Source organism: Mixophyes fleayi, chromosome 3, assembly GCF_038048845.1.
Source record: "Mixophyes fleayi isolate aMixFle1 chromosome 3, aMixFle1.hap1, whole genome shotgun sequence".
Lineage (NCBI taxonomy): Eukaryota > Metazoa > Chordata > Amphibia > Anura > Limnodynastidae > Mixophyes > Mixophyes fleayi.
The window spans coordinates 107854055-107926143 of record NC_134404.1 but is presented as its reverse complement, the minus strand read 5'-3'; the positions used below and the strand labels follow the sequence as shown (position 1 = coordinate 107926143).

Below are 72089 nucleotides of genomic sequence, written 5' to 3'. Positions count from 1 at the left end.
GAAAAGGTTATCAAAGGGGGAGACATTCATTGTACTGCAGCAGCGATTCCAGCAACTAGTTCAGAACATAGTGATTTGGTAGGCTTATACCCTATCCGCACAACAGCAGTTCCCAATGGGAAAGCGGACAGAGATGGTGTAGTTCCCATGAAACAGGTAGCAATGTATTCTCCATGGACTAAGACGGAACTATTTACAATTATGTCTGATTTCCCTGATCCTAGAAAAGATTTGGCCAAGTGTCAGAAATTTATTAGACATTTAGGTAATGCACATGAGCCTACTAATAAAGATTGGCGAGGGTTGTTTAGAGCTTGTCTTCCACTCGATACTGATATACAAAAGTTCATTAAGGGTTGTAGTTTGGAGAAGGATAAACCTTTCACTGAGGATGACAATCAGGATAATATTGGACGTATAATCAAAGAGTTGGCCATATATTTTCCAGTGACTATGGAATGGGGCAAAATATACAAAATTAAACAAAAAGGTAATGAGAATACAACTGATTATTTTTCAAGGGCTCTAGCGGCCATTATTAAGTACACAGGAATATTGGATATAAGGGTAAATCCACATTACAGGGAGGTAGCTGTTGCAGTACTAATGGACGGCCTCCGGGAGGATCTAAGGACCTGGATACAAACCTCTTTTCCTAATTGGAGAGGTCTCACGGTAAATGATATTAGAGAGCATGCTATAGAACATGATAAAAATATATGTAAAAAGGAAAAAGCACAGAGTGATAGGTTAATGATGTTGAGTATCCAGGCATTAGAAAAACTACATCCACAACCTCAGAATTATAAAAACCACTATATGGGACAAAAGAAACAGAAATCTTTGAAGTGTTTTAACTGTCTTAAGAAGGGACATTTGAGGAAAGATTGCAAAGAAAATATTAGAGCCAAGGCTAAGAAAATGGGGCACGAAGCAAAGAGACTTGGCCCATCTAAGGGGGAATCACACAGACACCCATAGAGCCGGCGCACACAAGTCTCAGAGATTTCTCAACAGTTTCCTGTGCACCTCATAGCAGCCAATGCTTAGGGGAGAACCATAGCTAACTTTAGAGGTTAGGTCAGTCCTGTAGTCCTACAACCAGGTGGGGTTTAAACTGTGGTAAGTATTAGTGTGCAGGGAACAGTTTTAAAAGGTAATCTGTGTTGATTTTGTTTTTGTTTTATGTTGTCAAATGTTTGTTTTCCTAAATCGCTGGCCGATGGAAAAGAATGGAAATGTTTGTTTTGTTTGCTGTTTTAAGATAACTATCTTGTTTTTCTTCTCACAGATAAGGGTACACAGAAGATATATAGACTTAGGGGTAAATGTATCAATCTGCGGGTTCTTCAACACCCGCGTGTTCTGCCTCTTCCGCGATTAAATTTCAAGCGGCGCTGCATTGTAAAGGGTTAACTTCCCTTTACAATGCAGCGCCGCTTGAAATTTAATCGCGGAAGAGGCTGAACACGCGGGTGTTGAAGAACCCGCAGATTGATACATTTACCCCTTAGTGTTTAAAAAGGGAGAGATAGAGAAATAGAAGAATTACTCTTGAAAGACTAATTAACAATAGACAAATGGAACACTCTTTGTTTTAGGCTGCAGTGTCTCATGATAATTTGTTTGGCTAAGAATCATTATCCAACAATGAAGTATATACATATTTTGCTCCAAAATATCGTTTATGTGTCTCAGATGAGTCATCAACAGTTAATTTTTACATTTCTTTATTATAAGTTAGGAAAGTCCGTTGAAAAGGTATGTAGTCAATGAGATACCGAGTTCTTAATGAACAAATGACGGATGAAACTGGATTGCACGGTTAAGACCCCCTAGTCATTCTTGGGAGGGATCATAGTTAAATGAATACAGCCATTTCCCCATAGAGTCAGAGTCCAATCCAGCTGTCATTTTGTTGTAAAAATCTCCCTTTCTGCATGTATGTTTGTATTCAAATCTTTGTATTCCCATTATTCATTGCTTTCTTATTTCTCATTCTCTCTCTTTCCCTCTCCCTCTCCCTCTCCCTCTCTCTCTCTCTCTCTCTCTCTCTGCTCTGGTAGAGACAAAATCAGACACAGTCTCATCAAAGGGGCTAAGACATTTTTTTTATTTTTTTTTACATAAGACAAGTTCAGAGATACACACACTAGATTAACATGAGTTACAGAAACAGTCAGGGGTTTTGTTTTCATGTGTATAGAAACTGCTGATTTTAAGCAGAAAGGTTCTGTTGTGGAAATACGATTCATGTTTTATAGATTGCATATCTGTTTTGTTTTTTTTGTTTTATGATTCGTGCCTCCTGTACAAAAATGTGCCTTTATATGGAGGCACAAAGGGTGGATAGGAGATTGCTGGAAGTTAGGCATACAGATATGCATCTCTGTATAGAACATTGGAGTAGGATTTTTACCACAAGATACGACATAATGTGAAACCCTAGAAAATGTAGAATTTTCATGTTTTATATTTTTTTACTGTTAGACAAACATGTACTGGATACTGTTATATTTGAAGAAAGTGTTATAGAAATAGACCCCTTTGCCTTTCCCACTTAGTCAAGTAGCTGAATGTGAGGTACTGAGAATGACATGTGAATTGGCAGAGGGAAAATCGATTGATATACATTGGTCTTCAGCATTTTTCTAGTCTAGGGGGCGATGTTGAGGTGACTGAGAAATCGTTTTATAGCAATACCAGCACATGATTAGGACACTACATAGAGGACTTTATACAGTGACACAGTTACCAACTGAAGTAGCTGCTAGTAAGGTCCACACTTACACACACGACCATACATGGCTGGCACACCAGGGCGAACATAGCTTTCAAATAGACAGCAGGGTTTTATGTGACAGTTAAAAAAATCTATGTTTTGTTTTGTTTTTCGTTGTATTGTTTTAGTTTTAAAATATTAACACACACACATGCACGCATACACATATTGGTTAATATATAAAGATTTGTGTTACCTGAGGAATAAACTGTCTGGAAGGTGAAGAGATGTGGTGAGGAGTCTGGCGGACTCTGGAAAGATGGACAAGGTAGACCAATAGAGCCATCCCATATCCCTCCTGCTGATGGGTTTTCCTCCAGGTAAAACAAATACACGTCATCCAATTACCACCATGCAGGAAGGATCCTCAAGTATACACAGGTGTACCAATGAAAAATGTCTGGGTAAAGGTGTATTGAAATGTGTCTAATGTATTACTGTGTCATACTCAAAACTTTTGTTATTCAATGTGATAGTCCTAGAGTTATAATAGATGATAGGGATATTCATGTTATTGATAATAGAGGTATAATGTATGAGTAGTGGTAACAAATCACATACTTTCAATAAGCCATAAACCAGTGTGAACATAAAGTAGTGGTACTCGGTAGAACGAATTGAATAGAATAAGAGTTGGAACTTGATTGAAGTGACTGATAGCTTCGGCCACTAGTCCTTTCCCGCTACCAAAAGATCACTCCTGGGCAGACTCTTAACCTGTCGTTTTTTGAAATGTTCTTGATCCCTCGTGAGATGAGATTGTAACTGGGAGGCTAGGTTAGACCTTGAGAGAAGGTAAATAGTGAGACAGCAACCAAGAACGTCCAAAACACTGTTTCCTGAAAGGTCACACTAACTGTCAGGATGTTGGATCGGGAGAGTAAGTTGTGGAGCAGAAATTTCTTAGGCTCAGGTTATTTGACAGACAGGTACCAGGTGTAGGCTACCAGCATCACGGCTTCAAGGGTAGCAGAGACACACTGGTGCCCATTCCACCCACTGCAGAGGGGCCAATACTCAGAGAAGGGTCCAAGGGCACTCATGAGTCTGTTCTGGAAGGCCTCGAATGCAGTTAGTAGCACCTGAGCCAAAGGCTAAGACTGTTGTCCAGCATGAAGTTGTAGTTTTTTCCTGTTTTGTGTTCTCTCATTTTATTCTCTTCTCAGGACGGTTAATTCTTTTGATTATTAGCAGGTGACAGATACTGGTTCAGGTAATGATAAGGAGGTATTGGGGAGGAAGGAGAAGTTAGTAGCATAATCGGTCCAGCCAATTACTCTATTCAGTTCAGGGGTAAAGGAAAATTTGGAAACCTCGGAGCTTGGAGAAAGTGCGAGGGGCTATTGTCTGAGTAGCATTACGTCCGTAAGTACGGTGACCCCATGGTTAAAAAGAGATACACCCAGCGATGTCAGTCCAGTAATATTCGGACTTGAGCAGGCATCCTTGAGAATGATTATCATTCTTGGGAGGGTAAGGTTTTAGACCAAACAAACTGCTGGGCGTGCTCACACGTGCCTCAGTGATTATATCAAGTAGGTTTAGTTCTCTTTCCACTAAATATTCTTGAGGTACCCAAACTATAGGCGGGAGGTCACTAAGGGAAAAAGTAGGACACCTGGGTCCCTTAGTCTGAAGTCTCCCAATGCTTTGCAAGCCGCTCACTGTTAAATCTGAGTATCGGGAGACTGGGAAGAATGAACAGACAATAGCCCGCCCACAAGTGTTGATGAAAAGAGCTGATGACATTATTAGAAGTGTATATTAACGCAAGCTGAAGGAGATTGTATATGATATTATTGATAGACATAGGATGATGCTATTAATGATCATGAAGTGTTTAAATGTATTATGAGTTTAAAGAAATGCGTTGGACAGATGAACCTGTTAAACTTGAAGAACTGTAGTAGAGTATTCTGTATAACTGATACATGATCTGTTGTACTCTGTACCTTTCCGAATAATGTATTACGTGTTTTATTGTACCCTTTAAGGGCATACAAAAGGTTATCTCCAAGCTCCAGAAATGTACGGTCTATAGTAAAAGAAGAAATCGTTTAGAGGATTAAGACTCTCTCTTATGATAACTTGTTTAGATCTACAAACAGCGTGGTCATACACCAAGGGGGATTTGTATTACATAACAATGAAACATGGTACTGAGATCCTGCATATAACATCTTTAAGGTGATAGTTTATTATACTATTAAAGGGTGGACTGTTGAAGTCGTATAATTGGATGAACAAAAGTATATTGGTTTAATATTGTTTAGCCATGCAAATTCAATCCGTACACTACGTAACACGTGGCGTGGTGCGTTCGCACGGTAAAATACGCACGCACACACTCGCATTACAACATTTAGTTATTTAGATAATTCATATTCATATTGGTTCCGTTACACTGTAATTTAGGAGCAGATACTATTTGGTTTATTATTAGTCTATATATATATATATATATATATATATATATATATATATATATATATATATAGTGATTATATGTACACTTCAGTGATATTCAAGGTTCAGGTTATAGGAAAGGTACCACGCCTGGTGTCATATTAAAGCCCTATTCATCAGCAGCTGTCCGGTGCAGTCGGCGAAGAGATCGCACATTGCATACTTTTGGTTATTGATATTAGAGAATAACCTTTGTATGATGCTGGCTATGAAAGGAGCAGACCCCCTGGAGAGACGACCCCCTCCTTTGGATTCCTTAGATTGAATCAGCCTATGATCTGTTTACCCTGAACCCACCCAATGTCTGGACCTATAGAAGCAAGCTACGTCATCTCTCTGTGTCAGGCACCCACTTAGGATGGGGGTTTCCCATTACCAGGAAGCCCATTCCCTGCACACTGGGATCACACTCCCTCCCTCTCCTCCTCTGAGCCGATTTGCACTGGGCTCATCCTTCCGCTGCAGCAGATTATCTTAGTACAGGCTGGGCTCCACACAGGCACACGCAGTACATCTTCTCCTGGCCGCCAAGGAGCATGCAAAACACCTATCCAGCACACAAAAAACTCAGAAAGAAGCACTGTCGCCATGGAAACCTGGGGGCAAAGTGGACCTGTATATGGGAGTATTCCGTACCCAGGGATGCCATCAGGGCGATATGGCCGGTACAAGGGGGCCTGGACAGAACACTCAATCTGTTTGGACCCCCTGGTCTGTCCCCCACAGCTGATACTGGCCTTCCCCTGTGATCTTCCACAATGTGGCGGCTCCCAGTCACTGATAGGCTGGGAGCGCCCGCGTGGTGATGTCATCACTTTGCGGGGCGAAGCTAGTCATTCAGTGACTGGGAGCAGCCACATCGTGAAAACAAGGTAAGTTAATTAGATCTATTGTAATATGGGGAGGGGGAAGCAGAGCAGCATCTATTGTAATATGGGAGGGGGGAGCAGCGCAGCATCTATTGTAATATGGGGAGGGGGGAGCAGTGCAGCATCTATTGTAATATGGGGAGGGGGGCAGCGCAGCATCTATTGTGATATAGGGAGGGGGGCATTGCAGCATCTATTGTGATATGTGAAGAGGGGGGCAGCGCAGTATCTATTGTGATATGGGGAACAGCACATAATCTATTGTGATATGGGGAGGGTTAGCAGCGCAGCATCTATTGTGATATGGGGAGGGGGGCAGCGCAGCATCTATTGTGATATAGGGAGGGGGGCATTGCAGCATCTATTGTGATATGTGAAGAGGGGGGCAGCGCAGTATCTATTGTGATATGGGGAACAGCACATAATCTATTGTGATATGGGGAGGGTTAGCAGCGCAGCATCTATTGTGATATGGGGAGGGGGGCAGCGCAGCATCTATTGTGATATAGGGAGGGGGGCATTGCAGCATCTATTGTGATATGTGAAGAGGGGGGCAGCGCAGCATCTATTGTGATATGGGGTGGGGGTAGCGGAGCATTTACTGTGATGAGGGAGGGGAGTGCATGTACGGAGAAGAGGGGGGACCCTACCAGATTAACTAGTACTGGACCCCATGGTTTCTGATGGCAGCCTTGGTCGTACCTACTGCTTTCATTGTAAAACGAAAATGCCATTCATGGAACTCAAATTTCATTCACTTACATGCTTCATACAGGGCCGATGGCTATATGGGCTGGCCCGACTCCTCCTGTCTTCATGGTAGCTGGTTCCTCCCCGGGAACCAGCTACCACTGTTGCGCTCCCTCCTCTGCATTTACAAGCAATCTGGACAGTTTCCAGATTTTTTTTTTCTGAATGGGTGTCACGAATCTCGGAGGAAGGGGTCACGGGGGTGCTGTAATTTTCGCGGGGGGGGGGGGGGCACGGGGGTGCAGCGATTTTTGGGGGGGGGCACGGGGGTGACACGATTTTTGGGGGGGTCACGGGGGTGCCGCGAATCTCGGAGGGGGGGTCACGGGGGTGGCGCGATTTTCGGGGGGGGGGGTCGCGGGGGTGCCGCGATTTGCTCTCGGGGATCACCAGTGTGAGAGAGCCAGGGAGTAGGGGCTGCTGGGAAAGTGGGTGAGAGAGCGAGGGGGTGCTGGGAGAGGGGGTGAAAGCTAAAGGGGAAGGAGGGGGTGCTGGGAGAGGGGGTGAGAGAGCCAGGGGGTGCTGGGAGAGGGGACGAGAGATCCAAAGGGGAAGGGGGTGCTGGGAGAGGGGGTGAAAGCCAAAGGGGAAGGAGGGGGTGCTGGGAGAGGGGGTGAGAGAGCCAGGGGGTGCTAGGAGAGGGGATGAGAGATCCAAAGGGGAAGGGGGTGCTGGGAGAGGGGGTGAAAGCCAAAGGGGAAGGAGGGGGTGCTGGGAGAGGGGGTGAGAGAGCCAGGGGGTGCTGGGAGAGGCGGTGAAAGCCAAAGGGGAAAGAGGGGGTGCTGGGAGAGGGGGTGAGAGACCCAGGGAGTAGGGGCTGCTGGGAGAGGGTGAGAGAGCAAGGGGGTGCTGGGAGAGGCGGTGAAAGCCAAAGGGGAAGGAGGGGGTGCTGGGAGAGGGGGTGAGAGAGCCAGGGGTGCTGGGAGAGGGGATGAGAGATCCAAAGGGGAAGGGGGTGCTGGGAGAGGGGGTGAAAGCCAAAGGGGAAGGAGGGGGTGCTGGGAGAGTGGGTGAGAGAACCAGGGGGTGCTGGGAGAGGGGATGAGAGATCTAAAGGGGAAGGGGGTCCTGGGAGAGGGGGTGAAAGCCAAGGGGAAAGGAGGGGGTGCTGGGAGAGGGGTGAGAGAGCCAGGGGGTGCTGGGAGAGGGTGAAAGCCAAAGGGGAAGGAGGGGGTGCTGGGAGAGGGAGTGAGAGAGCCAGGGGGTGCTGGGAGAGGGGATGAGAGATCCAAAGGGGAAGGGGGTGCTGGGAGAGGGGTGAGAGCCAGGGTGGAAGGGTGTGCAGGAAGAGGGAGTGAGAGAGCCAGGGGGGAAGGGTGTGCAGGAAGAGTGGTGAGAGAGCCAGGGGGGAAGGGTGTGCAGGAAGAGGGGTGAGAGAGCCAGGGAGGTAGGGGGTGCAGGAAGAGGAATGAGAGAGCCAGGGAGGTAGGGGGTGCAGGAAGAGGGGTGAGAGAGCCAGGGAGGTAGGGGGTGCAGGAAGAGGGGTGAGAGAGCCAGGGAGGTAGGGGGTGCAGGAAGAGGGGTGAGAGAGCCAGGGAGGTAGGGGGTGCAGGAAGAGGGGTGAGAGAGCCAGGGGATAGAGGGTGCAGGAAGACTTGTGAGAGAGCCAGGGGGTAGAGGGTGTAGGAAGACGTGTGAGTGCCAGGGGGGTAGACAGTGCAGGAAGACGTGTGAGAGTGCCAGGGGAGAAAGTGTTGCAGGAAGACGTGTGAGAGTGCCATGGGAGAAGGTGGTGCAGGAAGACGTGTGAGAGAACCAGGGGAGAAGGTGGTGCAGGGGGTTAAGTGAGAGGGACAAAGGAGAAGATGGTGCAGCGGCATAGGTAAAAGAAAGTGTAAAGGAAGAGACATCTTAAGAATGGGAATGTCAGGTATACAGCCCTCATAAAACACAAATAGTAATGCAGAATGGGAATGCACAGAGGGGACAATTCACTTATATTTTCCATACCCCCACTTCTAAATTTCCTCTTTGACCACTGCCCTCTGTCCCTGCTCCTGACTGCCTGTGTGAGCTGACAGCTGCTGATCCCTCCTCGCCCAGTGTACCCAGTAGGAGAACAGAACACAGGATGCTATAATCAGGTAAGTTCAAATATTTTCTTGTGTGCAATGTGTTTTTAACCATCCTTTCTTGAACTGGGGGCACTACTGTGTATCCAATGACATTTAAAACACTATGTATTGCTCATTATTGCGCTGTAATGTTTTTTGCATATTTATCTGTATAGAGATTTTTAATTAAGAGGAAAAAACATTGCTTGTCATAAATTGTATCTGATTGTGTCAATATATCTATTTATGTTTGCATTGTAAATGGTGTATTAAGCTGCTCTTGGGACTCACACTCATATGCTGTACCAATTTTTATTTGTGAATGAGTTTTTGTCTGAGCTTTAATAATGATTTGGGGGCACTACTATGGCATAATGTTATTTGGGGTCACTGTTGTGACATAATATGATTTGTGGGCACTACTGTATGGTATATGTTTTGGGGGCACTACTATGCCATAATATGATTTGTGGGCACTTCTGCATGACCAAATATGAATTGAGGGTAATACTATGTGGCATAATATCACCTTGGGGCACTACGATGTGGCATAATATGAACTGGGCACACTACGGTGTGGCATCATATGAACTTCTGCCAAAGGCAAGTCTTTCATTGTTGAATATGATGGGAGCCCAAAGAAGTTGCTGTATCGGGGCCCAAAATTCCTCTTGTCAGCCCTGCCTGTGAGTCAAGGGGGTAGACGCCTCCAGGTAAATAATCTAAATGTTTCCTATCTAATCAAACTGATGGATCACATCCAATTATTTCTCACCCACCTCCTCTATCCCCCTTAATTTATATACTGTGTTATTTAAAATGAATAGAAAAGACGCATATCCAATTACTGTAGTAAAACAAAAATATTTTTCTCTGACATTTTGCTGTAGATGGAAATACTTTTAATGCGGCCATGTGGGTTCAACTGATCATTCAATAGTTGTTTTTTTTTAGATATATGTTAGTTTTATTTCATGTGGAATGATTCATGAAAATTCTGCCATTACTATTTAATTGAGGGAAAAGGGTACCTGTTACCTATATGTGTAAGTTCGTTGTTGCTATTTTGTGGAAGATTTCAAAAAAGCAAAACATTGTTTCCTACAGTGGCGTCTGTATAATTGGTGGTATTGCTGTAGTATGGGGTGGCGTGCTGGTGGCAATGTTGTAGTATGTGTGGTGCTTAGTATTGTTAATAAGTAGGAGAGGGTATTGCTATAATGTGGGGGTTGACGCTGGACGCTGTAATGTGGGGGATGATGCCGGTTGCTGTAATGTGGGGGGTCATGCTGGACGCTGTCATGTGGGGGGTGATGCTGGACGCTGTAATGTGGGGGGTGATGCTGGACGCTGTAATGTGGGGGGTGATGCCGGATGCTGTTATGTGGGGGGTTATGCCGGATGCTGTTATGTGGGGGGTGATGCCGGTTGCTGTAATGTGGGGGGTGATGCCGGTTGCTGTAATGTGGGGGCGATTGATGTAGTAAAAGTGTGTGGGGGATTATTTATTGCTGTAATTTGGGTACTAATAATGTATTGTCATGGTATTTATTGATGTAATTGGGGTGCTAATAATGTAATGTTGAGGGTCATTAGGAGAAATAAATACCCCCCCCACACACACACTCATACTACATCATGTTGTACTGCGCCAGCATCAGTGTGCAACAATATAGTGCATGGAGCCCACAACACGTGGGCCTGTGTGCTTTAAATGCCAGGGCTGATTTTTAGTCTCAGTCCGGCCCTGGCTTCATACCACCACTTCTAAATTTGCAATTCGACCACTGCGTGTGACTCCTAAGAGAGGTAATTCAGGGTGCAATGAGAACAAGTACCGAGAGTAGGGGTCGAGCAACTGTCTTGAATACATTTGAAGACCTATAGTCTGTCCATTTTTGCTATGTGTCTGTGTGGACATTTTGGTGTATGATTAATTTTGCTGATTGTTGAAGGCAGCAATGCAGGGATGTTGCGAGGAAGTAAAATTTTTATGCAAGCAATGTTTGTTGAAGGGAATAGAGATAGTGGCCTGGCTTGTGGTTGACACTAAATTTGTTTGAACAAGTGTGAAAGGAGGACTGGAAAAGATTCAGAGCATTAGCAGGTTGGCATAGGAAGTGAGGATGGGGATGCTGCAGTGGATTTTGGAGGGATAAAGGTGGTCACACCCTCAATACAGTGTGGGCATGCCCATTACAGCAGAAACTCGGCCAAAGTGACTCTAGAGGGGTCCCAAGAAATTGTTGTACCTGGGGCCCGAAATCCCTATTGGCAGCCATGCATGTACATTGGATGGTGACGGCAAATTAACAACTTAGCACATGGTTTAAGAATCCTTATCAGTAGCCATAGAGGCTCTAATCCTGATCATTATTATATGACCCCTAATATGTTAGCATGGTAGACTGACTGATATCTGGTTACATCAGAGATATTGTCCAGCTGGACCATGATCCACGTTACTTCATGTAAAATTATTCTCGGGCACCTTATTAGTTACTGTACTAAAACAGTGCTGCTCACTATGCACTGTTGCATAACATGTATATGGCTAGCTTTGCTTACTCTTTAATCATTAGATTCGCTAAATTTAATAACCACCCATTTATTTAATAATTCTGGATATTATAAGTATTTTATCATTAACCACAACTATTGTGGTTCACGCTTCAAATGTCAGAGGCTAATGTGTTTGTTCAACTAAAAATAAGACAAAATGTGATATTTCTTGCTTTCTATTTTTCAGAAATGTATTCGCTTCAGGCTCATTGTACTAATGGAGGAATCTACGTAGTTAGAAACATTATGCCGAAACTGCAGATTTGCAGACATGGTTAGATCTGGGCACACTTTTAAAAACTGATATATGTGAGGGTGGTAAGTAACCTACAGCTAAAGACAGAAACGTATCTGACCCACCAAGCTTCCTATATTAAGGATTTACTCACCTTGGGCATGATTCATTCAAAAAGGATGAAGCTTGAGCGTAGATATGACCATATTCAAATACAAGCAGATCTTAAGATACTTTAGCATTTAAATCTGGGTATAAATACACTCTGGCTAAACGTTACTTGCCAATTGTATACAGACAGAGTGCATAAGTGCAGCATATACACATGCATAAGTGCAGGATACACACATACATAAGTGCTATATACAGTCCTATCAGAATGCATGCACAAAAAATATGTTCTGAAATAAATTAAAAACTTTTAATACATAAATAAAAACAATTGTAAAAAAAAAAGTTTTTTTTTTTTAAAGTAAATACATGCATTCTGTGCATAGAATGCATTTTTATAGTTTATCTTCCTTGCATACCATCTGTACTAGCTAGTTGCACACATAAATGCAGTTTTTAAAACTAGACTATGCCGTGTTAGTCATTACTGTCAGGCGGCAGTTACACCTGAAATGTAGCTTTTGCAAATGATAAAAAACATGTACTTAAGATAAACCCAGGACTAGAATCACCCTTACTGTTCATTGCCTACGTTCACCACCTTTTCATATCTTAGGGAATCAATATAAACAGGTCCAATAAGGCACCAGTACAAAACTAAAATCTTTTTTCAATCACTTTAAAAACTTTATTACAAAAGCAAAATATTAGAATCAAATAAAACCACAGGGCAAAACTCAAGTAGAAATAGCATATATTGCAATTTGAATGCGCTGACTGGTTTTATCTAATCACTTATTATTGTATTCTCCACAGAAGATTTTCCCATCCAAATTCTCTTTTTATAGAATACCACTGTTCTCACTGGTGTCAAATTAAATTATGTTTTTTCAGTTTATAAATATTCTGATGTTTTACCAATACTTTGTCCGTATATGAAATAATCAGTTGCCCCTATATAAATGCTAACTTTATTTATCTGTTAGATTTATTTCACTTATATCTTCAAAACAGATCAGGATCGCCTTGTGCCACCCTCTTTAATAGAAGAACTATCACATGGTTTGGGAATAAAAATGAACTCTATTTTTTTTCTTTTCATCTAGTTGTGATTATGATTTCTACCCACCCATGAGTTTTGATTAGGCAGAAACTATCCAATCTATCTTGATACATGTACTCTGGGAGTAAAAGGTCCCTCTTTAATTAATAAAACTGGTTTTCTACTTTTCTTCTTATTTCAATATAACATTAAGATTGTCATATGCATATTGGTCTGCATGTAATATGACTTCCACTAAAATCAATCTTTTCACTAATATGAAAATAAAACAATTTTTGCCTGGTTCATACACTGCATGGTAACTAAATTATCTTATTATTTCATGATTAATGTCACATTTACTAGTATATGTGGAATTCACAGAGGACCTCATTTAGAGACGGACGAAAGTCCATTTTAGGCGCATCTAACCAAAAAACACTACCACCCATGTGCAGAAAGCACCATATCCGCCTGCATCTTGGATGCAATTAACACTTACGACAGCTTGTGGCTCACTACCAGAGAATGGGAGGAACACGGAATTGTGAAGGCTTGACCATGTAAATACATCCTAGTTGCAGTGAGGCACAGACGCAACACACGTCAAAACAGGGCTAAAGCTGTACAGCAGGAATTGGGTGGCGCAAGCGTTAGCTAGCTGCAGGAACTGCTTGCAGCTCGATAGGGTATTAAGAGTGGGACATGACTGGGGTTGCTTGCCACTCGTAATACCCTACCAAACTGCGGCACACTCCCACTTCTACACTTCTTAAACGGACTTTGTGTCCGACTCTAAATGAGGTCCAGAATCTTAATTGGAGCAAGTTTTCATAGTAATGGTTTGCAACCTTTCTGCCCCTACCTATTCATAATAGGATAGGATGGATTGTAACGTCCGCTGATTATGTGATTATTATTTAGCAGCCTCCACCAGATTACCAGATCCAACATATTTTATTTTTATTACTGTGATTGGTATATTCTATTTTCACAAATCCAAAGCAGGTTTCATTAGCAATGATTATCAATCTCTCTGTTCTCTCTCTTACTTGCAAAGCCGGCTGACTATCTATTCTTTGCTCTTATTAGAGTTACCTAAACTGGCAGTCTAATTAGCTCTTAAATTCAAGAACAATATGGAGTGTGTGAAAATACAACTAAAGTGAGTTGTGGAATGACTCCTTGATAAGTGGCCATGTAGATAGACACACACAGTGGTCGAAGTGTTAATATAGAAGTGGCAGTATGGAAAATATAAGTGATTGGATTTTGATAGTTTTACAATGAAAGCAGTAGCAGAAGTGGCTGTATGACATATCACCTTATACCAGCCCACTTCAACCACTGGCCACACACTAACCAACTTAGATCAGCCTCAGCTGTCAATATTGGCCTGGGTTATTCCATTGTAATGATAGCTAATACATGGAAACACTACTACAGAGTTCAAACCTAAAATCAGAAATTGTTTATGTATTAACAAGAAGACAGTCTTATATTAGTCACCTTCTCATTGATTACATTGTATATGGGAATATTCCACTAAGAGCATTCACCCAAATCTTAGAAATACCTTTACATAATATAATCGCTAATGATAATACAGCGATCATTTGGAAACAGCCTTTCCATCAGTTATTTCTAGAATTAAAGCTCTCTTCAGAAGTAAATATGACTGTTATATACGATATTATTAAGGACACTGATACAATAATATAATTTTCTCCATAAACTCATAAGATCATAGAAATTGTAGGAGTGGCTGTAAAATCAGTTTTCTAGAATTACATCTGGACGATTGTGAGGAATCACAAGAGACTATTCGCTACCTGGCTATTTGCCTATACTCTGTCATATGCATGCTGGTTTTGTTCTGTTTTCTTGTTGTTTGTAACATTATTTGCTTTCTGGCCAGAAACTCTTCAAATTGTTTATTAAATCACATTAAAATTCAGATGTTGTTACTTGTTTTATGCATTGTTACCGAATTGGGAATGCATCAGAATATGTCCACTTAGTTCACACACACGCATATATATATATATATATATATATATATATATATATATATATATATATATACACACACACACACACACACACACACACACACACACACACATACTTTCTATACCAAGCACCTGGGGGAGCTGCAGATTTAATATGGTTGGGGGTGTCCTATATTTTTCTCCTGTTTGCCAGCTATTATTCTTTCATTATTTTAACGAGCGCAGATACCCAATTTTCTTTACTTAGACCACTTGCAGGACCTATTTCAGAATCCACTGACAGTCCTGGATTCATCAGCACTGTGTGTGCCAGACAGGCATACCAGGTCTTTCCTGAGGTCTTTCCCTGCAAATAATATTGACAATCAAACAAAAAATAATTGTGCTCCAAAATAAAACTAATAGAAGACAACAGGAAGTCACATAGCGCTGGATCACTATCTTTGCGACTGTTTATAAACTATTTCACAGCTTCTAAACCTAAATAATGAGGTATATTAGAATACAATGATTCTACATTGCAGGTGAGAAAGTGATATGTAGGTTTCCAATTTATATTCTGAACCAATTTCAGAAAACTAGTAGTGTCTTTGATATGTGACTTCAATGTCGTAACAAGTGGCTGCAAATGGAAATCCATGAAGAAAGACAGATTACTCGTAAGAGAACCTACTCCTAAATTATGGGTCTCCCAGGTGGTGAAATAAGAGTCTTATGAATCTTTTGAGCCATTACTTTTATAAACACATATTATGTGGTTAATTAACTGTCGGTTACTTACCATTGCTTTATTACAAAGGTTTTATTTATTGATGTGTTTACATGGACAACTTTTGGTCCGTGTTATATAAACTTATGATGTTAGACATGAGCTCATTTGAGCAGTCTCGTATGCTTTATTTTAGTAACTATGGCAATGAACGCTTTAGTAGCAATCTAAAAGAAATTCTAGTAAGCATGAATGGGAATCTTGGATGATTGGTGATTTCATACCACCTGATTAATGACTGGACTATTGGGGCATCCAGATCACATAGTCGCAAGTGATTACTATTTGAAGTCCCCGTCTTTGTAATTTAGTTACACCTCTGATGAAACGGCCCATATAGAGCTGAGAAACGCGTCAGGCCATTATTATTACTGTTGGCGTGGAGTAAGTTTCATAACCCCGGGGTTTGTTTATAATAGCAGCTCTATCAGCAGCAGCGCCTGGAGCGGATCTGCATCATTCGAGGGAAGGACAAATATTTCAATAGGAACCAGACCTCTAAGTAACGTTAAGTACCATATTATATTGATTGGAAATTGCTTTTTACAAACAGTCTGGTTTTCTGTTGGTATCTAAGACCGGATGCACACACAGCTGTGCTGTTTGGATTCAGTTTCAGTCCGTTACCCTCAGTCACACGTATCTTGTTTTTCAAGTAGAGTCACAGCACTATACGAACTGTGCGGATTATCATCACTGATCCCTGCTTGTCTACTACTCTTTATAGAGCTTGACTGCAATTATATGTTATTTTTAGCTACTTAATTTGTCTTATCCTGCCAATGTTGTTTTCTATTGTGATTATTGTGTATATTCAATTATTTATTTATTGTATGGATACCGTATCCAATGTTTCAATAAATTCATACTGTTGTTTTTAAGTTTAGCGCTCTTTTTTTTTTGTTTTTTTTCTATGCTGTACAGGTTCCAGAACCTGTTTTGAGAGCTGCAACTTAAGTGACTGTATAAATCATTGATCATTTTATATGTTTATTTGTTTAAGGTTATTAGCGCCCATTTCACTTTTGTTTATCAGTTTGTTATTACTCACATTTGCCTAGGGCTACATGCTTCATTTGCTCCCAAAATCATAGCCCAGGGTACCAATGTTGCGGTGGTAGTTGTCTAGAGTTCAGCTGAAAATATGACCAATCATAGTGCTAAAGTGTAACTTCCTCAGGTCTGACCCTGTATTTTATACCATTGACTGGAGCTCACTGTGTAATAACATCTGGTCACTGTGTAACATGGTTCCAAGCTGTCAGGCACACAGTGGGACTGCATGATTGAAATTTTCATCATTTTAAACAACCTAAATTATTTGTGCATTGACCAAGTTTTATGTTTATCCAGAGAAGTGAAATTTTTTTTACCTATGGACCTTAAATAATAAAATGTTCACCTATGGTTGCTGCTGCTGTCCATTTATACACAAGTGTCTACTAGCACTACCAGTGTATTCCTCTCTCCGCTCACTGAGCGGAAGTAAGGTGCGACTACTTATCCCATCAATCTATAGACTGCTTGCATTAATTATACAAGCTGTCTATAGAGGGGCAGGATAATAATTTGTTGTTCAAAGTAAACCTTTTTTTTCTAGTTTCAACTATTTGACATGCTTGGAGAATACATGTCCCAGGAGTACCTGATACCTATTATTATTATTATTATTATTAATTTTTATTTATAAGGCGCCACTCAGTGTCCATAGCGCCGTACAGAGACAAACAAGTACAATACAAGGTGGGACGGCACGGTACAGTAAACAATAAGCACAGTAACTCAGTAAGCTCAAAGCACAGCAAGAGAGAGGGGGGAGGGAAGACCGGCAGGTGCCGTAGCCCAAGAGGAAGGGCGCGGATGAAGGGGAGACCCCCAGAGGGGTGGGGGGAAAGGTAGCTGGAGAGCAGAGTTAAAGGTGCAGGAAACAGGAGGAGAGATGGCCCTGCTCAAGGGATACTGGAGTTTGAATACAAATGGCAGCTCAAATAAAAGACTTTGCTGCATCCTACAAGGTAGAAATGATAATGTTCACATGGTGGTGGTTTCTATGATTATACTATATACTGCCTTTGGTAACTACATAAGTGCTTTTTCATTTTTTGGTGGAAAAGCCCTTTAAAATGAAAAAAAAAACAAAACACTGATTCAGCATGTACTCCTCAAATTCCGATGACCAGCTCTCTCTGATCCATCAGAAAGATAAATATTCATTCCATCACCACCAGTTATCAAGTCCACATCTTAATTACACCTGAAAACCTTTATGATTCATAAACGGTATAGCATATCGGCACATACCGCCCAATTTCAAGCACTGCCTTCTAAAAAAAAGAATATTAGAAGTCCCAAAGACTTTCCAGTAGAGAACTAAGGTGATCTGGGGCCCTGGGCTGTATGCATACCTTGCGCCTCCACCCAACACGCAAGTCCTAACTACATGTCAAACATTTGTTATGTTGCACACCATACACTGCAGGCACACCTGACATATGCCATCCCCACTCTTCCCTTATCATATATGCTCTACCAAACATTCTAGCCTTGTCAGGTGTGCTCCAAACCCTAGCCCCCACTACAAGTTCCTCCCTACTGTGGTGTGTGCTGGAGGAAGGCTCTGGTCTTCTTTGCAGCAGCTCTCATCTCAACTCCAGTAATAGAGGGATTCCAGCAGAATCTGGAGGACTGGGAGACTGTGGTGCTCTCTCTTACCTGTTGTTGCAGCTTTGACTACCTTCCGCTGGTGCCCAAAGCTCTGTTACTGCTTGGCTGGATCCTGGAATGTTATGCATCTGTTTGCAAAAGGGATAGGTACAATTCACTTCCTGGGAAGCAGAGGAACAAATTAATGCCTTAGCTCCCCCCCCCCAAAAGCCAGAGTATTGTATTAATGAAGCCATATTTTATCAATAGGTCTCCTCCCCAATCAGTCCCATTATTAAATTATTTATAACCACCTGACGATCACAAGACAATAATATTCCCCACATTTCATAAAAAATGACCCCACATTAAGACCCCACCAGCTACTACATTATATGGATAGCCCCCATTTTATATTAATATCTCTCCAAATTACATTAATAACTCCACTACTGTTTGGAGCTGCAGAGGGTCAGCCTTGGCTTACAGGCTGCGTCCCGGCTGTCATCATGATGACCGGAACGTCACTTCCGGTTTCATTGTCCCGGCCATCACCTGAGCAACGGTCAGGATGCTATTTCATTTTGCGCCGCATCCTGGCAGGTGCATAGCCAGGAGCGTGCTTATATCCCCAGGAGGTGTTCATTAGTACACTTTGGATTTCTGTCCCCTCATTGGCTACCTTTAGTATATAAGGCAGGGAGGACTTGGCCTCCCTGCTGATTATAGTGTCTGTGTACTGCACTAGTGCTGACTCGCTCCACCCTCTGTTATACTATGGATACTCTGCTTCGGACCTGATTCCTGTTGTAACCTTTGGCTTTGACCCTGCTTATATGCTGATTGCCTCTGACCTCTGCTTGTTTATTGGATTGCCCCTGTCTGCAACCTGTCTTGACCTTTAGCTTGTCTTCTGATTACCCCGCTTGCTACTGACCCACGACCTTTGGCCTGTCTCTGATTAATGCTTTCTGTATTCTGGTTATCCTCCATCCTATGCTACAGTTAGCTTTTAGAGTTAAGTCCTGGGAGCATCTGGGCACCTCTGAACAAGTTCATATCTACGGGAAAGGTGGCTGCTAAAGGTGAAGACCTCTACTATCCTTGTTCTAAAAGCGTATCAAACAACTACATTATGTTAGTAACCCATCCTCCTACTTATTGCCTCTTCCGGACTTAAATGCCATTGGAGGTAGACTCCTACAGAGTTTCTGTACATGCAGGGAGTCAGAACTAATTCTACATGTAGTGAAGGATGGAGGGTTTCTGGCTCACATGGAGTGGAGAAAGGGCTGGATCATGAGTTAGGATAGTTGTATAGTGAAAGAACCAAATGGAAAGGCAGGGAGTGAGGAAAAAAGGAGTTGAGTGGTGTACCAACTGGACATCAAGGAGGAGATGTGGATCCTGACCCTGTCAGCCTAGGTATCCTGTCATAAACTGACATATGGGAGCTGAGCCAGTCAGCACAAGGGCTGATCCCTGCTGTCAACAGCAGTGCATTCACTAAGAGGGTTAGCAAGCAGTGTCATGCATGTGTAGATTCACCAAGATAAGGGAAAATCTTTTCTGTAGATCATGAAAATAGAAAACCAGCCTTATCGGTACATTTTAGTAACTGGATCTGCTAATGTTAGAAGACAGCAAAACAGTAAGGTTCTGAAAGTTACAAGTTTATAGGGCAATATGTTACTGTGCAACAATAGAAAAAAATACTTGCACTTCTGGCTATACACTGTATGTTTTTCAGTGGTGTGCTCTAAGCTGAGCTTATTATGTTATCTGAACCCAGGGGAACCTGGAGAAGCTGGAGCAGCGAATGAGCCACATGAAATTGAAAACAGCAGGAGAGAGAGATGTGGACAAGTTTTAGATTGATTTGGAGTTTATTAAGAAGCGTGCGGTAAGTAGGTGTGTGCACCGGCCACTTTTAGTGTTTTGTGTTTTGGGTTCTGATTAGCTTGAGGTTTTGGGTTCTGATCTGTTTTGCCAAAACACCCGACGAAAGGTTTTGGTTCTGATTTAAGGTTTTGGGTTCTGATTTTTTTTTTAAAAAAGCGCTAAAATCCAGTTTTTTTTTTCACTCCTACGCTATTATTAACCTCAATAACCATCAATAACATTCATTTCCACTAATTTCCAGTCTATTCTGAACACCTCATACCTCACAATATTGTTTTTAGGCCAAAAGGTTGCACCGAGGTAGCTGGATGTCTAAGCGACACAAGTGGGCGGCACAAACACGTGGCCCATCTAGGAGTGGCACTGCAGTGGCAGACAGGATGGCAGTTTGAAAAACTAGGCCCCAAAGAGCACATAATGCCCAAAAAAGAGGTACAAGCATTCTACTAGTATGGAAATAGCTACGCTAGGAAAATAGGTGTACTTAAGCCTTCACTGCTGGATTTTAAATTCAAATTATTTAACCTGAAAACTAGCAAAAAAAATTGTCCACATAGAGAATGCTTGAACCAGATATTATTTTTTTTAACTCTTAACCCCTTAATTTCCATTGTCTATTACCAATTTTACTAACCAGTGTCCCACTACCTGACACTAATGTAGCCCCTTTAGGTGTGTTGTTTTTCATATAAAAAGGATGACTTCTACAAGTATTATAGTGAACACCTCACTTCACATAGAGCTGTAACGTAGAGGACAACAGACCCAGTTAATGATTCTGGAGCATGGCTTGGGGAATAAACAGGGTTAAAAACAAAATATTGTATTAAAATAGAACTGGCAGTCAGTGCAATAATGTTTGAGCAGGAATCACAAGAAATATCACAACATACATACACAGCATTGTATTGCTACAACTATAACTGTAGAAGCACTTGGGGTAACCAGGTTCTATTTCTCCCTGTAAACTTATATGGCTACTTTAAAGAATCTGTGTTGCTTATGTAGCATTGAAGTAACAAGTGCAAATGAACATTGGTATCTAAGTGGTTCACCATGCAACTAATATGAAAAACCTCTTATACTTGGGGATCTATTTAGGAAACCGCAGTGAGAGCACTATGGGGACAACAAAAAGAGCTTATTTAACAAGCGTTGAAATGCACGAACAGTTAACACCATTGCCATTGTGCGTAGAATCTGTGACAACTCCTTTTTCCCTCATTCCTCCCCGCCAGAATCACTCACATTTAGAAGTCCGTAGTCAAAGACACATGTTGGTCCTTCTGTTACCTTACCCAAAGTATGGCGGCGGCAAGCGGGGAAATCCGAGTCTCGCGAGATCCGACGGCAGATGCCCCCCTGCCCTCCAGCCCAGCCAGCCCCTGTGCATGATGGACCTTAAGCTGACTGTGTACCATCAGCAAGGGCGTCATGTTCTAGGCTGACAGACAGATAAAACAAATGAAAAATTAAATAAAAAGTCTTATACTTTATTATTATTTAGTAACGATATACAATCAACCGTATGAATCCCCATGAAACATATTAGGGAAATATTTGAAAATTGAAAAATACAAACATGAAATATGTCAAAATGTATTTATTAAAGGTTCCTTCTTGAATATATTTGAAGGAAAGGGACCCTCACTTGCTTTTAATTTATAAATATTAAGACATTATTTTCACTTTTCACTTTGTTTCACAAGCACATTTACCATATGTGAAGCCATTGGCTTTCTAATATTTCATTAATATTTGTAATGGGGACTCATAAGATTGATTGTGTATGATATATTTATATTTAATAAAGATTAAAGTATGGGACTTTAGTGATTGGTGTTCACAATGAGCATTAGGGGTATATTTAATAAACTGTGGGTTTGAAAAAGTGAAGATGTTGCCTATAGCAACCAATCAGATTATAGCTGTCATTTTGTAGTAATAAATGCTAACTAGTATCTGACTGGTTGCTATAGGCAACATCTCCACTTTTTCAAACCTGCAGTTTAGTAAATATACCCCTAGTGCCTTCAGTAGGAATACCTGTGTTTTATCTTCCCCTTTTGTGAATGTTAAATGTATTCAGCACAGCACCCCCACATTATAAACGGGTATACTTTTGTTTCTCATGTGTAGACAGGGAAAACAATGAAAAGTGAGGCACATAAAGCCGAACGGCCTTAAACTTATCTACATGTTTGGGAGTCAAGCACTAACCTATTAAGGGTTGTTGTAGCTCTTCAGCCAATAGAATCCTGTGGGAGTGGTTTATCTATGTGTTAATATATTCTCCTGCAAAGGATGCTGGATCTTTTCCATCACAGAAATCAGACTGAGTAGCTGCAGTTTGATAACATTACTGTCTGTGAGCTGTATTTAAACTGTTTTTGCTGATATTGTCTCTTTTCAGACATAATTTACCTCATATCTGTCCTTACTGTAGTTTTTTTCTCACTTTACATTAGTTTCCTTGTGCTCTCTCTACCCCACCCATATTCCCATCTCTCTCCCTCATGGATCACACCCTCTTATGCACTTTCACTTTTATCTTTCTCTCTGCTGCGCTTTCCCCTTGTTTTGCCAGTAATTTTACCTCAGAAATGTCCACACTGAAATCCAGTGGGAACAGACGCAGGGCTCAGTTGCTGGCACTTGTGATAGTTTTTATCTGCTGATTTTTTAATCTTGTGCTGTCTGTCTTAATTGTCATATTCTTTCACTTTCCCCCTCTTATTTTCTGTAGCCCCCTCTTTTCCTGCCCTCCCCGCTCACTTATTTCTCTCCAATATTTCCCCCCACTATCCTTCCGTTTTACTGGTCTCCCTGTTTCTTTCCCTTAGACTGATCCTTGGTGCCCCCCCCCCCCCCTACCCCCTGTGTGCCCTTTCCACAGTGATTTTCCCCAGCCACATCCCACCCTATCCACCTTACCAACTTTGCTCATCCCTTGCCTGAGCTCCCCAGTTCCTCATATTTTTTCCCGCCGCTGCGGGCAGAGGAGGGGGGATCCCCATTCCCTTACTCCTTTCGCTGAGCCAGCATAAGTTGCACAGACAGTCCCCCAGTCCCCTTCTTGTGTCACTCGTCATCTCAGATAGTATGGCACTTTAGTGGTCTAATGGCAATGCTGCAACAAAGGAATTTTAAATGGTGAATTTTAATGAACCCCACTAAAAACTGCATTCCAAATATTGAGCTCTTCATTTCACATGGTGCATTTAAATCAAAAGCTTACATTTGCACCGCCCCTACCGAGAGCCTTTAAGTTGACATTGCTATCAATTTCAGTCAATAAACCAATAAATTGATTAATACAAAATAATAATAATAATTTTTTTTTATATATATAAAATAATAAATACATAAAAGGATTACGCCTACTCATATACACTTATTCTATGTGCATGTTCTGCAACCGGGTCTGCCGCTCCCCCCTTCACAACTCCTCCCCCCATTTCATATGCTCCATTTAGCTCTCTGCCTGCTGCGGTCACCCCCCCAACCAGTCCAACTTACCACTCCCCGCCCTGTCAGGTATTAACATGTTTTCTGCTGTAGTTCTGCAGAGTTCCGCTGGGCCAGAAAGAGTGTCGGGCCACGCACAAGGGCTTTGCATTGGATCGAGTGTTGCGGACGTCGGGGGCCGAAACCTTTCAGATGGCGTCGAGGAGCGTGATGACCCTTGGGCAATGGGATTGAAGACATCTGCTCAGGTGATTATAACGCACCCAATACATTTCATTCAGTACACAGTCAATTCATAACTCATACCATGATGGCTCCTCTGATTCTGCCGGGGCCTCATCCATAATTTAGGTTATTACACAATCAGATGTTTGGCTGATTAACGGCAAAGCCTAAGTCTGCGGCCATTTTAGCTGAGACGCTAGTTGGGGACATGTCCGGTAGACCATTACATCCCCAAGTAGGATATAGGGGTGGTGGATTATTATTATTATTATTAATTTTTATTTATAGGGCGCCACAAAGTATCCGTAGCGCCGTACAAGGACAAACAATGGCACAGTACAAGGTGAAACAGCACAGTACAAGTAACAGTAAGCACTATAACTCTGGGGGCTCAGGCACAGCATGAAAGAGAGGGAGGGAGGGATGGGAAAAGTGAGTATAGGCAGGTAACTATGGCCCAAGAGGGTGGGCACGGATGACAGGTTGAGAGTAACTGAGGGGAGCGGAGAGAAGCGAGAGGAGACAGAGGGCAGAGGGACTGAGAGGAGGTGAGTTGAGTAGCTGGAGAGCGCAGTTAAAAGTGATGGAAACAGAAGGTAGGAGAGCCCTGCTCAAAGGAGCGAACAATCTAAAGGGAGGGGAAGACAGACAGACACATGGATGAGACGGAGAGACGGGAGAAACGGAGACGGAGTCGAGGAAGGGGGAGAAGGGAAGAAGGGATGAGAAAGAGAGGTAGCCGACCGGTGGGAGTTTAGGCATGAGACTGGAAGGCTTTAAGGAAAAAGGTGGGTTTTTAATGTTCGTTTGAAAGAGGACAGATTATAAGGTATGATGACACAATGGCTGCTAGGTTTATGTTTTTCCCAATGGACTACTTAGAAATCAGGACCTATGTCAGATTAGGACATGTTTCATTATTTCTATAGAGAAGCAGTGTTATAATTTGGTGAGGACTTAGCATGGCCCCTGTAAAACGCCCACTGCGAGTTTAGCTCGGGGGTCAATCCAGTTTACTGGAGGGTTTTACAAATATTGAAATTGTTACTGCATTAATACGACTGAACAGAGTCACTGCGCTTACTGGCATTGGGTTATGTCTCCTACGCAGGGGAGGCTTCACTTACCCCGCCAGGGAATAAATGGGCTTTTGGCCTTGATACATTCCACATATAACCTCATAACAAACAAAAAAAGCCACATTATACACAAAGGATTTGATACTGTATTGTAATATTTTCATATAACAGAATTTACGTTGCATGATGAGGCTGTTGCTATTTAACCTGTTTTCCCTTTCAACGTATGTTGTAGATTACACTTACATGGGTAGCCAAATAAAGACGCCCTGGTGCTTACAATTTAACGTCATTCCATTAAATGGAATGGTAATCTAAGAAAGATATGAGGACAGAGGGCAGTTTTCTTATAACCGATGGGCCTGATTTTGGTACAACTTTAGTGGCGTCTCTCTATGTCGGCATGAAGGTTTTGGCCACACGAAATTTAGGATTCTTCAGTTATGTGTACATGCGAATAGAGCATTAAGTTAGGTGTCCTTATTTACTAAAATTATATATTGTCATTCGTGATGACCTGATAGTACCTCTATCATTGTATGTGAACCCCTGGAGTACTTACAGAATGTTAACTGGTGTTGGTATACGCACAATATGATAAGGGTGCCCGGTTTATCATAATTATCTGCCACTGTTGGACCATACCTAAAGTATGGGCTGAGACATATATTGTTAACTATGAACAGCCGGGAGAATACTATATAGCCTCCTTATGGGGCTCTACCGTTCATCCCACCAACCCCCCACCCCTCCCCCTCGTTAACCCAGTCTAATTACCAAGTGGACGATTTTATTTTCGTTCAACTTGCACCACAAAGTCTAGGGACAAAAGTTTCTCACGGATCTCAGAATTGCAAACGTATTTGGTCGCTCCATTCCGTAACTATCGAGTGCCTTATCTCCACTATGGGTACCCTATAGTCATTTCTAGCTCGAGGTCATAGCGCTAGGACTCAGAGTACATTATAACAATGTAAGCATTCCCAATTATATCCCTCACCCCAATACACTCTACACTGGTTAGGAGTTTTGGAGAACGGACATATTACAACACCACTAGCTTCAGGTGCTTGCAAAAGATTTACATAACATTGGATGCTATTTTTTGTTGTACACATTTTGTGTCGCTTGGTACTGTAAGCCATTTTATCCTTAGAACATGCTATTTTGCTATTAGGGTCGGTGGTACCACATTGAGAGCATTACAGAGGCTAATCCTTTAACTGCCTGTTTTGCTATGTTCATACTTTTTTGACCCACGCTATTATGTGCCCTACTTATGTCTTTTATTCTAGTCTATTCTATTAGTCTTATAGGTGGTAGGACCTCCGTGGCTATAGATATTGTTGAAATAATCTTGAAGGAACATGTACAGTTGGGAATAACCTACAGTTATTGTCTTCCGAATGACTCTAGGTTCAGAGACACTCGCTGAATTAAAAAAATAAAATAAAATTAGAGGTCTGAGAAGTACCATGTTGGTAACAGGCGTTAGCATCCATTGCTTCACATGCAGACCATATGTCAGGTTACTTTGGCATGAATCATATAGCCTTAAGATTTCAGGGGTGCTCAACATTGAATTTTATTCCATGACTAAAACTACAGGCGTGGGCAAGTTTTTTGCCATCGATTTTAGTCTTAGCTTGATGGAGTCCAGCACCCAGTCAGTTCAGATTGGGGCAGCTACTGCTTCAGCTTTGATAATATGGGGTTTTCACAGTTTGTTATGGGGGGGATACTTCATCTTGCCTAAAAGTTAGGTGGCATAATTTATTTAGTACACGAACATTGTCGGCTTGGACCCGAATCACTGTGACACCAGTGAATTAGGTGCACTGTCCCAGCGAAGGAAACTTATGCGGTATCAATAGCAGATTCAAACAGAGAGTGAGGCTAAAGGAGCTGTGCCTGTACTCATAATATTATCACAGGAGATTAGCGGTTCACCAGCCAGCACCTCACCTCGAGCTATAGATATCTGTATAGCTGCCCGTCCTCAGCAATCACTCCCCAAGATGGTGCCGCAGCTCGTCTCGTGGTGGGAAGGCTCAGATACACTTGTCTTTCCTGCAGCCAGCAGCCCGATGTCTCCCCGATGTCTCCCCAGCAGTAAACAAGAGGGTAAGTGACTAAATTTCTGCACCGTTTTACAGGTGCCCGGCTCCAACAGAGGTGGGGAACGTGGCTTCTCCGTCACTTACAGAACAGGCCCAGTCCAGCCCCAGGTGCAAATGTTCGCAGCAGACAGCCCAATCCTCCAGCAATGCCACAACTCCGACCGGAGGGGAGAGGGACAACTCCTCCACAAGACCAGGTCTGATTTAATAAGTTAGTAATGCAGCAGGATAATTGTTACAGATAAATGGACTGGGGAGCTCAGTTCCACACGTCCTATTCCATGCTCCACCAGGCCACCCCCCAATCCAGACACTATTTAGCGGTAAGAGGTTTAGATTTCCCACATCCAGTGCAGATAAGATGGTTTGGTTAAAGGGGCTTACAATGAGGTGATCTCATCCTGTTACTTAAAAGATAAGAATGTGGTGTTGGAAGGTCAAACATTTTAGTAGTGCATTTAGGAGGAAATCACTTGGGAAAAGGAAAATCTTTGGACTTGCTGATAGTGATCAAGGAGGATTTGTGAGACTTTAAGGCTTACTGGCCACTGGTGCGCATTTGCTGGTCTAACATGATAGGACACATACTTATATCCCATCCATTATGAAAACCCTCCTTTATCCTTCATCGATCTGGGGGACACTGCTACCATGGGTTGTATGAGGGCGCATGGAGCTGTCACTTAAATAGTTAACAACTAAGTTTGCTGATGTCTCCTCCCCTTTGCAACCCCACAGTTTTGGTAAAGTGCTCAAAGTGTTGGGCTGTTTAAGTACTGCTCTGCAGTACTTGCTGCTAGATTAGATTTGTATTATTTTGTTAGTGCTACTGACATGTCAGTGAGGTTAGAAGTAGGGATGTGCACCGGCGACTTTTGGTGTCTCGTGTATTGGATTCGGATTTGCTTGAGGTTTTGGGTTCGGATTTGTTTCGCAAAACACCTGCCGAAAGGTTTTAGTTCGGATTTAAGGTTTTGGATTCGGATTTTTTTTTAAAAAAGCATAAAAAGTTAAAAAATCAAGTTTTTGGGCTTATTTTCACTCCTACGCTATTATTAACCTCAATAACATTCAATAACAATCATTTCCACTAATTTACAGTGTATTCTGAACACCTCACAATATTGTTATAAGTCCAAAACGTTGCAACGAGGTATCTTTCTAGACTGCGTAGTGGAGTGGTCCCCACAATATAATAAGAAAACCCTTGTCAGGCGCCGTTCCGCACGGCCGCCTGTCTGCTGACAGAGCGTCTGGTTGCCTAGCAACCAGACGCATCACTTCCGGATCCCCCTGCCGTCCGACCTCTGGGTGTGATGACGCGCCCCGTTGCTAGGCAACGGGACGCTATGAGCAGGATTCCCGGCGGCAGGTATGACAGCGCTGCACCGCTGATTCTGATTGGGTTACCACAGTATTTAAACCTCTCCCAGCCCTCTCACCAGTGCCAGAGTATCAGGTCTTCCTGCCTCCAGCGTTTGTGTATACCAGTTGCTGTATTTGTTCCTGACCATCCTCGTGCTGCTTGTGACCTTTTGACCTGGACCGTTTGACCACCTCTATTTGGATTCTGCCTTTGTACTGTTCTTCCTGAAAGTTACCGACCCGGCTTGCCTCACCATTCTTCTGGATTTCCCTTTGTACCTCTTCTACCTGAACGTTGCCGACCCAGCCTGTCTGACACCTCCTTGTATCTCGCTGTGGACTCTAGGAAGGACCGCGACCTGCGTGTCCCTGCAGCGGAGTCCATACTTCCTTGCGGGGATTCCTGGTGAATACGTTAGACTCCGCGCCTTCCTCTGAGTTGCGCCAACAACAGCAGGTACCCATTATCAGTCGTGACAGTATACTCTGGCCATGACAACGGAGGGGTCTGGTGAACCGTCTGCTCGAGATCTACTCCTGCATCTGGCTCAGCGAGTGGAGCAACAAGAAGCAGCCCAAGCGCATCTCCTACAATGTGTCTGTCACGGGCACTAGGAGTCTTTACCCAGGGATCACCAGGTGATAGGCTTACCAAAGCAGTATAGGTGGTAATATGGTACTCTGGTAGCAGGGTGATCACGGAACAGGAAATAGCAGATGATGAGATGCTCAGGAAAGTCTATGACTAGCAGCACTGGCAATATGGAGGTAGTAATACACGAGGAACTGTATGGACAAAGGACACGTGAAGGTAGTCAGTGGTCTGCGGTAGCCAGTTGTACCACTGCTATAGTGAGGAGGAATGTCCAACAGAAACGAGGAGGTGATGAGAGTCAGCGGTCTGCGGATAGCAAGTTGTACCGCTGTCTGAGTGAAGGAATGGAATCCAAGTGGAGGTATCCGGGGAGTCAGTGGTCTGCGTTAGCAAGTTGTACCACTGCTATGTGAGAGGATACTGGAGCAGGTGAAACTGGAAACAGGGGTCAGTGGTCTGCCACTAGCAAGTTGTACCACTGAATATATATGTGAGGAGGTGCACGGGGAGAGACTGCAACACAATATATACACGGGCACCTTGACTTTGATCCACAGTAATATGCACAATATAAATGTATAAATGACTGAACAACACTGCCAATATAGAAAGTCTCTTGAAGTAATCCAGCATGAGATAACACAGTCAATGATGGCAATAGACTCAGCGGATAGTACACTCCAGAGGAGAACCAACACAGTCCAGCAAGGTATGCAATACACAGCACAGTCAATGGGAAGTATGCATACCGTGGTTCAGGAGAAGGCAGTCAGACAGAAGTGCAGAGATACCTGAACGGCAGGAGGCCGGCAGGATGCAAAGTCCCTGGATGGGTGAAGCGGTGGTCTAGCAGGTGCAGCGCACAGGTAGGTAGACCAGCAGGGAACCCAGGAAGGCGTGGAGAGCGGATCAGCAGTAGATGGATGCGTAGCGCTGAGAAGTAACAGCAGCGGGTCTCTGCGGGAACACGGAGGTAGCCAATAGCAACCAGCAGGTGCAGTAACGATGGGACACCAGAGCAGAGTTGAACTGGAACAGTTGATCACGGAGAGTAGCGGGTAGCAATAGTGGCAGCAGACTCAAGGAAACACGGGAGAGTTGACAAGGGCTGAAGACTGAAGCGCACAGAGGCGGCGGATAGGAATCAGCTACACAGTCACGATGAAACACAGACGGGTTGCAGGTTGAAGACTGTAGTGCACGGAGGCAGCGGATAGAAATCAGCCAAACAGTCACGATGATGAAACACAGACGAGTTGCAGGTTGAAGCCTGTAGTGCACGGAGGCAGCGGATAGGAATCAGCTGGCAGTCACAATCATGAACAGGTGAGTGGATGTGAATGAAAGACTGTAGTGCACGGAGGCAGCGGATAGGCATCAGCTAACAGTCCCAATGATACAAGGTAGAGTTGAAGTGGTTAGAAGACTGTAGTGCACGGAGGCAGCGGATAGGAATCAGCTCACAGTCACGATGATACAGTAGATGGTAGAAGTGGTATGGGAACCACAGTAGTAGAAGTGGTTTGGAAACCACAGAGGTAGAAGTGGTTTGGAAACCACAGGAATCAGCAGGGCTGAATAAACAAGGAAACACAGGAACACCTTCAGAGACTCATGGGGAATGAGACTCCAAGATCAGGCAATGTGGTGATGACCACAGGTGCTTAATATAGGGAGGTTGCCTGATCTGCCAATTAAGTTAAAGGAACATACACTGGAGGTATAGAAAGGGCTGCGCATGCGCAGTCCCTCAGGATGGAGGACGGCCACGGTTCCTAAATGTCCGGGAAGAAGCACTCACAGTCCGGTGAGTGACAGTACCCCCCCTTTTAAAGGTGGGCACAGAACGCCTGGAACCGGGCTTGTCCGGATTTTTGGAATAAAACTTCTTCAGAAGGGCAGGAGCATTAAGATCTTCAGCTTTGATCCATGAACGCTCTTCAGGACCAAAGCCCTTCCAATGAACGAGGAAACGGAGGACTCCTCGCGAAATTTTTGCATCCAATACCTCAGTAATCTCGAAATCCTCCTCCTGATGAACTTGAACTGGCTGCGGTGCTGAGAGAGGAGTCGAGAAACGGTTGATGATGAGAGGTTTGAGCAAGGACACATGGAAGGCATTGGAAATCCGAAGATTCTTAGGAAGAAGAAGTTTAACACATACTGGATTGATAACTTGAATGATCCTATATGGACCAATAAAACGAGGGGCGAATTTCATAGATGGAACCTTCAAACGAATATTTTTGGTAGATAACCAGACACGATCTCCAATTTTTAGTGGTGGAATAGCCCGCCTCTTCTTATCTGCGAAAGACTTATATTTATTAGATGTCTTCTTTAAACAGGTTTTGACCTGAGACCAGATATTTTTGAAGGTTTGACAAGCAGTCTCCACAGCAGGAACTTGGGTGGGCGGGAGGGCAGGAAATTCCGGAAAAGACGGATGGTGACCGTAGACCACAAAGAATGGAGTTTTGGATGATGACTCATGGTACATGTTGTTATGGGCGAATTCAGCCCAAGGGAGCAATTCTACCCAGTTGTCTTGGTTGGCTGAAGAGAACATCCTAATAAAAGTCTCAAGATCTTGATTGACTCGTTCCGTTTGTCCGTTAGATTGCGGATGGTAAGACGATGAGAGTGCTAATCGTATGCCCAAGGTTTTACAAAGGGCCCGCCAGAATCTGGAAACGAATTGTACTCCTCTATCCGACACAATCTCAGACGGACATCCATGGATGCGGAAGATTTCTTTAATGAAATGTTCAGCCAGAGTAGACGAGGAAGGTAAACCGGACAGAGGGACGAAATGGGCCATCTTCGAAAATCTGTCTACCACTACCCAAATAGTATTGTGATTCTTACTTGGTGGCAAATCAGTAACGAAATCCATACTAATATGGGTCCAAGGCTTGGACGGAATGGGTAGTGGTCGCAGCAACCCTGCTGGAGTTCTGCGGGAGGATTTGAACTGAGAACATAAATCACAGGAAGCAATAAACTCTTTGACGTCTCTCCTCATTGAAGGCCACCAGTAACTACGAGAGAGAATCTCAAAGGTCTTGTGTTCACCGGCGTGTCCAGAAAAACGAGAGGCATGGAACCACGAAAGGATTTTCCTCCTCAGAGTAGGAGGCACAAGGGTCTTCCCAAATGGTAGCATTTTGGTGGATGAAGCAGCCAGAGAAATACATTTGGGGTCTAGAATAGCATGGTTGGGAACCTCTTCTACATCAGAGGACGTCACAAAAGCTCGAGATAGAGCGTCAGCTTTCTTGTTCTTAGCGGCTGGTTTGAAGGTTATAATTAATTCAAAACGGGAAAAGAAAAGAGACCATCTTGCTTGACGAGGGTTCAAGCATTGAGCAGATTGCAAATATGACAAGTTCTTATGATCCGTGAAGATCGTCACCGGATGGCGAGCTCCTTCCAACAAGTATCTCCATTCCTCTAATGCAGCTTTGATGGCCAGCAACTCCTTGTCCCCGATAGTATAATTTTTCTCTGCGGGCAGAAGACCCCGAGAGTAGAAGGCACAAGGATGTAATTTTTGTTGCTCCGAGCGTTGGGAGAGAATAGCTCCTAAGCCCACATTAGAGGCATCTACTTCTAGGAAGAAGGGGAGTGTCACATCAGGCTGTCGCAGAATGGGAGCAGATGAGAAGGCCTCTTTGAGGATTTGAAAGGCTTGGAGAGCCTCAGATGACCATTGCTTAGTATTAGCCCCTTTCCGAGTTAGGGCCACAATGGGAGATGCAATGGATGAAAAGTCTTGAATGAAGCGTCTATAGTAATTGGCAAAACCTAAAAAACGCTGGATGGCACGAAGAGTAGTTGGCTGAGGCCAATGTAGTACAGCATTTACTTTGTCTGGATCCATCTTCAGGCCAACTCCGGAAACTATATACCCCAAGAATGGAATCTGGGGTAACTCGAATGAACATTTTTCCAATTTACAGAACAACGAGTTTTTCCGTAGTCTGGAGAGGACCTCTGCCACATGTTGGTGATGAGAAGGCAGGTCCTGTGAGAAGATCAATATGTCGTCTAGGTAGACAACGACACATACATATAATAAGTCCCGAAAGATCTCATTGATGAAACCCTGGAAAACAGCGGGGGCATTACACAGCCCGAAGGGCATTACTAAATATTCGTAATGCCCATCTCTGGTGTTAAACGCGGTCTTCCATTCGTCACCGGAACGGATTCTAATTAAATTGTAAGCACCACGAAGATCCAACTTAGTAAATATCCGAGCTCCCTTGATGCGATCAAATAGCTCAGTGATCAGCGGAATGGGATACCGATTCTTGATAGTAATGGCGTTGAGTCCACGAAAATCTATACAAGGGCGTAATGATCCATCCTTCTTTTTGACGAAGAAGAACCCAGCTCCAGCGGGAGAGGTGGAAGGTCGAATGAACCCACGCTGGAGATTCTCCTGTATGTACTCAGATGTGGCTTGAGTTTCAGGTAACGAGAGAGGATAGACCCGACCCCTGGGAGGAGTCTTGCCAGGTAGAAGGTCGATCGGACAATCCCAAGAACGATGAGGAGGAAGACGTTCAGACTGAGCTTTATCAAACACATCGGCAAATGAAGCATACTGAGGAGGGAGTCCCGGGGAGGAAGATGAGATGGAAGATCGCTGTACTTTAAGAGGAATAACTTGAGAGAGACAACGATGGTGACATTCAGACCCCCAAGACGTAACTTGAGGGGTGCGCCAGTCAATCTGGGGAGAGTGACACTGAAGCCATGGAAGGCCTAAGACAATCGGACTTGTCGTAACTGGAAGAATTAAAAACGAAATTTCTTCATGGTGTAGTACACCAATCTGAAGGGTTACTGGAGACGTACTCTGGGTGATGAGACCATTGATGAGGCGTGATCCATCTATAGCCGTCACAGTAATGGGTGTTTTTAAAGTGATCACTGGTAGGGACCATTGATTCACTAGTGATTTAGAAATGAAATTTCCTGCTGCTCCGGAATCAATCAATGCCTGTGACTCAAAGGATTTGGTAGCAAAGGAAATCGTAACATCAAAAGCGCAGACTTTAGATTTCATAGACAATGGAGAGGACTCCAGGGACCCTAACTTCACCTCTCCAGAACTAGTTAGGGCCTGGCATTTCCCGATCTCTTAGGGCAAGAGCTGAGCATATGCGTGGAATCAGCACAATAGATACAGAGTCTATTCTTTACTCTTCGTTTCCTTTCCTCTGAAGATAATTTGGAACGTCCTATCTCCATGGGAATCACAGAGGATGGAGCTGGACGAAATTGAGGGTTTAAACGAAGAGGTGCTTTGACAGCTGTTGTTTTCTCAGACTCTCTTTCACGAAATCTCATATCTACACGATGGCAAAGAGAGATCAAATCTTCTAGTGACGAAGGAAGCTCTTGGGTAGTCAGTGCATCTTTAATTTTATCGGAGAGCCCCTGCCAGAAGGCGGCAACTAATGCTTCAGTGTTCCACTGAAGTTCAGAGGCTAAGATCCTAAATTGAATGACATACTGTCCTACTGTATGGGAGCCTTGTCGCAAACGAAGAATGCTGGAAGCAGCGGAGGTCACACGACCTGGTTCATCGAACACACTTCGGAACGTGGAAATGAATTTGGCACTATCTTGTAGAATTGGATCGTTTCTTTCCCACAGGGGGGAGGCCCAAGCCAGGGCTTGTCCCGAAAACAATGAGATAAGATAGGCCACTCTGGAACGATGGGTAGAAAAATTTTGAGGTTGGAGTTCAAAATGGACTGAACATTGGTTAAGGAAACCTCTACAAGTTTTGGGGTCCCCGTCATATTTTGACGGAGTAGGCAGGTGAAGCGTAGGAGCTGTAGACACCTGGGATGGCACTGGGGAAACGGAGGAAAGCACAGGAGCTTCAATATTAGCTGTAACAGTCTGTCCAGATGTTCCTTGGGAGGTTAATGATTGGTAACATTGAAGTAACAGCTGTTGGCGAGCATCCTGTTGCTCCACACGGCTGACCAGATGCTGCAGCATCTCTTTAGCGGTAGGTTCCGTATCTGGGTCTGTCATGGCCTGATCTTACTGTCACGGGCACTAGGAGTCTTTACCCAGGGATCACCAGGTGATAGGCTTACCAAAGCAGTATAGGTGGTAATATGGTACTCTGGTAGCAGGGTGATCACGGAACAGGAAATAGCAGATGATGAGATGCTCAGGAAAGTCTATGACTAGCAGCACTGGCAATATGGAGGTAGTAATACACGAGGAACTGTATGGACAAAGGACACGTGAAGGTAGTCAGTGGTCTGCGGTAGCCAGTTGTACCACTGCTATAGTGAGGAGGAATGTCCAACAGAAACGAGGAGGTGATGAGAGTCAGCGGTCTGCGGATAGCAAGTTGTACCGCTGTCTGAGTGAAGGAATGGAATCCAAGTGGAGGTATCCGGGGAGTCAGTGGTCTGCGTTAGCAAGTTGTACCACTGCTATGTGAGAGGATACTGGAGCAGGTGAAACTGGAAACAGGGGTCAGTGGTCTGCCACTAGCAAGTTGTACCACTGAATATATATGTGAGGAGGTGCACGGGGAGAGACTGCAACACAATATATACACGGGCACCTTGACTTTGATCCACAGTAATATGCACAATATAAATGTATAAATGACTGAACAACACTGCCAATATAGAAAGTCTCTTGAAGTAATCCAGCATGAGATAACACAGTCAATGATGGCAATAGACTCAGCGGATAGTACACTCCAGAGGAGAACCAACACAGTCCAGCAAGGTATGCAATACACAGCACAGTCAATGGGAAGTATGCATACCGTGGTTCAGGAGAAGGCAGTCAGACAGAAGTGCAGAGATACCTGAACGGCAGGAGGCCGGCAGGATGCAAAGTCCCTGGATGGGTGAAGCGGTGGTCTAGCAGGTGCAGCGCACAGGTAGGTAGACCAGCAGGGAACCCAGGAAGGCGTGGAGAGCGGATCAGCAGTAGATGGATGCGTAGCGCTGAGAAGTAACAGCAGCGGGTCTCTGCGGGAACACGGAGGTAGCCAATAGCAACCAGCAGGTGCAGTAACGATGGGACACCAGAGCAGAGTTGAACTGGAACAGTTGATCACGGAGAGTAGCGGGTAGCAATAGTGGCAGCAGACTCAAGGAAACACGGGAGAGTTGACAAGGGCTGAAGACTGAAGCGCACAGAGGCGGCGGATAGGAATCAGCTACACAGTCACGATGAAACACAGACGGGTTGCAGGTTGAAGACTGTAGTGCACGGAGGCAGCGGATAGAAATCAGCCAAACAGTCACGATGATGAAACACAGACGAGTTGCAGGTTGAAGCCTGTAGTGCACGGAGGCAGCGGATAGGAATCAGCTGGCAGTCACAATCATGAACAGGTGAGTGGATGTGAATGAAAGACTGTAGTGCACGGAGGCAGCGGATAGGCATCAGCTAACAGTCCCAATGATACAAGGTAGAGTTGAAGTGGTTAGAAGACTGTAGTGCACGGAGGCAGCGGATAGGAATCAGCTCACAGTCACGATGATACAGTAGATGGTAGAAGTGGTATGGGAACCACAGTAGTAGAAGTGGTTTGGAAACCACAGAGGTAGAAGTGGTTTGGAAACCACAGGAATCAGCAGGGCTGAATAAACAAGGAAACACAGGAACACCTTCAGAGACTCATGGGGAATGAGACTCCAAGATCAGGCAATGTGGTGATGACCACAGGTGCTTAATATAGGGAGGTTGCCTGATCTGCCAATTAAGTTAAAGGAACATACACTGGAGGTATAGAAAGGGCTGCGCATGCGCAGTCCCTCAGGATGGAGGACGGCCACGGTTCCTAAATGTCCGGGAAGAAGCACTCACAGTCCGGTGAGTGACAGTGTCCAAGGGATTGCGACCCGATTCGATACATTACAGAGTGCTTCACCCGCTACACCAGCCATAACCTCTTCTGCATCTGCAGCATCCAGTGTGGTTACGGTCTCTACAGCGGCCTCCGGTTTACGCATCCCGACACCCGAAAAGTTTGACGGTGATCCCAAGAAGTGCAGGGGCTTTTTGAACCAATGTGCCATTCAATTTGAGTGCAACCCAGGGGCCTTTTCTTCAGAACGCACCAAAGTAGCCTTTCTCATCTCCCTCCTCAGTGGTCAAGCTCTTGCCTGGGCCTCACCTTTATGGGAACGAGGGGATCCACTTCTTAATAGCTCCAACTCCTTCATTGAAGCCTTTAGAAAAGTCTTCGACGATCCCAGAAAAGTTGCTTCTGCAGCTACTAGCTTGTTAAACCTCCGCCAAGGTGACCTGTCCGTGGGGCAATACGCAGTTCAATTTCGGACCCTGGCTTCCGAGTTAAAATGGAACAACGAAGCACTGGTGGCAACCTTTTGGGAAGGTCTGGTTGACCGGATTAAGGATGAGCTAATTTCCAGAGAACTCTCGGCTGATCTAGATTCCCTCATCTCTATGTGCATAAAGGTGGATTTGCGCTACCAAGAGTGCACGCAGGAACGCTCTCCTGGCAAACGGTTCATATCACGGCTAGCACCTCAGTTCCAAAATCCCATCCTGTCAGTGGACGAACCAATGCAAGTAGGACGTTCTAAATTTTAGACGGACTCCTGACTGAAATAATGGAGAATGGCAATTTTATTTTTTTCTGCAGATAACTTTGCCTGGATTACAGCTCTTTTTTTCTTGACCGAGGTAAAAGGTGTTTTACATTTTTGACTTAAACACACTATGTACTTTTACATGGGCTTTACCAGATGACTTACAGGAAATACTACCATCATGACTGGTGCTTGGTGCTCCTGCTCTTCTGTGTACTGCTGTGAATCCATTTTGATAACACCGTGCACTTTGACAGCAAATTCAGAAGAAAAGCCTGCAAGGCCCAGTATTGGTATTTCAGAAATGACAATTAGCAATGGAGCAATGAAGCTCTTCTCTTTGGGTGTATATAACACCCCACACTTTGAGTTCAAATTCAGAAGAAAAGCCTGCAAGGCCTAGTATTTGTATTTCAGCAATGACAATTAGCAATGGAGCAATGGAGCTCTTCTCTTTGGGTGTATATAACACCATACACTTTGACTGCAAATTCAGAAGAAAAGCCTGCAAGGCCTAGTATTGGTATTTCAGAAATGACAATTAGCAATGGAGCTCTTCTCTTTGGGTTTATATAACACCGTACACTTTGACTGCAAATTCAGAAGAAAAGCCTGCAAGGCCTAGTATTTGTATTTCAGCAATGACAATTACTAATGGAGCTCTCCTTTTTGTGTAACTATAAAACACAGTAGAATTTGACTGCAGAATTACACCAATCCTGAAATCACTAGCATTTGTATCTTTCTGCAATGAGAATTGGCAACGGAGCTCTCCTTTTTGTGTTACCTATGTAACACAGTAGAATTTGACTGCAGAATTACTAGTGCTGTCAGGGTTGGTGTAATTCTGCAGTCTGTAATAATGTAATTCTGGAGTGACTGCAGCAGCACTGCTCCGTTGGAGAGAGAGCCAAACGATTCTCACCGACAGAGCGGACAGTGTGTTTTTTTAAAAGAGTGACAGGCGGTTTATTCAAACCGCTGTCACTCTGACAGCCTCCCGACAACCGACGCTGCCTTCACAGGCATAGAATGCTGGTTCTCGGGTCGGTGGCGGCCGCCATCTTGCCAGGGCATACTAAGTTCCCTCCTCAGAGATAGTAGGGAGGAATCTTGGTCTGGCTGCATGATCCGGAGTCTGTGAGCAGGGCAGGAGCCTGGAAGCATCGGAGGTCACAGAATGCGGTGTCTGCACAAGATACAGTACCGATTTGGAGCAGCAGCAGGACAGAGTCGGGGGGAGGAGCTGATGAATATAGAGCTCCCCACCCCTGACATATACATGGGTGAGACCGATCTGCAGGCCAAATGAAGCCTGGGAACAGACTTCCTCAGCCTGAAGGAACACTGCTTACTCACTCCTCTCCTGCCTAGCGTGCTTAGCTGGAAGGGTAAGTACCGTTATTCTTTCTATTTGTTTATCTTTCTACTTATTTAGGTAGAAGGCTCTTGTTATATGGTGCAAGTAGTAATAAAGAAAATCATTTTGTATTCTACTTAGCCATCTTTAGCCCCTTTTTATTAATGGTTGCAAGTTACAACTTTTACTGTTATAGACTAGTTGCTATACTTGTATTTAGTCAGACTATATCTTGTGTGACTGATTCTATTGCATTGTGTGTTCTTTTTCTCTTGTCAAATATGTCGGATAAAGGAAAAGCACCTCTTACAAAATATTGTTCAACATGCAAGGTTAGATTACCTTGTGGACAAAAGGACCTGGGGGCACTTTGTACTGATTGTGTCGCGAGGTTGCTCACTACACAGGCCCAGTCTATTGTAATTCTGATACCGGAGGAACCAGCATGGGTAACTTCCTTGGCGCAGTCGGTTACTTCCCTGGCCCAGCTTCTTACTAAGTCCACGGGGTTACAATGGTCTCTGCTGTTAATCCCGCTGTTTCAGAACAAACGGCCCTTCCAGTAAGTTTGGGAATGCCTGTTACCACCGGAACATCAGAAATGGCTGTGGCAGGTCCATCATCCCTGGTCACAAATCCAGGCAAATCCCGACAAATTCGGCCTACAAATCCTCTAATATCCCCCTCTGATTCTGAGAGGTATGTAGAAGAGGAGGGCGAAACTACTTTTGACAGTGTGGCAAGCCTTGGACCTTACGGATTTGGATGAACCTTAATCTTCCGATTAAGGTCTTTTCAAAAAGGTTAGAAAACGCTCTATCCGTTTTCCACCATCTGTGGAATTAAGAGATATCGCAGAGGGAGCCTGGAAACAACCGGACCGGAAGTTTAGGATTCCTAAGAGGTTCTTCTCCCTGTACCCACTTTAGGAAGAGGATCTTGCTCGCTGGGAGCAGATCCCTAGGGTTGATAATCCGGTGGCTCGTTTAGCCCACCACACTACGCTTCCAGTTCCAGGTACTGCAGCCCTGCAGGACCCCACAGACCGCAAAGTCGAGGCTCATTTAAAATCTATCTTTTTGGCAGCTGGTTCCTCTTTCAGACCCATATTTTCTTCGGCATGGGTTGCCACAGGAATGTAAGCATGGGCAGAACAATTGGCTGAGGGTTTACAAGGTTCAGAATTACTTCCCCTTGCCGTACATTTAAAGGAAGCTTCTGGTTATTTATATGAGGCGGCCCAAAATGCACCCTCTATTTCCTCTTCTATACAGGCTTCTGCGGTGTCGGCAAGAAGGACTCTATGGTTAAGGTCCTGGGACGCAGATTCAGAGTCTAAGAAATCTCTTGAGATGTTGCCTTTATCAGCCACTACTTTGTTTGGCCCAGAATTAGACAATATGATCTCCCAAGCCACAGGTGGATAAAGCACTTTTCTGCCAGTAAATGTTTCTAAGGCTAAGCTCCTTTCGGCAGTCCTTTTGGGGTGGGGGTTCCTTTGCCAAAGGTCAGTCAACTAGGGGCAGACTGAATAATACCAGGGGTCACTCATACAGAGACAGGTCCTCATTCTCTTTGAGACGCCCATCTGCTAAAGTTCAGGTACAACCGGCATCCTGACTGCCACCCTCCCCTTCTTGCGGTGGCAGGGGTGGGGGGACGATTGATTTTGTTTCAGGAGCAATAGATAGCAACCTCCCAAGACCTTTGGATTTGCGGGATTATAACGAGAGGCTACATGATAGACCTTTTAGGTCCAGCCCTACGTCGCTTCTTTGCCACCCTGTTACCCCACGATTCAGAAAGGAGAAGTCTGTGTCGCTTCTCTTCTCTCTGCAGGAGTCATTTGCAAGTACCAGACAGCCAGAAAAGACAAGGCTTTTATTCAAACCTGTTTTTCTTCTCGAAGCAGGATGGATCTTTCCGACCCATTTTAAATTTAAAAATGCTAAATGTGCACCTAAAGGTGGACACATTTCGCATGGAGTCCCTCAGATCAGTAATCAACGGTCTAGAGGAAAACGAGTTTTTAGCGTCAATAAATATAAAGGACCCTTACTTCATGTCCCTATTTGGACATGAAGTAAGCGTCTAAGATTTACGGTGGGGGTAACCCACTATCATTTTCAAGCTCTCTCCTTCTGCCTTTCCACAGCTCCAAGAGTTTTCACAAAGATAATGTCCGTGATGGCGGCATGTCTTTGTTCCAGAGGAGTAAAAATAGTCCCGCATTTAGATGACCTCCTCATCAAAGCCGCACCAGGGGTTTTGTTACAACAACACCTGACTCTAACCATCAGGTTTCTTGAGAACCATGGATGGTTAATAAACCTAAAGAAATCTCAGTTGATCCCCTGCCAGTGGATGACCTTCCTGGGGCTTATCATGGACACCGGGGAACAAAAGGTGTTCCTGCCAAAGGAGAAGGCCAGGTCGTTACGAGAAGTAGCTTAGCAGGTCTTGGCCACTCCCAGTCCAACAATTCATTTATGCATGCGTCTCTTAAAAAAGATGGTGGCACTCTTCGAGACGATTCCCTTCGGTCGTGTACACTCCCGCTGCTTCCAGTGGGATCTCTTAACAAAATGGTCAAGCTCCCACTTGCAGTTTGGAACGCCAGAAAACCCGTTTGTCTTTCACAGCAAGGATATCTCTTTAGTGGTGGCTGGTTCAGGATCATCTGGCAGTGGGCAGATCCTTTGCTCCGTGGTCCTGGATCATAGTGACCACAGATGCCAGCTTAAAGGGATGGGGGCCGTGGTTATTCATCTTCGGCTTCAGGGTCTGTGGTCGACTCAGGAGTCCTCCCTGTCTATCAACATTCTGGAATTGAAGGCCATGCTGTTAGCTCTTCGAGGTGCCCAGACCTTACTTTGGGGCTTTCCAGTCAGGATTCAATCCGACAATGCCACGGCAGTGGCTTATGTCAACAGACAGGCGGGAACCAGAAGTGCAGGAGCAATGGAAATGGCAGCACAGATCTTCGACTAGGCGGAACAAAATGTTCCCACAGTCTCAGCAGTGTTCGTCCCAGGTATCCAGAACTGGGAAGCGAATTATCTAAGCCGTCATGCGATTATGCCGGGGGAGTGGTCACTCCATCCGGAGGTCTTCCAGTCTCTGATTCGGAGATGGGGTCTTCTGGACCTGGACCTCATGGCATCCAGGCGCAACAGGAAGGTCCCAAGATTCTGTGCAAGGGCAAGAGACCCCCTGGAAGTAGCCGTCGATGTCATGACAATGCCATGGGACTTCCGGTTGGGACATCTGTTTCCCCCGATACCTATGATTCACCACGTTCTCAGACGAGTGAGACAAGGGGGACTACCAGTAATACTGGCCGCGTCGAGTGTGTTATGCAGACATAATCTCGATGGCGGTAGGTCAAGGAGTGCATCTACCACTGCGAAACGACCTTCTTCTCCAAGGCCCTTTCCGATATCAGGACTTGCCTTGGCTGACTTTAACGGCATGTCTGTTGAAGCCAGCCTTTGGAGGTCTAGAGGTTTCTCTCCTAGAGTTGAGAACACACTGTTGTGAGCTCGTGAGCCAGTTTCGGCTCGTATTTACCACCGCATCTGGTGCCCTTATATTAAATGGTGTGAGAATGGGCTCTTTTATACTTCGTCTTTTCGTCTTTCCCGGTTTCTGGCCTTCCTTCAGGATGGCCTTGATGCGGGTCTTCGATTGGGGTCCTTAAAAGTGCAGGTTTCAGCTCTTTCAGTTTTCTTTCATCTCAGATTGGCGGATATGTCAGATATTAAGACTTTCCTGCAAGGAGTCTTGCATATCCAGCCTCCTTATGCTCCGCTTACGGCACCATGGGATCTTAACCTGGTGCTCGATATGCTTAAGGGTCCTCCTTTTGAACCTTTACATTCAGCTGATTTAAGCTTCCTAATGTGGAAAGTAGTATTTCTTTTGGCGATTGCTTTGGCTCGTAGAGTGTCAGAGTTAGGAGCTCTTTCTTGTTGAGAACCATATTTGGTTTTTCACGAGGACAGAGCGGTTCTACAGACTATTCCGTCGTTCATACCGAAGGTGGTATCGGCCTTTCACATGAACCAAGAGATTGTGGTTCCAGTGTTTCAGGGGGAGCATCTATTCCAACTAGTATTCGATGAAGAGTTTAAATGTGGTCAGGGTGCTTCGAAAATTATGTTAAGAGGACCTCACAAATTTGTCGCTCAGATTCTTTATTTATCCTTTTTGATATTCATAAAAGAGATTGGCCAGTAGCAAAACAATCCATTGCAAGATGAATTACTGCAACTATTAGGCAGGTATATATAAGGGCTAACCGACCTGTGCCAGGAAGACCAACTGCGCATTCCACCAGGTCAGTGGGAGCGTCTTGGGCAGCTAGAAATGGGGCCTCAGCGGACCAACTTTACAGAGCAGCCACCTGGTCTTCGGTCCATACTTTTACAAAATTCTACCAATTTAATGTTGTTGCGTCTTCGGACGCCAATTTTGGCCATAGTGCTCTACGCGCCAGCTTTTCAGAGCGGTCCCACCCTTAGGGGGGCTGCTTTAGAACGTCCCCATGGTAGCAGTGTCCCCCAGATAGGATGATAGAGAAAAGAGGATTTTTATAATTATGATAAATCCATTTCTATGATTCCATGTGGGGGACACTGCGATCCCTCCCTTCTGCTATTCTGCTGTATGTTCTTGGTTGATTTACCTATTTTTCTTGTAGCTTTATAATTAAACTGAGGCTACAGGGGTTGGTAGAGGAGAGGGGTCTGTCAGCATACATACATTTAACAAAGTTAACTAGCTAAGTGCCAACTTCCCAAGCTCCCCTCCACAACCCAAGGTAGCAGTGTCCCCCAGATGGAATAAAAAAAACGGATTTATCGTAAGTATAAAAATCCTCTTTTTGCAGTTATCTTTGCTTATGCATTTTTATGTTTCTAAAATTCCCTACATTGCTATTCCATAATGTTTTTCAAGTGAAAGCGTCCTCATTTTGCTTCTGTATAAACCCAAGGACCTACAGTAAAATACATGAGTTATATACTGCATAAGCTTGATTCAGAAAGTAGTACTTATTTCTCTTTTTCCCCTTTCCTCTTTTAAATGTGTCTAATGCTTCCCACCATTTAATTTTGATTTTGCATTCCTCATTCTTCCCATCTTCTCTCTGGTTGGTCAGAAAGCAGACAAGTGTGCACTAGACGGTAAAGTGAGCCGGGAGGAGTTTGATGCCACCACAGACCAATTGAATACTATACTCAAGGACATGTTAGGCAGAGAGATTGGCCAGGAGCAGGACTGGCAGAAAGTTCTGCAAAAAATAAACTATGAAATGCAGAAGAAAGTGAGTACATCTATGTGTATGTATAGTAGCTTGGGAATTGCTCATCTTGTTAGGAGTTGGACACTAAAGCAAATTGTAAGTAGTTTTTCTAAGATTATAGCACATTTAAAAGTGACTGGTTGTGATGACAGACAGGGATTATCCCAACAATGAGATTTGAATTATTGATTTAGTAGTGTAATAATGTATATATTATTTCCAAGGGTATTTTAGATATGATCAGTTAGCCTGTGTATGTGTAATGTTAATTCACAGTGGAATCTTTGCTGCTTTTCTAACACTGGGGCAAACTGGAAGTGGTTTGTTTTGCATAAGTAAATGCTGGACATATACTGGAGTAAATGATACCAATTTCATTACAATAATTCCTTTTTGGAAATTTATTCTTACACAATATTGAGAATTTCATCCAGTATAAATAACAAATAAAATGATCAGCTTTAAAAAAGTAAACCTTCCTTGCAACAAATGCAGACACAGTCTTTGGAAATTAAATGAGTATGTACCACTTAGCTTTCTAACATTTATTAAATACCATTAACAAAATGTTAGCAAATCGAATGTTTATTTAATTTGATTTAATCTCATTTTTTGTTATGTTGGAATGACCCACTCTGTCCTCCTGAAAATCCCTCGTAGCTATTTCCACTTCAGTTTCCACACCTCTCAAGATGTCAGTTATCTAGTGGGAGTATTTGCTCCTGGTTGTTTGACTGTAGAACTTGTGATGAGTTGCTCATAGAGTTGGTAAAGTGTAACCAGCACATTGGTGTTCTCTTGAAGTACTGACAGCAGCCATTGTGGTGTTTTCAGGGGGTTAAGAAGAGAAGGTCTGTCCTTGTTCACATCTTTATTGTAGAACGTGCCTTGCTAAATTGTGGGATTGAGAGTAGTGACTATTATATTTTAATGTCTCTGAATCAAACACCAAGGGAAGGTAGAGAGAAAGGTATAAGTTTATCAGTATAGAAGAGTGTATGTCAATGTCTATCATAGTGCTAATACTGTATGTACTATGTAAACTGATATACCGTCTTGGCACCGAAAGGATTATGTTTGTGACTGACGTTTAGAGTTACAGCCATGATAAAATATGGTTGGTAATTAGGACATTTGGGGCAGTCCCCTGTCATTTCTGTCTGGGAATAAAGATCTGATGAAATAACAGAAAACAGAATTCCTGCAATTCATGTCATATTCATATCTGAAGCTTTATTTCATTTTTCTACTTGCATATTCAGGATGTTGTACATTAACCTGCCCAGTGTCGGACTGGGGAATGAGGGGCCCACCGGGGGACTGCAATGGTAGGGGCCCACCAGAGGGGGTGTGGTCAATCACCATAGAGGCGAGACCAGACACACACACATATATATATATATATATATATATATATATATATATATATATATATATATGTATTAGTGACAGCACAAAAAGAATAAAGTGGTTAAAATCCACTGTACACAAGACACTAGTAAATCGCACCAGGAATATCCTGCCAACTCTAGGTATTGGTTATTAATCCCTTATATCCATATGTTTTGTATTCTCGGAAAACCAATGGTCCTAGAGGTGGTGCTCCCACACATGATACCAAAAATTCAAATTAACAAAGAGCCAATGTGTCTTAATTGGGGCAATCATAGGATGTATTAAATATAAAACATATTTGAAGTTTATTAATATACATTAAAATTATAATAGTAACATCATATAGAGCAATGAAATATTAAAAAGTGTAAAAGGAAATGTGAACCAAACAAAGGTTTATTGAAACTGTTAAGACTAGCAATATTTGCTAGTATGCGCCGTCCTCTCTATTAATATATATGGGTATGATTAAATGTATAGTATATCTTTGAGCATTTCAGGTATTTATTTCTTAGATAATAGGTGTAGGCTAAGAAAAATTGCCTTGGTGATACAATTGTCAAATATAGGTCCTACTATTTCTTCTCTCCCTTCCTCATGATACGGGAGCTCGAACAGTATAATTGCGACACCTTAATCAAATGTCGCTATCAGTATCGGCTCTTGCAGTTACTGATGAGAATATGCCAAGGTAAATCAACCAGCTTGTCTCAATTACTAAGCGGGCTGTTTCTCTTTTAATTGTGATTTCACAGCTCCTACCTATATGCTGATTATGCCTCAGGAGTATGATACCTGAAATGCTCAAAGATATACTATACATTTAATCATACCCATACTCATATATTAATAGCAGAGGTTTCCACTGTGTCATACTGCTCACTGTGTCATACTGCGCCCACACATATCAGTAGGGCAATCACCTTTCCTGCGCTGCCTCCTCTTCTCTCTGCGAACAGATTCATGCTGTAACTCACGTCGCTTCCTCTGAAGATCCAGACAACCCGCCCGCCGCCCCTGGCTCCTCCTCCTTCTCCTCCCCGGACAGGAAAGATGACTGGCTGTCAGTGACAGCCAGTGATCTGCAGCAGCGGAGACGCCAGGGAAGGCAGCGGACCCCTGGTGAGGACAACCCAGGTAAGCTGGATGGGCTCCGCCCACTTGGAAAAGGGGGTGTGGCCGTAATGCAGCGGGGCCTACCGGTGATTTTTCCGGTATCCCGGTGGGCCAGTCCGACGCTGAACCTGCCTATATAACATACACAAGGATACCTGGATACAGACATGTGCCTATTGACTATATTATTCCACTTTACAGTTGGACCGCATGGCGCTTGACCCTATTAAGAATAATTTAGAAAAACAGTGGAAAAAAATCTACCAGATGCTCAAGGAGTGCCCTCCCTGGTATGATTACGATGAGGCTGCAGGTATCCGCAAGTAAGTATTGCTGTGTGTAGACAGCTAAGGATAATCCTGAATTTGCAGGGGGTGCTGCGAATATCGGGCCCGGCAATGACACCCCCGCTCCTCGCAGAGGCCTTTTTTGATGATACGCCAGTCCAGTCTAAGCGATCTGGGCACATGCACAGGACCATGCATGCTCAGAAGAAGCCCCCACTCCACTGTAATGATGCTCAGTGGGGATCCTGCGGAAGGGGCACTTACCGCAGCTCATCACGCCCCTACTTATAAAACTGGGAAGGCAGGGCTAGATGGTCACTGAGCTAGTTATGTCACATATTAATTAATTGTATTTACTTCTGTCCTCACTCTGCACCATAGGTCGTTGTAATGGCAGAAGAAATTAAAAGTAATTACTAACTAGATGACGTACTATACTCAGCATTTACATAACCCCCAGCCTGTTATATGACAGTTACACAATAAAAATCTGTAGGGATCTAGCAGGCAACAACTTATAATTACAGTTGTGGCAACATTCCGATCAATATAAGGGAAGTTCTCCCTAAAATGCCCAGGCCCCATAAAGAAGTGGGCTGATGTATAGCATACAGTGTGTAATATATGATTATTACACGACCAGCAGAGGCTGTTAGTGCACACTGTCTATGAATTCATTTGACACACAGGATTTATTTACATACTTTCCAATTAGTTGCAATGTAATGTTCAGTTTTCACTGAACTACAGCAACCTGTCAGACCCTTGCATTCATTGTCTAACTGGTGACAAGTAATTGCTGATTGATTGCTATGTTTCAGCACAAATCTTGGACCTAATTGCACATTTAATAGTTAATCTGTACAGTCTGTGGATAGCACATGGTTACTGGTTTATTTTGGTTTCTTTGAAAAGTTTAATTTGTAATAAACTGATCTTGGAACCTACAACTATAACCACCTGGTCCTCTACTCTCAGCACTAAGTTACAGGTAGTATTGAGCAAATCTCCTGAGATTCCTTTTTAATTAATTTGTGATATGTCATCTATAGTTAAATTGTGGTAATTCTTGGTAAACAGAATTTGTTTTTTTTAAGATATTTTGTTTAGCTTTTTTATTCTACAATTTGATGTTCAACAATTTTTCCACTACAATGTTTATCGATTCCCCTCTGGATCCATTCTTTGCTACTTAAGTATTATTTGTATCCAGAACCAATTCTAATTGTTTTTGTTAACATTAGAGCCACCATATTGCAGATATTCCAAAGTCTGACACCTAGGGGCACAATAGTTGGCCGCAATGTTCCTCAGAAGTTACTATAGTAAATATTAGCGTTATTTGTGTAAAAAAAATCTGCACAAGGTGTCTCGCGACTGTTCTGGAGTCACCTTGCGGGGATATTTTTACAATTGAATTCCCCCTTTAGTATTCAAATTTCCATGAAATATGGAAGACATTTTTTATAACATGTATTGTTTTCATAAAAGGTCATTTTCAACATGATATCACTTGATGTAGGGAAAAAGTTTAGATGTATATGTCTAAAAGCAATGTAATGTGGATCAGCCTGTGGATGATAATCATACAATCATACACTATCATTTTAAGCTCATTAGTTAATTGAAAGCAGTGGGGCTATAGCAATATTTTAACCTATACATCATTCACCCCGAGGCAGTTGATTGCAAGATTTAATTGCACATCTTGTGACCACCCGGTGAAAATGGCGGTGCCAGGGCCTTAAGTATTTTTTTTTTTTTTAGACATTTAAATTATTTAACATAACATGTGTTCTGCCTGTGACCAATGCTGATTAACATGTTTATTCCCTTGTTCCTCTCATTTTTGTGAACAGGCAGATACTAACCATCCCAAAGCTTCCTCGACTACCATCACATCGTTCCAACCGGCCATACACAGTATATGACCTTGAACAAGTCCAGCAACATGACTGCAGGTTAGTAGAGGGAAGGGTCACATGTCACATGATCAGAGGCGGATCCAGCAAGCTGTGGGTCCCAGTGCAGAGATGCGGGGAGGAGGGAACCGGGGCCACTATATCGATGGGGCCCGGTGCACAGCACCAGCCGCACCAGTGGTTGTTCCGCCACTGCACATGATCCATAAAATTTTGCTGTTTGTAAGTAACCCCCAACCCATACTATTAGTTGTAAATGATTGGCTAATTAATTATCAGATTCTGATTTTAATGAAGATCGGAAGTGGATAAGGTGTATATTTTATTTTTTATAAATTACCTCCATACACATAGCTATTGATTTTTTCGGTGAATGTTTCATGGTATAAAGAAATACTGTAAAAGCCACAGGAGTTCCGTGCCCATATTAACGTACAAGGCCTCAGGGAGTAGAACCCATAACCTCATAATCTACAATGATGTGGATGTTACTTAAATGCACCTAAACTCACCAGTTATGCAGATTGATACAGATAAACACACATGGGACATTATTATATATGATATGTATACTGTATATGGATATATACATACATACATATATATATATATATATATATATATATATATTAGGGATGTGCACCGGCGACTTTTGAGGTCTCGTGTTTTGTGTTTTGGATCCGGATTTTCGTTATTTTTGAGGTTCGGATTTGTCTCGCAAAACACTTGACGAAAGGTCTCGGTTCGGATTTAAGGTTTTGGATTCGGATTTTTTTTGAAAAAAACATAAAAAGTTTAAAAATCAAGTTTTTGGGCTTATTTTCACTCCTAGGCTATTATTAACCTCAATAACATTCAATAACAAGCATTTCCACTAATTTACAGTGTATTCTGAACACCTCACAATATAGTTATTAGTCCAAAACGTTGCAACAAGGTATCTTTCTGGACTGCGTAGAGGAGTGGGTCACCACAATATATATTAAAAACCCTGAACTTTTATGATTCGCACCAATAAATGTACCTGGACTGCGTAGAGGAGTGGGTCACCACAATATATATTAAAAACCCTGAACTTTTATGATTCGCACCAATAAATGTACCTGGACTGCCTAGAGGAGTGGGTCACCACAATATATATTAAAAACCCTGAACTTTTATGAATCGCACCAATAAATGTACCTGGACTGCGTAGAGGAGTGGGTCACCACAATATATATAATAAGAAAACCATCAACTTGTTTGATTCGCACCAATAAATGTACCTGGACTGCGTAGAGGAGTGGGTCACCACAATATATTAAAAACCCTGAACTTTTATGAATCGCACCAATAAATGTACCTGGACTGCGTAGAGGAGTGGGTCACCACAATATATTAAAAACCCTGAACTTTTATGAATCGCACCAATAAATGTACCTGGACTGCGTAGAGGAGTGGGTCACCACAATATATTAAAAACCCTGAACTTTTATGAATCGCACCAATAAATGTACCTGGACTGCGTAGAGGAGTGGGTCACCACAATATATATAATAAGAAAACCATCAACTTGTTTGATTCGCACCAATAAATGTACCTGGACTGCGTAGAGGAGTGGGTCACCACAATATATTAAAAACCCTGAACTTTTATGAATCGCACCAATAAATGTACCTGGACTGCGTAGAGGAGTGGGTCACCACAATATATATAATAAGAAAACCATCAACTTGTTTGATTCGCACCAATAAATGTACCTGGACTGCGTAGAGGAGTGGGTCACCACAATATATTAAAAACCCTGAACTTTTATGAATCGCACCAATAAATGTACCTGGACTGCGTAGAGGAGTGGGTCACCACAATATATATAATAAGAAAACCATCAACTTGTTTGATTCGCACCAATAAATGTACCTGAACTGCGTAGAGGAGTGGGTCACCACAATATATTAAAAACCCTGAACTTTTATGAATCGCACCAATAAATGTACCTGGACTGCGTAGAGGAGTGGGTCACCACAATATATTAAAAACCCTGAACTTTTATGAATCGCACCAATAAATGTACCTGGACTGCGTAGAGGAGTGGGTCACCACAATATATTAAAAACCCTGAACTTTTATGAATCGCACCAATAAATGTACCTGGACTGCGTAGAGGAGTGGGTCACCACAATATATTAAAAACCCTGAACTTTTATGAATCGCACCAATAAATGTACCTGGACTGCGTAGAGGAGTGGGTCACCACAATATATATAATAAGAAAACCATCAACTTGTTTGATTCGCACCAATAAATGTACCTGGACTGCGTAGAGGAGTGGGTCACCACAATATATTAAAAACCCTGAACTTTTATGAATCGCACCAATAAATGTACCTGGACTGCGTAGAGGAGTGGGTCACCACAATATATTAAAAACCCTGAACTTTTATGAATCGCACCAATAAATGTACCTGGACTGCGTAGAGGAGTGGGTCACCACAATATATTAAAAACCCTGAACTTTTATGAATCGCACCAATAAATGTACCTGGACTGCGTAGAGGAGTGGGTCACCACAATATATATAATAAGAAAAGAAAACCATCAACTTTTATGAATCGCACCAATAAATGTACCTGGACTGCGTAGAGGAGTGGGTCACCACAATATATTAAAAACCCTGAACTTTTATGAATCGCACCAATAAATGTACCTGGACTGCGTAGAGGAGTGGGTCACCACAATATATATAATAAGAAAAGAAAACCATCAACTTGTTTGATTCGCACCAATAAATGTACCTGGACTGCGTAGAGGAGTGGGTCACCACAATATATTAAAAACCCTGAACTTTTATGAATCGCACCAATAAATGTACCTGGACTGCCTAGAGGAGTGGGCACTGGGCACCACAATAAAATATATAAAAAACCTTCAACAGGTCTGCATTACACTACACATACGGCTGCTCCTCCATCCTTTCCATCATATACATGTTGGAGTTTTAGCGTGTGACAACCTCTTGTTTTTGATAATATCAGTGCATTTTGAATATTTTTCAATTTGCCCCACACCACTGAATGTACTTTATCTATGATACGCATCTATCTATCTTGACTGCGTAGTGTGGTGGCCCCGGTACACAATTTGGTACCGAGGCCACAATATAATTAAAAAACCCTCCCCGGGTCAGAATTCCACCAAAAAAGGGTATGGACTGCGTAGTGGGGTGGCCCCGGTACCCAATTTGATACCGGGGCCACAATAAAATAAATACACCCTCCACGTGTCAGAATTCCACCAAACAAGTATCTGGACTGCGTAGTGGGGTGGCCCCGGTACCCAATTTGATACCGGGGCCACAATACCTCCTCCAAACATGGTACAGACAATTCGTCATTGAGATCCCATCAAGTATGTTAAAGACAGACAGGGTCGAAGTGTTATTGGTTGACTTTGTAAACCAAAAAACTGTCCCTGTTGCACATAGTCGTGCAATGAAGACTGACTTTTTCATTTAAAGGCACCATCTTTCAAGTGTAGTGTTTGTAAGTCTAAGTCATATTATACTTTTGGTAAAATTGGTTTATTTTGTTCCTCTTTATGGTAACTACTAATAGAATTAAAGTATTAAATAGAAGCGGCAGTTCCTCTTTATGGTAATTAGTAATAGAATTAAAGTATGAAATAGAATTAAAGTATGAAATAGAATTAAAGTATTAAATAGAATTAAAGTATGAAATAGAATTAAAGTATTAAATTGAATTAAAGTATTAAATAGAGTGGTATAGAGTTGTAGTGTGGTATAGATAGAGTGGTCCCCACAATATAATAATAAAACCCTCAACTGGTCTGAATTCCACCAAACAAGTATCTGGACTGCGTAGTGGGGTGGCCCCGGTACACAATTTGGTACCGAGGCCACAATATAATTAAAAAATTGGGCATCAACTGTCACCGTTGTTTAATATCTGATACACCTAAATATGGACTGCACAGTGGAGTGGCCCCGGTAGTAAATTTGGTGCCGGGGCCACAATACCTCCTCCAACTTCCAAGTGTAGTGTTTATAAAGACAGACAGCGTCGAAGTGTTATTAGTTGACTTTAACCCTAAAATTGTCCCTGTTGCAAATATTCGTGCAATGGACAGTTACTTTTTTATTGAAAGACTCAAGCTTTCAAGTGTAGTGTTTATAAAATATAAACAACAATACAGTAGTTTTAGAGCACGTCAATACCTCTTGTTTTAAATTATGACACGGCATTTTACTTTTGGTTTAATTTCTTGAATTTTTTTAAATTTGGTTTTACTTTTTGAACATGGCAAACGACTGTTGATTGGTCATATAATGCAAAAAAAAAAGGTCCAAGATGGAATTGTCCTTGGGCCCTCACACCCACCCTTATGTTGTTGAAATAGGACATGCACACTTTAACAAACCAATCATTTCAGCGACAGGGCCTACCAAACAACTTTGGCTGAAATGATTGGTTTGTTTGGGCCCCCACACCAAAAAAGCTATTCATCTCTCCCTGTACAGACTAAACAGGCTCTACTGAGGCAAGATGTCGTCCTCATCCTCAACCTCTGATTCCTCTCCCCCTACAGTGTGTACTTCCTCCTCATCACACATTATCAATTCGTCCCCGCTGGACTCCACAACCACAGGTCCCTCTGTACTATCTGGAGGGCAGTGCTGTACTTCATTGAGGAATTGATTATTCATTTTTATAAACATCATTTTTTCAACGTTGTGAGGAAGCAACCTCCTTCGCCGCTCACTGACCAGGTTCCCCGCTGCACTAAAAACTCTTTCCGAGTACACACTGGAGGGGGGACAACTCAGGTAAAATAGAGCCAGTTTGTACAGGGGCTTCCAAACTGCCTTTTTTTCCTGCCAGTAACAATATGGACTGTCTGACATGTCTACTTGGATGGTGTCAGCAAAGTAATCATCCACAATTTTTTCTATTGTGACAGCATCCAATGCAGCGAGAGTAGACATGTCTGCAATGGTTGGCAGGTCCTTCAGTCCGGACCAGATGTTATCAGCATCCCTGCCAGTGCCTCTTTTGGGAAAACTGAGCTTTTTCCTCGCAGCCATAGATGTGGAAGAAAATGAGGGTGGAGCTGTTGGCATGTCACGGTCCTCTTCAGAGGACAATCTCCTGACCAGCAGGTCTTTGCACCGCTGTAGACTTGTGTCCGCCGGAAACAGAGACACAACATACGCTTTAAACCGAGGATCGAGCACGGTGGCCAGAATGTATTCCTCTGACTTTAAAAGAGTGACCACCCTCGGATCCTGGCAAAGCGTACGAAGGGCTACATCCACAAGAGCTACATGCTTGGTGTAATCGCAATGGCTTACCAGCTCCTCCCTCACTTTCTCCAGCTGCTTCTGCAACAGCCTGATCAGGGGAATGACCTGACTCAAGCTGGCAGTGTCGGAACTGACTTCTCGTGTGGCAAGTTCAAATGGCTGCAGAACCTTGCACAACACGGAAATCAGTCTCCACTGCGCTTGACTGAGGCGCATCCCCACTCCTTTGCCTATGTCGTAGGTGGCTGTGTAGGCCTGAATGGCCTTTTGCTGCTCCTCCATCCTCTGCAGCATATAGAGGGTGGAGTTCCAGCGCGTCACAACCTCTTGTTTGAGGTGATGGCAGGGCAGGTTCATGCTTTTTTGATGTGCCTCTAGTCTGCGGTAGGCACTGGCTGAATGCCGAAAGTGTCCAGCAATTTTGCGCGCCACCGCAAGCATCTCCTGCACACCCCTGTCACTCTTGAGGTAATGCTGCACCACCAAATTAATGGTGTGGGCAAAACATGGGACGTGCTGGAAATTGCCCATATTTAATGCCCGCACAATGTTACTGGCATTGTCTGACACCACAAATCCCCATGAGAGTCTAAGTGGGGTAAGCCACTGGGAGATAATTTCCCTCATTTTCTCTAATATGTTGTCAGCGCTGTGCCTCTTATTAAAGCCTGTAATACACAATGTTGCCTGCCTTTGCATGAGCAGCCATTTTGTAGATGCTGCTACTGATGCAGCTGTTGCTGTTGCTGCGGAAGGGGATGCATCTACCCAGTGGGCTGTCACAGTCATATAGTCCTTCGTTTGCCCAGAACCACTTGTCCACATGTCCGTGGTTAAGTGGACAGTGGGTACAACCGCATTTTTAAGAGCACTGAGGACACTTGATCGTACTTCTCTGTACATTTTTGGTATCGCCTGCCTAGTGAAGTGGAATCTCGACGGGATTTGGTACCGGGGACACAATACCTCCATCAACCCTCTAAATCCCACTCCACTGATGGCGGACACCGGGCGCACGTCTAACACCAACATTGCAGTTACAGCCGCAGTTATACGCTTTGCAATAGGGTGACTACTATCGTATTTTGTGGTCATGGCAAACGACTGTTGGACGGTCAATTGTTTTGTGAAAGACTTAGCGGTCTTACGACTTCCCCTCTGGGAAGATGACCGACTAACAGCAGCAACAGCAGCAGTGGCAGTAGTAGGCGTACCGCTGCAGGATTCCTCGGATGAATCCCGTATTGAGGAGGACTCAGTCTGGCTGCTGACTTGGGCTGCAGGACTGAATCTGATGGAGATTGTGGAGGAAGTTGACGAGGAGGGTGTTGCTGGTGTGTATCCAACTGGACCACGGGATTTAGGTGTCCCTGTACCGATGAGGGTCCTAGCCCCAGTTCCTGAACTAACCACTGAACTATGAAGGTTATTCAGGTGACGTATAAGGGAGGATGTTCCTAGGTGGGCAAGATCCTTACCCCTGCTTATTTGAGCTTTACATAAGCTACATATGGCCATACATTGGTTGTCTGGATTTGGATAAAAATAACTCCACACCGAAGAGGTGCATTTTTTGGTCTTCTGACCAGGCATGACGATGGGCTTTTTCATCCCATGGACATCAGCTGTTTCCCCCCCTGGTGCCTCATTTACAATAACCACATCACCATCCTCATCATCAAGTTCCTCCACAGCGCCAGCTACATCATCAATAGCCTCCTCCCGAGCCACCTCTTCCCGTACAGTGATGGGAAGGTCAGGCTTGACAACCACCAACATCCTTGGACTCGCCTTGTGGATTTGTGATAATTTCTCTTTAGAAGGCAGAGTTGTTTGCTGTTTTGTTGCTGACAGCATAACTCTCTTCAATTTTTTGTAGGGGGGGGGGAGGAGGAGGAGGGCTAAGATCTGTGGGTGAAGCTGAACCACTAGTCATGAACACGGGCCAGGGCCTAAGCCGTTCCTTGTCACTCCGTGTCGTAAATGGCATATTGGCAACTTTACGTTTCTCCTCAGATGATTTTAAGTTTCTCTTTTTGCTACTTTTTCTTAACTTGGGCTTTTTGGATTTTACATGCCCGGTACTACGAGATTGGGCATCGGGCTTGGAAGACGACGTTGATGGCATTTCATCGTCTATGTCATGACTAGTGGCAGCAGCTTCAGCATTAGGAGGAAGTGGGTCTTGATCTTTCCCTACTTTATCCTCCAAATTTTTGGTCTCCATTATATGTAGCACAAGATACTGCAGAATGTGTGAACTTGGTAATATTGCAGTACCAATGGACTTATACTGCTGGATTGGTTTTGCAAATTTGGTTATAATTATTATATTTTTTTTTTTTTTTTAATTTTTTATTTTTTTTTACTTTTTTTTATTTTTTAAAAACTTGGGAATAATGGGGAAATAACTATGCCCTTAGAAGCACAGAGCACAGGACACAGCACCACTGGACTGAACAGGACACGGCACAGGACCCAGCAGCACTACGGAACTCAGCAGGACAGAGCACAGGACACAGCACCACTGGACTGATACTGCAGAATGTGTGAACTTTGTAATATTGCAGTACCAATGGACTTATACTGCTGGATTGGTTTTGCAAATTTGGTTATAATTATTATATTTTATTTTTTTTTTAATTTTTTTATTTTTTTTTACTTTTTTTTATTTTTTAAAAACTTGGGAATAATGGGGAAATAACTATGCCCTTAGAAGCACAGAGCACAGGACACAGCACCACTGGACTGAACAGGACACGGCACAGGACCCAGCAGCACTATGGAACTCAGCAGGACAGAGCACAGGACACAGCACAGGACACAGCACCACTGGACTGATACTGCAGAATGTGTGAACTTGGTAATATTGCAGTACCAATGGGCTTATACTGCAGGATTGGTTGTGCAAATTTTGTGGTAATTAAAAAAAATTAAAGTAGTTTTTGATATTTTTTTAAAAAACTTTTTTTTATTTTTTTAAACACAGGGGAATATTGGGGAAATAACTATGCCCTTAGAAGCACAGAGCACAGGACACAGCACCACTGGACTGAACAGGACACAGCACAGGACCCAGCAGCACCACTGACCTCAGAAGGACAGAGCACAGCAACACTGGACTGATACTGCAGAGCACAGCACAGAACTAAACAGCACAGCACAGAACTAAACAGCACAGCACGAGATCTACCAGGACAGAGGACCACCTAACACACCCTCCCTCTACCCTGATCAATGCCCGAGTGAAGATGGCGGCGACTAGCGGGGAATTTATAGGATCCGAGTATCGCGAGATCCGACAACGGGATTATGAGTCAGAGCCTCAGTTTCACATTTGAATTTGGCGCCAATACCCGGATCTGTCTCGGATCCGACTCGGATCCGCAACGTTCGGGTGGGCTCGGATTTCATAAATCCGAGTGCGCTCATCCCTAATATATATATATATATATATATATATATATATGTATTTGTTTTTTAACGCCACCTAGTGGCATTTTAAGGAACCATGACTTTGACCTGGGTTGTCACCATAGCAACCCACCTATCTGCTAGTGACTGAGAAGAGGGAAGGGCTGTAAAATTGGGAGAAAAGAGAAGGAGGAGAAAATAGGTGGGACAGAGATAGGCAGGACAGACAGACAGAGAGAAAGAGAGAAGGGTGGAGAAATAAGAAGCTGGGGAGTGACTGCGCCAGGGCAAGGAATGTGTGCCCTGAATGGGGAGGGAGTCCCAAGAACAGAGAACCCTGGAGAGAAGGGGGGATTTCTGGAAGTGTCAGCATACATACACTAAGGGAGGTAAGAGCAGAGACCCTTGGAGAGAAGGGGGGATTGCTGCAAGTGTCAGCATGCATACACTGAGGGAGGTAAGAGTAGAGACCACTGGAGCGAAGGGGGGATTGTTGCAAGTGTCAGCATGTATACACTAAGGGAGGTAAGAGCAGAGACCCATGGAGAGAAGGGAAGATTGCTGCAAGTGGCAGCATGTATACACTAAGGGATGTAAGAGCAGAGACCCCTGGAGAGAAGGGGGGATTGCTGCAAGTGGCAGCATTCATACATTCAGGGATGTAGGAGCAGAGACCCCTGGAGAGAGGGTTGTAACAAAGAGAGGCAGTTGTGGAGTTGTGGGAAACCCAGAGAGGGGCATAGAGAACACCAGTGAAGAGTGTTATAGCCCAATAGATTTTACCCCTGCTTACAAAGCTGAAAGCTACACTGTGATTCCTGCATGTGTATACTGGAAACAGACAGAGACTGAATTGTGAGTAGTTGTGGAACTACTGTGACCAGAAGAACCAGGTATGTACTGTGACAACACCAGCAGTGTAAAATGTGTGCAGGAGGAGTAAGGAGAGATACTTGCAACCACATTCATATTGCTCATTAAGAACTGTGATGGAGAGAGTAAGGAGCTGTATATATTTATTTATAGCTGCAACAATTATGATTATTGTGCTGGAAGAAGAGGAGTGTAAATAAAGAGTTCAGTTTGTGATAGAGATGTTCTGGTGCCCAAATTACTATAAATCTTATTGCACTGCACCACAAAATGATGTTCCCTGTGTCCCACTACTTACAAAGAAACACCTGCATCCCCTGGTCATTTACACCCATGCCCCTCAGCTAGTCAGGGCTTGAGAGGGAGGTGCACTGTGTAACATTTGCACCCCATCCTACACACAGTGACAGGGGGTTACATATATATAAATAATTTTTACAATAAACTATTTTTTCAGCGTTAGCAGTAACATGTTTTCTTTGCATCAGGATCTGAGTTAGAGAACTCTCTTCCTGCAGCAAATGTTCTATTGCTGTTTTAAAGCCCCTCCTGTATATTTGATCATTTTTTTCAGAATGTTTTTTTACAAGATTTATTTAGATGATTAAACGCTTTTGGAATTTTATTGTGATTTTGTCAGAACAGTATTTATTCCAGATTTTTAAGCAAGACCGTTCTACCACTTGTAATATTATATTATACCCATGCATCAGATCCCTCCTTCTGTCCAGTGCTCATACATCATTCCTGAAGCAGATGTCCCCACCTATAGTAAATATGAGGGGGGGAGGGGAGTATATGTTGTAGTATGTTCTCACTGACTTTTTTTGTGTGTGTTCACTTTTAAGGAGTTACATAATTTTACATTGCAAATAGCGATTTCAAATCATTGAAATTCCTTCAATAAGATGATAACAGTCATTCATTACTCTGGCAGCCTAAAGCCAGAGTTGGAGCTAGCACGATTCGTGGCAGCTTAAATAGATTGGAGCTTAAAGCAGCTGCATAGAATCCATGACCATATGCGACAGGACATGGAGAAAGTTCAAATACATTGCAGAGTACTCTTCCAGGCAAGGAGTGTGAGTATGCATAGACAAACCGAGGGGGGGGGGGGGGTCCTAGTGCCTGGAAACCCCCTCCAAGTCCAAACCTGGAGCACTGTATAATTGAGGTGGCTGGACCCTGCCCCCGCTTCACACGGCTCTGCTTGAAAAGGGAGAGCTGTGTCTACCTAACAGTACTGCATGCAGCATTACCCATGTATATTATGGGGATAGGAAGAGATGGAGAGCAGCCAAGCACTGTCTAATATTATAGCCATACCCCCATGCATGCTGGTCACGCCCACTGGTGGTGTGGTGTGGAAACCCATCTCTATAAATCCTGCGTTTACGCCTGGTATGGGAGATGTGGGGAGACATAATGTAATAGAGCTTGGTTAAGTGGAAAATAGGGTGCCTGCCATTGACTGACAGAGAAGGAAGCATACACTGAAGGGAGTAGAGAGACTGTTAGAGTGTAAAGTACTGAAATGGAGAGATCGGCAGAAAATATAACATAAATAAATGGTGGAGATGGAGCTCTTTACAGAACAATGTAAGACTTTGCAGAAAAATTAGCAAGTAGCTCTCCCTGTAAATTTAACTTCATGTTTGTCAATCACACAATGTTCAGATTTCTAAATTAAGTGAATCTACCTAATTGTATTATAGAAGAGATAAATATCAATCTGGAAAAATCCCAAATAACCTGTAAAATTAAAGGACTCCATTCTCTTAAAATATTTCTAGTCATATTTCCCTCCATCAACTAATGAAACCATAGAGCAATCCCTGTCTATTCAGCTATGACTTCACACCCTGTCTCAGAGGCCTGGACAATATACCGGGAACATGGAGGGTGAGTAGCGATTGATCAGCAGGGGCACTAGCAGAGGACGCCCCACTGTCCTACTAGTTTGTGTTACATGATTTTGGTTAACGTTGTTAACCTTGAAGGTGATTTCAGGATTTTCCAGGTTCATACATGAAACCAGAAATAGGCGACTGATTGATATTTTACATGTATATTTGTGATTGTTAAGTCATACTTGCCTACTTTTTAAATCTCTACTCTGAGAGAGCGTAGTATAGATCATGTGACAGAGGGTAGGAGGGGGCGTGGCAACGTCATTACATCACTATAGATATTGAATAGCGGGGGGTGGGGCTTAATGACACAACTTTGTTTTAGCTTAGTAATATGTCCTTAATGTTTGTAGTTTCTCAGAGGTGTCGACATTGGCCATTGGGCAATGCTCTTAGTGGAATGATATTTAAACCATCCACGTGCGTTTTATAACCAAAAGTGTTTTTTTAGGTGCACATGGAGCAATGCAATACAAACATCAAACTGTAACACCATAACACAGCAAATAATAAGCTCATGTGTTCCTTTACATTATTTATATAAGACATACATGAGGCTCCAAATGCATTATTTTCAGAGAAAAATTAAAAATTAATTTAAAGGGGTGCCCTAAAGTTACAGTTATAATAGGAACATGTCTAAGAACCGAAAATGGGTGTATGCCTATGGGTCTCATTTTATCCTTGAGGTCTAGCCAAAACTTTCTTACACTTCAAATATTATAAACTGGCTCAAGCAAGAGTAGGATTGGCACATCTAACCTACATGCATATAAGTAGTTGCTTTATTTAGAAGTTCCCTGGTTTAATTACATGTAGAGACAAATAAACACAGAGGGCCTGAGTCATTAAAGCATGCATACTGAGCGTATAGTGCATTTGTTATAAACCGTATGTAAATCGGGAACTGTGTACTCCCAAAGACAACAAGAAATGGTCCTAAAATAATGTGTGGTGTTAACTATGGGTGTAGATTTACGCTGCTCTACTGGACCAGACACTGCAGGATACAACACCTATGTGGAATATAAAATCTCAAAATGACACCCAAAAAAAAATTATTGAGCAATTAATGTTACCTGTCAATAATATAATCATTTATGACTATACATGGATTTTTTTTTTTAAATAAATTTTTTTTATATTTTTTCCCTTGGAAAAACATTTATTAGGCTATCCTTAATGTCTACTGTACATAACGGACATTTTTACAGTTGCTCCTGACTGCAGACACATATTGTAGCATGCATATGATACTGATATCACCAGGTCTCAGGACATAGACTAGCCCTATAGCTGGTGCAAGACATATAGCAGAAAGACAAGTAATTTTGAGACACCCAGAGCTTGATTGGACGTGACTGCGTGCACTCAAGAGTGGAACACCATACTGTAAATTGACCAGGGCTAAACGCCCTTTCCCAGCCCCGGTCACTCCCCAAAATCGTAGGCTGTAATAAGTGTCCTTTGCTTATGACGCCGGAGAGGACAGGGCTGTGCTTTCTGGCGTATGGGCCGGTTCTGGGCATGCGCAGACTGATTTTGTGTACGATGCACTCAAAGTCGTCAGATACGTGCCTTTATGACTCGGGCCCAGAGTCTTATTTAATGACAAGGGACAATTTGCACAAATGTACTGTGACCATAGTAACCAAGATGGTAGCTCCAATTATGAAAGCTGTGCTAGAACAAGATGGATACATAAAATTTGTTGTATTCAGAGGGGCATTTAGCTCCACAATCTTTTTTTTCTCTTTCATCCAATCTGGGGGACACTGCTACCATGGGATTGTATTAGGGCGCATGGAGTTGGCAGTTAAATAGTTAAACAGTTAATGTAACTGTTGACAGAAGCTCCTTCCCTCTGCAACCCCTGAAGCTCCTCAGTGTTATTTAAGTGTCCAAGGAGTGGGGCTGTTTTCAGTACTGCTCTGCAGTACTTGCTGTTAGTTAGATCAAATTTTCTTATTTATTCTTATTATTGTTTATTGTTTAGGACGAGGTAAGTGCTGTAAGCTGCACCCAAAGAACTAAATGGAGCACCACTCTGTTCAATTCAGTTACGCTGGAAGATTTCTTCAGTTAGAGCAGTCATTCCCAACTCCAGTCCTCGTGGACCCCTAACAGTGCATGTTTTCCATATCTCTTTGCTGGCTGACACATTTTGAAATTACTAACTGACACATTTTGAAAGATCCACAGGTGGTACCTGGAAAACCTGCAGTGTTAGGGGTCCCTGAGGACTGGAGTTGGGAAACAGTACGTTAGAGGCAGTGACAGCCGCGCATTGATGAGGCAGTCACTGATTTCTCCTGACAGGTCTGCACTGCCTCAGGCATAAAGCGATGTGCCCTGATCGGTGAGCGGCCATTACAGGGAGGTACTAAGTCCCCCACTGAGGCAGAGGGGGGAACTTGGATCTCACCGGCCAGAAAAGTGAGAGAGCAAACATTGCGGGAGTGAGGGCAGAGAGCAAGTACCTCACTGGGGGAATAAATAGTTCATGAGGCTCCTCGTTGTAATAGAGAGAAAACTGTCTATGTAATATCTTTGTGGTGTGTTTATGGCCTGTCTGTTTTTCTTTTAAATAATAACACATAATTTTTACTTGACAGATACAAGTATTATTACACACATAGTGGTTAAAATCTGAGGAGGAGCATGTCATGTTCATATAGGACTGCTCCCCCTTCACACTTTGGTATGTTCCATTGGAGCCAGTGCAGGAGAAGTGACAGTTGAACGTCCTGAGCAGTTTTACCTCAGACACTGCTAAAGAAAGGAAAAAACACGTCTGCCATAGACATGGTTCTGTAGGGAGGAGCACCATAGACATGGTTCTGTAGGGAAGAGCACCATAGACATGGTTCTGTAGGGAGGAGCACCATAGACATGGTTCTGTAGGGAGGAGCACCATAGACATGGTTCTGTAGGGAGGAGCACCATAGACATGGTTCTGTAGGGAGGAGCACCATAGACATGGTTCTGTAGGGAGGAGCACCATAGACATGGTTCTGTAGGGAGGAGCACCATAGACATGGTTCTGTAGGGAGGAGCACCATAGACATGGTTCTGTAGGGAGGAGCACCATAGACATGGTTCTGTAGGGAGGAGCACCATAGACATGGTTCTGTAGGGAAGAGCACCATAGACATGGTTCTGTAGGGAGGAGCACCATAGACATGGTTCTGTAGGGAGGAGCACCATAGACATGGTTCTGTAGGGAAGAGCACCATAGACATGGTTCTGTAGGGAGGAGCACCATAGACATGGTTCTGTAGGGAGGAGCACCTTACATCAGTTTTATCTTACATATATCTGTACAAATAGTAAAAATATGTAAATATATACAGATATCTAATTCCTTCACATAGATGGTCTTACTGTTGAGATTCTTCCTTCCTATTGTGAGGATTACTCTGTTGTATGTATATTAACACAAACTGTGTTGGAGAGTTCAACTCTGGGTGTATCCCTGTAGAGTTAGAAGATATGTATGTGTATTTATGTAAACATATAGCTATATATAGCTCTGTATACGCATTTACACCATACTTGCCAACTCTCCCGGAATGTCCGGGAGACTCCCGCATTTTGCGTGAGTCTCCCGGACTCCCAGGAGAGTGTGGCAATCTCGCTGATCTGCCCACTTCCTAGCGAAGTGGGCAGAATTTGGTTCAAACGCCGCTATTCTCCGGATATTGCGGCGTTTGGCTCCGCCCCCGCTGTAAAATGCCGCGATTTGCGTCATTACGTCACGGGAGCGGGGACAAAATGACACGATTTACGGCGCCCCGTCCCCCTCACCTCCCCCCGCAGCCTCCCGGAAAACATTTTTATAAAGTTGGTAAGTACGATATATATACATATATACTATATATATATATATATATATATATATATATATATATATATATATATATATATATAGGTATATATATATACACACACACACACACACATATACACACACACATATATATATATATATATATATATATATATATATATATATATATATATATATATATACATACAAGTTAACCCGTGCATGATACTCATGCATTCTAGTCAAATCAAGCTACTTAAGCTGTTAAAAAGGTTCTTGTCATGCATTTGGGCCTAGCCCAGGCCTCCTCAGGGGAAAAGCGTTACTTCCCGATGCAAGCGCCCTTTTTTAACGTGGTTTTGTCCACATGTCACCACCTCATCATTCTTCTCCATCACCTCATCCTTCATTTTCATCGCCACATCTATCCAGATGTCTATCCAGACACAGGGATCTCTCTCAGCGGTCCTGAGTATCACACTCCTCTCGCTCTGTCACCCCCGGCAACCACCAACCACTCCCCACTGTCACCTCCGGCAACCACCAACCACTCCCCACTGTCACCCCCGGCAACCACCAACCACTCCCAACTGTCACTTCTCCTTCAAGAAATATATATATATATTTTTTTAAATCTTTATAAACACTTTTAACAATTAACAAATTAAATTAACAAATTAAAAACATCTTAGTATACCAAATTTCAGCCCTTTCTGAATTTTTTTTTCCACACACACTAAGAATTTAGTAGGTCAGTGTATAACTCTGCCCAGCAGGTGGCACTGCAGCTTGGTTTTATTTTTTCCACACACACACAGACAGACTAACACACGCCACTAGACATTTATATATTAGATATATATTAGTGAAAAATAAAAAATAGTATATTGTAAAAATGATGTATATATCCATATATAGTATATATATTACATATAATAATGTCCCATATGTGCTTATCTGTATCACCTGTATCAATCTGTGTAACTGGTAAGTTTAGGTGCATTTAAGTGATGCCCACATCATTGTAATTTGTGAGGTTATGGGTTCTGCGCCCTGAGGCCTTGTACGTTAATATGGGCACGGAACTCCTGTGACTTTTAGGGTATTTGTTTATACCATGACATATTCACCGAAAAAATCAATAGCTATGTGTATTGAGGTAATTTATAAAAAGTAATATATGAATATCTTTATCCACTTCTGATCTTCATAAAAATCAGAATCTGATAATTAATCAGCCAATCATTTACAACTAATAGGGGTCGGGGTCTACTTTAGAGATGCTCAGGCTCTGTTCCTCCAAAACCCAACACACCCGAACTTAGGGGATCCGCGCGCCCTCAAATTGAAAACGAGGCAAAATGCCATTGTGACGTCGTCGGATCTCGCAAGTTTTTCAATTCCTTTTAAAAATCCAAAATCAGAGGGTGGGAGGGAGGGCGGACCCCCATTTATCTTTTCTGCCACGGCTGTGTGCCACTGTGTCCCAGATGTGGAAGGAACTGCCGTGTGTTTGTGTCATTGCTCTGTCGCTTACCATCCAGCAAGGTCGCTGCAGTATTTGTCCCGAAAGTGTACGAAAATAATATTGTGAGGTGGTCTAAATTGACTGCAAATGACTTGAAATTAGTGTTATTCAGGTTAATAATAATGTAGGGGAAAAAAAGAGCAAAATTATGTGATTTTAGCATATTTTAGTTTTTTTTCTAATAAATCCAAAACCAAAACACACGAGGGTGGTTTTGCCAAAACCAAAACACAAAGCTAATCCAGATCCAAAACCAAAAACAGTTCACGGGGGTCAGTGAGCATCTCTAAACATAATAGTCATTTAGATGTCAACGTACAACTGATTTGGTAGTGGAAACAGCTTAGAGCCAATAAAGAAACAGTGTAATACGCACCCTGGGAGGAGAGAGCACTGTTTAAATGCAAAACAGACACCAACTTCAACTTCAGCAAGATCTAGGTAACGTTCTTGTCCAAACTCTGCACAAAATCACTAGACCACTTGGTAGCTCTTATTATCCTTCACACCTCTACTTTCTCCCACAAGAACACCACATGCTGTCTTTCCTTGGACCTACCCCATACTGTTCCTATTATGTTCACTCCCACTCACACTGCTCTTTTCTGTTGAGGAAGCAAGGTGGACATTTGTGGTGGTCGAGTACTGATGGGAATCCTTCCCTTACCTTGTCCTCCAGACACGAGTCAGGTTATTTTCTGTTCGGATATCCGGTGGCCAGGAGATAAATACTTCAATGAAAGGGACAAGGATTGGTCAAACAACTCGGGTTTATTGAGAATGCGGTAAGGATAGTTTCAGTAAGACACCGCGCCACTGACCCCTTCAGCTCAATAGTATGACAAAATAATGCGTCTGATCAGCATACAGCACAATAGCATTTAACATATAGCATACACATTGTCTAATAAGGCACACTGGTAATCACAGTTACTACTTTCAAGTTAGCAATATCTGACTGGGGATGATGCAAGAACCATCAGTAATAACCCATCAAGACTCTTACGGTCACTACCGCGCCCCTTCTTATTCAGGTGTTTGGGGTACCGTGCTATTCCCTATGGGTCAGGCGACCCACTTTTAGCATCTACTGCTGAGTTAACTTGAATTGCAGCGGTACCACTAACACTGAATGTCACACCTTCAATATTAATAAATCAATTCTTAGGTAAATCACATAACATTAACATCCATCTAAAACATTTGGTGCACCAATATTATCCCTGTTAACGTTACCATATTTTCCACTCAGTCCTGGGCTGACCTGTGCACAGGAATTTGGTAGTATTCCAATGTCCTGCAGAGGTTTCCATCAAGGGTTAAGTATTATAGTAGAAAGCAGGGCTGTTGCTCATTTCAGCCACAATATGGCGCTGTTCTCTCAACAGTCAATGAATCTCTATCAGCACACACACAGGATATAACTGAAACGACCGTCTTAATTGTTCTCTGCAGCCTGTGTAGAGGTATGATCTGGGGGAAAAGCTCTCACAATCCTTCCTTGTACAAGAATGCAATGTCAGTTTTGGATAGATTCTCTCATCACTCTTCCCTCTGACACTGGGGTGTGTGCAGTACACTGCAGGCTAGGGTTTTACCTTAAGACGGTTCTGCAGTTAGTGAAGACTGTCTTTGGCGCCCACTGCGTGTCCCCAGCTGTTCTCCGTCCGCTTTGCTGGCAATGTCACAGTTCTGGCAGCAGCTCACTCTTGTCTCTGCTCGGCTGCACGTTCTTCCCCTTGTTCCTTCTACCATGCTGCTCTCTCTCTCTCCTCCTTCCTGCACATCCTCTTCCTGTTACTCCCCCAGCCAATCAGGGCCTTCATCCTCCTCCTGTCAATCACTCCTGGGCACAAGTTTTCAGGAGCACAATTAACCCCTTGTAGCCCTGCATTTAAAAAGCGTTTATGCACTTCCTCTGTGCTGTTCAACAGGGCTTTGGGGTACCACACATTCAGTCATCATTTTCAAAACCACATACCTTAATTAATGGTAGGTGAACACAAACCGATATTATATGGTGTGTTTAGATTAGATTGATACTATACCACACAGTGGTTGTGCATATGAGGACGAGCAGTAACCAGAGAAAGTTTATTTTGCTTAAAGTTGTGTGTGTTAAGACTTCTAAGCAATAAGACAATCTGGACTTTACCCTAGAATAATCCAAATTTTGGAATGGGTTGAAGTAGTGTTTTGGTTTACCAAACTTTTAGCCATTATTATTTCTAGCATTTTTAACCAATCCAAGGGAGACAATAACTGAAGTTACATAATGCTGCGCTTGATGTGCAGCAAATGTATGAGTGTGAGGTATTTTGATTTTTTTCAAGAGATTTGATTGCCAGGGTATATTTTTGAAGATAAGTCTACCAGGACTTAATATTAGTAATACTCTTTCCTAACAATGTATTAAAAGGATATTAGGCTTAATCATTTTGGAGATCTGAATTCTTATAAACAGCCAATAATGAGAATGTTGATTGTTAATGTTTTGTTTATTGTATATTCTATGCCAGGTTCTCCAGGAAGATATCAGCAACCTCCTCAGGAATTTCTTGCTTATGCATCTGCAAGAAAGATATCAGGATAACATTTTGTGGAAAGGATTGATCCGCCCCAATATTAACATCTTAATGCAGTCAATGTCTAGTAATCCAAAGAAATACAAATTAGGCTGAAATAAATATATTATAAGATGTTTCCAACTGTTCATTTCTTCTATTACAGATTTAAGTTTTGTCATATTAAGGGAAAAGGAAGATTCAATATACTCTCATGCAATAAAAGCATGTGTGAAATCTTAATAAGCTGAGATGTTATGAAATATAAATTTCCAAACCCCACACTACAAGTTTGCCTCTAATAATTGCTGTTTTAAATCCCATTGGCAAAATGGCCAAAAATCTGTGATTTTATAAATATGTGTGTGTGAAAAGTGGATTTTGGAAGCTGAGTGAAAGTCAAAATGGATTCCTGAAATTAAGATGGTGGTTAAAATAGGTTCTTATAATAGCCTCATATTCAAATGTACTATAGACACGATGAACTTGTGTTTGATACTGTCCCTTCTAGAGTTTAAATGTTGGAAATAGTAAAACATATGCTTTTCCTCTATATGACTATATGTATTGTGATTAACAAATGTATCCTGTTGATGTCAGTCATGCAAAAAAAGGAAGAGCTCTGGTCATAAAAGGTTTTAACAAGGAACTATTCTTACTAACTCCAGATGCTCTATACATAAACAATGTCTTAATTTAATTAACTTTAGGATTATAGAAGGCTGTCATATGTATGTATTGTAACAAAGGGATGAATTTAGCTTGCAATCTGCAGGGAAAGGGTGCAAGCAGAGTAACACATTTGTGCAACAGTGCACCTAGTTTGAAAATAAATAGGTGGAGGACGTGTGGAAAAATAATGGTATAGAGTCTGATTTAACTTACATGGTTTAGAAGTGCCTTTTCCCACAGCTACAGGGCCTGTCTGCAGTAAGAGTAATCAAACAGAAGCAGCTGATGAGATCTCCCTTTTAAAGGGAAGGTGGGAGTATCATCTTCCCATCAAGCTAAGGCTGAGGCAGGAGTGTCGGGTATAAAAACCTGTTTGTTTTACTGTTCAGTGTGACCGATGCTAGGAAAGCTGGTCGGTGTCTAGAGAGCTAGTCTGTGTTTATATAATGTTTAGGGTCACAGGGATCTGTATGGAATATTTATGTTGTCAAGTACTTTACCATCCTGACATTAAAACAATGTAAAATGGCAAGAAGTTAATTGTGCGTGTTTCACCAGAAGTGTGCACTTGCCACAGTATCTTTATGGAGTGAGATCGTGCTCATGATATGGTACTCAAAATAGTCAAAGGATTTCTGAATAGGCACTAAAAGTCAATTCTCTTGTAATGGTAGAAGTTATGTTTTCCTGGTTACATGTTCACTATCCTGCAGTAATGCATGCTTTGTTCGTTACAGAACTTGCTCCTGTTTCTTATTAAATTAGGATAAATGCCAGCTCATAATTGTATGTATACTCATGTTGGGATGTCTATTCTTGCTTGAACTAGACTAGATGTGCAGCACATAATAAAAAAGGTTTGTCTTTCATTTGACTCTGCATCCAGGAATATAAATTTTTAGAGATGTTCACTGCCCCCGTGTTCTGGTTTTGGTTTTAGTTTTGGATCTGGATTAACTTCGTGTTTTGGTTTTGGTTTTGGCAAAACCGCCCTTGTGTGTTTTGGTTTTGGATCTGTATTTTTTACAAAAATTGCTAAAATATGCTAAAATCACATAATTTTGCTCTTTTTTTGTTCCTACATTATTATAAACCTCAATAACACTAATTTTCAACACAATTGCATTTAATTTTGACCACCTCACAGGTCACATTATTATTTTCATACACTTTCGGACAAATACTGCAGTGACCTGGCTGGATGGTAAGCGACAGAGCAATGACTCTTACACACGGCAGTTCCTACCACATCTAGGACACATTGGCACACAGCAGTGTCAGTAAAGAAGAGTGGTGCAAGATGGAATTGTCCTTGGATCATGAAATCAGTTATGGTTCATTTGACCGCTCCACCCGTTCCTTGGATAACTGTGGTAATTCTACTGCTAATACATGGCTATGAGCGCGAACCCCTCGGGATGCGTGCTTTTATCAGACCCACACCAATCCAGGGTGCCAGACAATGCACTAAAAAGAACCATTGTAATTCCCAGAAAAAAAGCAAGTTCATCACTGAGCTTCGAATCAGCCCCAATTCCCACAAAATTATAATATAGTTAGGTATCTTTCAAGTAAAGTGCAGCTTACAAACACTTAATGAAACAGCAGCAAAGTGGAAGATAATACATTTACACGTCTATTTAGACATCCATGCTTGAAGTACTTCTGCAAGCAACATTGTTCTTTGTTAATAAAACTGTTGTCTTTATACTGTTTAAAATAATTCTCCACCATTCTTTGGATGTTAATAGTTCATAGTAGGATCAGGTGGAGTTACAGCAGAGGTGTCACTAATTCTGGTCAATTCTTCTACAGTAGACAAGACCAGATTTCAAAATGTTGTGCTGAGTCATTTGCATCATCAATGGGCATCTAAGATTTTTGCTAAGAACACAACAGTATAAAGCACATGTAGGTAACATTGGCACACAGTGGTAGCTGAAATTTAAAATGGTGCAAGATGGAATTGTCCTTGGGCCCTCCCACCCATCCTTATGTTGGATCTTAAAAAGGACATGCACACTTTACAAACCAATCCCTTCAGCCACAAAAGTGCCACTTCTTGTGGCTGAAGTGCTTGGTTTGTTTGGGCCACCACAAAACAAGGTAACAATGAGCTTAAGGCACCTAAGGTAACAGTGGTGTTAATGAACTCTACTGTGGCAAGATGTCATCAGCCTCATCCTCACCTTCAGGAGTATGTCCATCATCCTCACACATAATTAATTCATCACCGCTGGAATCCACCATTACAGAAGTCTCAGTATTTTGATGTAATTGGCGGGAAAGGCCTACCTCTTGGAACTTGAAGTTAATTTTTATGAACATCATCTTTTCCACATTTTGAGGAAGTCGCTTCCTACGCCGATCGCTGACCAGGTTCCTGGCTGTGCTGAAAACACTTTCCGAGTACACACTGGAGGGTGGGCAGCTTAGGCAGTGCAAAGTGAGTTGGTACATGGGTCTCCAAATTCCCTTTTTTTCCTCCCAGTATGTAAAGGGACTGTCTGATGTGTCTATTTCTATGCTGTCATGAAAATAATCCTCTACCATCCTTTGAATGTTTATAGTAGGATCAGGTGGAGTTACGGCAGAGGTATCACGTTTTTTGGTCAATTCTTTTAGACCAGACCAGATGTCAAAGTTTGGTGCAGAGTCATCTACATCATCCCTGGGTGTCTTAGGAAAGCTCTGCACCACCAAGTTTATTGTGTGAGCAAAACAGGGAATGTGATGGAGTTCACCCAGCTATAATGTTCTCACAATATTGGTGGCATTATCAGAAATTACATATCCTGAGGAAAGTCCAAGCGGGATAAGCCATGTTGCAATGACATTCCTTAGTTTTTAAAACAGCTTGTCAGCTGTATGCCTCTTAGTGAAGCTGGTGATACACAGAGTAGCCTGCCTCTGACAAATGTGACGTACTTGGGTACATGCTGCTGCTT

The 72089-nt window shown here is 42.9% G+C and overlaps 1 protein-coding gene across 3 annotated transcripts; it reads left to right on the top strand.

The window, feature by feature from the left end:
• Nucleotides 1-22505: 22505 nt before the first annotated feature.
• On the top strand, nt 22506-68608 carry LOC142143887 (glutamine-rich protein 2-like). Of its 3 annotated transcripts, none has more exons than XM_075202136.1 (7): nt 22528-22561; nt 23759-23913; nt 27126-27286; nt 44189-44353; nt 47045-47166; nt 48990-49091; nt 68425-68608. In XM_075202136.1, the coding sequence occupies exons 3-7, from the start codon at nt 27236-27238 to the stop codon at nt 68516-68518; spliced, it is 534 nt and encodes a 177-aa protein (XP_075058237.1). In that variant the 5' UTR covers nt 22528-22561; nt 23759-23913; nt 27126-27235; the 3' UTR covers nt 68519-68608. The 3 variants fall into 3 exon arrangements, with proteins under 3 accessions (XP_075058236.1, XP_075058237.1, XP_075058238.1); XM_075202137.1 differs by having other exon boundaries at nt 22528-22565; XM_075202135.1 differs by lacking the exon at nt 27126-27286 and having other exon boundaries at nt 22506-23913.
• The last annotated feature ends 3481 nt before the right edge of the window (nt 68609-72089 follow it).

Bases quoted from the DNA above. Each gene is read 5' to 3' on its own strand.
- LOC142143887 (XM_075202135.1), top strand. From the start codon at position 23,743: ATGTTTTCTGCTGTAGTTCTGCAGAGTTCCGCTGGGCCAGAAAGAGTG. The intron at 47,167-48,989 runs GTAAGTATTGCT...TTTTGTGAACAG, and splicing joins GAGGCTGCAGGTATCCGCAA to GCAGATACTAACCATCCCAA. The intron at 49,092-68,424 runs GTTAGTAGAGGG...ATTCTATGCCAG, and splicing joins GTCCAGCAACATGACTGCAG to GTTCTCCAGGAAGATATCAG.